This window comes from Hordeum vulgare, chromosome 7H, assembly GCF_904849725.1.
Source record: "Hordeum vulgare subsp. vulgare chromosome 7H, MorexV3_pseudomolecules_assembly, whole genome shotgun sequence".
NCBI classification, from domain to species: Eukaryota; Viridiplantae; Streptophyta; class Magnoliopsida; order Poales; family Poaceae; genus Hordeum; species Hordeum vulgare.
The window spans coordinates 518,488,570-518,560,658 of NC_058524.1; the positions used below are offsets into that span (position 1 = coordinate 518,488,570).

At 43.9% G+C, this 72,089-nt stretch overlaps 2 protein-coding genes and 1 long non-coding RNA gene across 3 annotated transcripts; 1 reads left to right on the forward strand and 2 right to left on the reverse strand.

The window, feature by feature from the left end:
* Positions 1 to 6,388: 6,388 nt before the first annotated feature.
* LOC123410066 lies at positions 6,389 to 7,396 on the reverse strand. Its single transcript, XR_006612963.1, has 2 exons — positions 6,741 to 7,396; positions 6,389 to 6,643 (listed from the first exon to the last, which is right to left on the reverse strand). It is a non-coding gene; the product is annotated as an uncharacterized LOC123410066 (long non-coding RNA).
* Positions 7,397 to 22,002: 14,606 nt separating this feature from the next.
* On the reverse strand, positions 22,003 to 23,265 carry LOC123412462 (mitogen-activated protein kinase kinase kinase 1). The gene has a single exon (XM_045105410.1). It carries the CDS (start codon positions 22,991 to 22,993, stop codon positions 22,184 to 22,186), a length of 810 nt encoding a protein of 269 aa, XP_044961345.1. The 5' UTR covers positions 22,994 to 23,265; the 3' UTR covers positions 22,003 to 22,183.
* A 105-nt stretch (positions 23,266 to 23,370) lies between these two features.
* LOC123412463 (cucumber peeling cupredoxin-like) lies at positions 23,371 to 24,283 on the forward strand. The gene is made up of 2 exons (XM_045105411.1): positions 23,371 to 23,635; positions 23,725 to 24,283. Exons 1-2 carry the CDS (start codon positions 23,371 to 23,373, stop codon positions 24,123 to 24,125), a joined length of 666 nt encoding a protein of 221 aa, XP_044961346.1. The 3' UTR covers positions 24,126 to 24,283.
* The last annotated feature ends 47,806 nt before the right edge of the window (positions 24,284 to 72,089 follow it).

A 72,089-nucleotide genomic window follows, 5' to 3' on the forward strand; every position in this document is an offset into this window, starting at 1 on the left:
GAGGATTTTTTGTGGAATATATAAAAAATACTGGCGCAAGAATCAACCGGAGGAGTGGAGCGAGGAGCCCACAAGCCCACCAGGCGCGGCCCCCCTGGCCGTGCCTAGCAGGCTTGTGGGGCCCTCGGAGCTCCACCGCCTCCAACTCCAGCTCTATTTAGTCTCTTTCGTCCGAAAAAAATCAAGGAGGAGAGTTCATCACATTTTACGATACGGAGGCGCCGCCACCACCTGTTCTTCCTCTGGAGGGCAGATCTGGAGTCCGTTCTGGGCTCCGGAGAGGGGAGATCGTCACCATCGTCATCACCAACCTTCCTTCATCGCCAATTCCATGATGCTTTTCACCATTCGTGAGTAATATCATCGTAGGCTTGTTGGACGGTGATGGGTTGGATGAGATCTATCATGTAATCGAGTTAGTTTTGATGGGGATTGATCCCTAGTATCCACTATGTTCTGAGATTGATGTTGCTACTACTTTGCCATGCTTAATGCTTGTCACTAGGGCCCGAGTGCCATGATTTCAGATCTGAACCTATTATGTTCTCGTCAATATATGTGTGTTCTTGATCCTATCTTGCAGGTTGTAGTCACCTACTATGTGTTATGACCCGGCAACCCCGGAGTGAGAATAGCCGGAACCACTCCCGGAGAAGACCATAGTATGAGGAGTTCATGTATTCACTAAGTGCTAATGCTTTGTTCCGGTTCTCTATTAAAAGGAGAACCTTAATATCCCGTAGTTTCCATTAGGACCCTGCTGCCACGGGAGGGATGGACAATAGATGTCATGCAAGTTCTTTTCCCTAAGCATGTATGACTACATACGGAATACATGCCTACATTACATTGACGAACTGGAGCTAGTTACATATCTCTCCATGTTATAACTGTTGCATGATGAATATCATCCGGCATAATTGTCCATCACCGATCCAATGCCTACGAGTTTTTCCTACTGGACCTTGCTACGTTACTTTGCTGCTACTGATGTCACTGCTGCTACGTTACTTTGCTTCTGCTGTTGTCACTGCTGCTACTGTTACTCTGTCACTACTGTTGTCACTGCTTCTACTATTACCGTTGCTACTGTTACTATCACACCACTTTGCTACTGATACTTTCTTTGCAGATACTAAGTATTTCAGGTGTGGTTGAATTGACAACTCAATGGCTAATACTCGAGAATATTCTTTGGCTTCCCCTTGTGTCGAATCAACAAATTTGGGTTGAATACTCTACCCTCGAAAACTGTTGCGATCGCTTATACTTGTGGGTTATCAAGACTATTTTCTGGCGCCGTTGCCGGGGAGGCATATAGCTATGTTCTCTGAGTCACTTGGGATTTACGTCTACTGATCACTATGAGGAATCCGAGAGATCCAAAAACTAAAGTCTTTCCCTCAACTACGAGGACAGTTAAGGAACTGCCATCTAGCTCTGCACTTGATTCATCTTCAGTTATGAGTAAGTTTGCGACACCACCTCCTGCTAGAAATTTTGATATGTCGCATGTGCTTGATGATGCTACTTCTGCTATCCATGATACTTGTGATGATGCTTTGCTTGATACTGATTTGCCACTAGGTGCATTCCTTGATGCACAAATTGCTAGAGTTGCTCCTAGATGTGATGATACTACTGAAACTGCTGAGCTTATTGAAGTAGAACCTGCTATTTCACCTGTTAGAACTAGCTCTCCTAGATATGAATTGCCTGATATGCCTGAGGGTTATGTTATGGAGGGAGAGATAGTTAAGGACTTTCTTGCTTGTAAGGATAGCTATGATCTTGAGAACTTACTGCGCAAGTGGAAAGAAAAATCTTTGAACGCTAGGATGAAATACGACCCAAAGTTTGCTACTTCGCCTATCTTTGTGACCGATAAGGATTATGAATTCTCTGTCGACCCTGAGTTAATCACTCTGGTCAAATCTGATCCTTTTCATGGTTATGAGTCTGAAACGGTTGTAGCACATCTTACTAAGTTGCGCGATATAGCCGCCATGTTCACGAGTGAGGAAAAGATCCGCCACTACTATATCCTTAAGTTGTTTCCTTTCTTGCTAAAGGATGATGCTAAGACTTGGTTCACTTCTCTTGCTCCTGGTTGTGTGCGTAGTCCCCAGGATATGATCTACTACTTCTCTGGAAAATATTTTCCTGCACATAAGAAGCAAGCTGCCTTGCAGGAAATATACAACTTTGTGCAAGTTGAAGAAGAGAGTCTCCGACAAGCTTGGAGGAGGCTTGTCCAGCTACTCAATGCTTTCCCCGATCACCCTCTTGAGAAGAATGAAATACTTGATATCTTCTATAATGGACTAACCGATGCTTCTAAGGACCACCTAGATAGTTGTGTTGGTTGTGTTTTGAGGGAACGAACTGTAGAACAAGCTGAGATCCTATTAAATAATATCTTGTGCAATGAGAATGCTTGTATTAAATAATATCTTGTGCAATGAGAATGCTTGGACTATTCCCGAACCACCTATGAAGCCAACCCTGAAGAAAAGAGGCATTCTATTCCTCAGTCCTGAATATATGCAAGAAGCTAAGAAATCTATGAAAGAGAAAGGCATTAAATCTAAATATGTCAAAAATCTACCACCTATCGAAGAGATCCATGGTCTTGATAACCCGACACAGGTAGTAGAGGTAAATTCTCTTCGTGGATTCAATGAGAGTGATATTCCTTTTGATAAACCTGCTAGCTTATGCCTGGATGAATTTGATAACTTTGTTGCCAAACAACAAAATTTCAATGATTATGTTAGCAGACAATTGGAACAGAATGCTCGTATGCTTAGTCATTTAAGTTCTTGTGTGGACAGAAACGTCAATCATCTTAAGCTTTTGAGTAAACATGCCTCTATGGTTACTACTCAAGTAGAACAAGTACTTAAGGCTCAAAATGACTTGCTCAATGAGTTGAATGACAATTCTGTCAGAGTCGTCACTAGAGGCGTGTCACGCCCAAGATGCGACCCTATCCTCAATTTGGCACGAAGGCCTCGTCAGGGATAGAAGCGCATCTCGTCGTGTCGCAAGAATGGATATCGTTACAAGTACATGTACTGAAAAGAAGAGATATATATACAGAGTTGGCTTACACTCGCCACAAGCTACATCAGAGTCACATCAGTACATTACATATCATCATGAGTAAGAGCAGGGTCCGACTACGGACGAAAACAAACGACAAAAGAAGAACGACGTCCATCCTTGCTATCCCAGGCTGCCGGCCTGGAACCCATCCTAGATCGAAGAAGAAGAAGAAGAAGAAGAAGAAGAAACTCCAGATGATCAATCAACGCGCTCGCGTCATGTAACCTTTACCTGTACCTGCAACTGGTGTTGTAGTAATCTGTGAGCCACGGGGGACTCAGCAATCTCATTTCCAAAGGTATCAAGACTAGCAAAGCTTAATGGGAGAGGTATGGTTAAGTGGTGAGGTTGCAGCAGCGGCTAAGCATATATTTGGTGGCTAACTTACGAGTACAAGAAATAAGAGGGGGGGAAGATCTACGCATAGCGGACGTGAATTACTGATGATCAAATGAATGATCCTGAACACCTACCTACGTCAGACATAACCCCACCGTGTCCTCGATCGGAGAAGGAACTCACGAAAGGGACAGTCACGGTTACGCACACAGTTGGCAAGTTTTAATTAAGTTAACTTCAAGTTATCTAGAACCAGTGTTAAACAAAGCTTCCACGTTGCCACATAACCGCGGGCACGGCTTTCCGAAAGATTTAACCCTGCAGGGGTGCTCCAACTAGTCCATCACAAATTACCACAAGCCGCATAGAAATCCTCAATCACGAAGCTCGCGATCTCGTCGGATTCCCTGGTGGAAAACCTCAACTCTGAGATTACCCAAAGCATCACCGGAATCCCGATGCACAAGATATCTCGTCAAAGGTAAAACTAATCCAGCAAGGCCGCCCGACGTGTCGACGATCCCGATAGGAGTCGCGTACCTCGTTCTCAGGACACGACGGATGAGCTATGGTTACCACGCCAAACGCCGAGTTGCCCCGGGTAGCGTTAATAAGCTGCTCTGTTTTGGACCAACACTCATGAGGAGCACTGGCCCGGGGGTTGATTAAATTATCCTCGGGGCCCGGGAAGTCCCTATGCAATTTTATTAGGTGATTAGGCAAATGTAGTACCAAAGTTGGGCCTTGCCAGACCAGCTTTAATCTAAAACGAATTATCCAGGGGGTCCCCATAACAACCCCGATCGTGTTAGGAGCGCTCATTTATGGAACATAACACCGGTAGCCGAAACTAAGGGGGGCAAAGGTGGAACAAAACACCAGGCTAGAAAGGCCGAGCCTTCCACCTTTTACCAAGTATATAGGTGCATTAGATTAAACAACATTTAAATATGGTGATATAACAAGGAACCCATGCTTTCACATGGAAGCAATGCATCTGCAACTAGCAACGCTATCAACAGGATTAAGCAAGCGGTAACATAGCCAATCAGTGGTTTGCTAGGTCGAACAGGTTGAAGGTAATCATGGCATTGTTGAGAGGCTGATATTTAACAGGTGGTAGGCAACGAGACATAAACGACAGAAGCGGTAAAACTAGCATGGCAATGATAGTAGTGGTATCTGGGGAAATGATCATCTTGCCTGAGATCCCGCTTGGAAGAGGAACAACTCCGTGAAGCAGACGAACCGACGTAGTCGAACGGGTCCTCACATCCGACACGCTAGCTGACTCTATCGAGACGGGGAAAACCGAAAACAGGAATCAACACACGATATTCACCACACGATGCACGACACAAATGATGCATGAGCTACTGAATACACGCAAGTCACGGCATGACAAATCACACAACCAAACACTACACATTAAATGCAGTTCAATATGCAACGAGTTGCATATTGACGAAACTCCACGTTAGTTATTTAGTTCTATCCCGATTAGGTACTCGGCAATATTAAAAGGTTGTTAACATGGCAAGGGGGTGAAGCACATATTAATCTACCTAGCTAGGCATTTTAAATGAGGCCGGAAACGACATATAGCATCTCCGAAATGACCCCACGTGTTAAATTCTAATTCTGTCCAGATTTGTCCTAATCACATTTTAAGTTTGTTAAACAGCAAAACAAAGTGGTTCACGTGATGCTAGGCGACGTGCTGGTCCATTTACATATATGGCACAAATCCAACGGAGCTACGGACAAATAGTTACGTCCTAAACCGTTGTCAACATGTCGGCACGCAAACCGATGCAAACAGCATGCTAACAGCCTTAAAACATGCATGAGAGTTGGTTTTTGTGAAACTACAGAAAATTCTAAGCAACTTATATGTTGAAAACATTTTAATCCGATGCACGGTTAAATTTATATGAATTTTACAAACGGGCATTTGAGTCTGTGCAAAAAAAAATAAAAAAAAATGGAATTGCTAGGATTTGAACCCCAGATCCCTTGCATGAACATTAGTAGCCCTACCACCAGACTAAATAAGTGGTTGTGTCAAAATTGACAAAACAGCACATCAGAAAGGTATGACAGAAGCTGTTGCGCTGGAGACAAAATTCCTAAAAAAAGATATAATATGCACTGATGGGGATTTGATCCCTGGATCCCATGGTGGAGTTGCAAGGCATTTGCCAATACGCTACTGTAGAACTTGTGCTCAAACAAGAAGCAATTCTATTGATGAACAACCCTACGCAGTGTGCAAGAAAAAAAAACAAAGATGGGGCAAAATATTGGGGTGTGTGGGAGTCGAACCCAGGACCCCTTGGCTGAGAACTCGTGGCGCTAGCCATTGAGCTAAAGTCGTGTCTGTGCACAGAGTAGGAGCTCTGCCCCATATTAACAGAACGAAGGCCAAGCCTTCGCTACGAGGATTCAGAGAACTGGGCATGGAAACCAGACCTACGGGCAGCGGGGCGAGGATTGCAGCGGCTGGAGGCGAGCTGGGGCTGTGTCGGAGGTCATGAGAACGGGTGAATCGACTCGTTCCCGTTCAGATCCGGCACCTGGCGGCACGTTGAAGGTGGCCGGCTGGTTCCCACGGTGACGAACCATCCATAGCGTCCCTAGGGCTGCTGCTGCTGTTGTTTCAGACAAGTTCAGAGAAAAGTTCAGAGAGAGAGGAAATCAACAGGAGGAGGAAGGGAGAGCTCGGGGCAGAACCAGGTAGTCCCGGCGAGGCACACCGGCGCTCCCCGGAGGTTGGAGGCGCGGGGCTCCGGCGGTGGCGCGGATCCGGGCAAAGGCGGCTTGCACGGGCGCCCTTCATCCTGGCGGGTTCCTGTGAGTGGAACGGGAGGGAGAGATTAGAACAGAGGAGGAAGAAGAAAAGGGAGAGGGAGAAGAGAGGGATGGCACAGGGGCACCGGCCTGGGCGTGGTGCTGCCGGCGAGGCTGGCCTCAAGAGCTTGCTGCCCCCGTTCTAGATCGGAAGCGCCGGCTGGGGTTGGGACTGCTGTTGCTGTTGCTGGCGCCGGGCGCGTGTACGAAGCAGCTCTGGACATGGGGGCGCTCCTGGCCGAGGTAGCAGCGACCGGAACGGTAGCGGGGTTGGCTTGGCTCGGACGACGAGGGGGCTATGGATGCTCCAGTTATTGGATCAAGGCCCCATGGGGCGGCTCAGCTGCTGCAAGACAGAGAGAGATGAGACGAGGAAGAGAGAAGAACCAGGGAAGAGAGGAGGAGAGAGGAGCAGGGGCACCGGCGCGGATGCAGGGAGCTACCGGTGACGGACTCTGGCATCTGCCGGCTCCTGGACGCGTTCAACACGCAGAGTAGAAGGTGGCATCGGGGCATGCTTCTTGCTGGTTGGGCAGGGGAACGAGATCCCGAGGAAACAGGAGTGGCGGCGGCGGCGGTGATGGGACAAGATCCCTAGGAATTAGGGTTGAACCTCTTTTATACAAAGATATTGCATTGGGCTAGACTATCAGGACCCTCCGATGCAGATCAGACGGTCGAGAATAACTAGGTTAGGGAGTCCAATGGACAAACCGATGATGGTTTGCGGTATTACGGGGTTGAACCGGATCCAACGGTCACAACCGTGTGTTTCGGGCGCCGGGAGGTTTCGGACTGGGATGCGCGTAGGGGCGGTGCACTGAGCAGAGGCGCTAAGCGGAGATGACAAGGGAATAACGGGCAACCCGGTGACAGAGTTTAAAAATACCGAAACGTCCGACAATTGACCGGCTATAGTGCCGCTATATCATAAACAGCACGTGTGACAAACGAGGTCCGATCGCGATAAAATTTGACGGACGGCCAACCTACACTAAATTAATACTGCACACCAAGTTTCAGCTCAAACGGAGAAAGTTTTACGCACACTTTAAAACAAGGTTTCGACGATGCCGCGGGCGCACGCGTGTGCGGTCGGACTCAGAACGGACGACGACGAGAACCGGCAACTCCTAACGAATGCAAGTTTTTGAAAACTGGCGGCAACGGAGATGCCGATGCAATGCAGATGATGCGCATGATGCGATGATGATGCGGCAACTGAAAATACCCACACGACGAAAACGGAAAGAAAAGGGGAAGCTTCTAGAACGTCGGCATCGGGCTGTCACAAGGCGGTAGAATGACCCATGGACCTTTGTATCCTGAGGGTCATCCTAAGAGAATTGAACAAGATTCTCAAGGAGTTAGCACCGAGGCACCTAGTCATCCTAGAAAGAAAAAGAAAGATGATAGTAACTTGAAGGCTAGCAACCCTGTTGCTGTTATACCCGAGAATCCAAACGATATCTCCGTTTCTGATGCCGAAACACAGTTTGGTGATGAACATGATCCTAATGATAATATCGATAGTGATGTTCATGTTGATGCTCAACCTAGCAATGATAAGGATGTGGAGATTGAACCTAGTGTTGATCTTGATAACCCACAACCTAAGAATAGGAGATACGGTAAGAACGATTTCATTGCTAGGAAGAATGGTAAAGAAAGGGAACCATGGGTTCAGAAACCCATGCCCTTTCCTCCCAAACCATCCAAGAAAAAGGATGATGAGGATTTTGAGCGATTTGTTGAAATGATTAGACCTGTCTTTCTCCAAATGCGTTTGACAGATATGCTCAGAATGTCTCCTTATGCTAAGTACATGAAGGATATTGTGACTAATAAGAGGAGGATACCTGAGGTTGAGATTTCCACCATGCTCGCTAATTACACCTTGAAGGGTGGAACTCCTAAGAAACTAGGTGATCCCGGAGTGCCCACTATACCTTGCTCCATTAAAGGAAAGTATGTTAGAACTGCTTTATGCGACCTTGGAGCCGGTGTTAGTATTATGCCTCTCTCTCTTTATCGTAGGCTTGAACTGGATAAGTTGATACCCACTGAAATCTCCCTGCAAATGGCCGACAAATCAACTGCTTTCCCTATCGGCATTTGCGAGGATGTGCCTGTTGTGGTTGCTAACGTTACTATCTTAACGAACTTTGTTATTCTGGATATTCCCAAGGATGATGCCATGGCGGTCATCCTTGGGAGACCCTTTTTAAACATTGCAGGGGCTGTTATTGATTGCAACAAAGGCAATGTCACTTTCCATGTCAATGGTAATGAGCATACGGTGCACTTTCCAAACAAACAATATCGAGTACATTGCATCAATGCTATCGAAAAAACTTCATCGATTCTTATTGGGAGCTTTGAATGCCCTATACCTACCGTTAAGATGAAGTATGATTTGCTTGTTGGGGATATGCACATCCCCATTGAGGTAACTGATACGTCTCAAACGTATCTATAAGTTTTGATGGTTTCATGATGTTATCTTGTCAACTTTGGATGTTTTATATACCTTTTATATGTTTTTTGGGACTAACTTATTAATTCAGTGCCAAGTGTCAGTTCCTGTTTTTCTGTGTTTTTGACTCTTTTCAGATCTGATTTTGGAACGGAGTCCAAACGGAATAAAATCCCCGAAATAAATTTTTCCAGAACAGAAGAAGATCGGGGGACTTGCGGGCCAAGGCAGGAGAGCCATAGGGGGCCCACAAGCCCTGTAGCCGCCACTAGGGGGCCGACGGCTACAATGCTTGTGGCCCCCCTGGAGCTCCCCTGCCCTAGCTCTTTCGCCTATAAATTCCCTAAAATCCCAGAAAAAATAAGGGCATCCACGAAAACACTTTTCCGCCGCCGCAAGCTTCCGTTTCCGTGAGATCTCATCTGGAGGCCCTTCCCGTGCCCTACCGGAGGGGACTTTGGAGTTGGAGGGCTTCTACATCAACATCATCGCCTCTCCAATGACTCGTGAGTAGTCCACTTCAGACATACGGGTCCGTAGTTAGTAGCTAGATGGCTTCTTCTCTCTCTTGGATCTTCAATACAAAGTTCTCCATGATCTTCATGGAGATCAATCCAATGTAATCCTCTTTGGCGGTGTGTTTGTCGAGATCCGATGAATTGTGGATTTGTGATCAGATTATCTATGATTTATATTTGAGTCTTTGCTGATTTCTTATATGCATGATTTGATATCCTTGTAAGTCTCTCCGAGTCTTGGGTTTTGTTTGGCCAACTAGATCTATGATTCTTGCAATGGGAGAAGTGCTTGGTTTTGGGTTCATACCGTGTGGTGACCTTTCCCAGTGACAGAAGGGGCAGCAAGGCACGCATCGTGTTGTTGCCATCAAGGGTTACAAGATGGGCTTTTATCATAGATATGAGATTGTCCATCTACATCATGTCATCTTGCTTAAGGCGTTACTCTGTTCTTATGAACTTAATACACTAGATGCATGCTGGATAGCGGTCGACGTGTGGAGTAATAGTAGTAGATGCAGAAAGTATCGGTCTACTTGTTTTGGATGTGATGCCTAGAGATATAATCATTGCCATAGATAACGTCATGACTTTGAGCGGTTCTATCAATTGCTCGACAGTAATTCGTTCACCCACCATCTACTTGCTTTCATGAGAGAAGCCACTAGTGAACATTACGGCCCCCGGGTCTATTCACAACTATCGTCTCCACTTTCACTTTTACTTTGCTTTGTTTCCTTTTTGCTTTCAGTTCTCACTTTGCAAACAATCTATAAGGGAGTGACAACCCCTTCATAGCGTTGGGTGCAAGCTCTTTGTGTTTGTGCGGGTACTGGTGACTCGACGCGATCCTCCCACTCGATCGATACCTTGGTTCTCAAACTGAGGGAAATACTTACCGCTGCTGTGCTACATCACCCTTTCCTCTTCAAGGGAACACCAACGCAAGGCTCCAAGGCCGCGGGGCAATCCTTTGCATATTTTCCAAGGAAGTCCCTATAGGCATAGCCTGTCGCAGAAGGATTCCTGACGCCATTGCCAGGGAAGGTCTATTGACGCAGTAGCAGTAACCTAGTGACTATTCGAAAATTCTCCAACTTTTACGCGATTTGGTAAAAGTTTGTCAAGGAGACTTGATCAACCTCATTGACGGATTTCTTTTGATGACCATGAAATGGATGAATCTGAGACTCACAGCCCTCCATTCCAAACCTTTACCTTCGGTAGCTTAGAAGAAAAATGATAGATTTAGCTTTAGTTTCTCCTGTTTTCTCCTTTTTGCGTCCCGTAGAAAAGTGTCCCGAAATTAAAAGTTCTCCGATTGCCGTGAAAATCAAGTATGATTTTTTCTAGAATTTGTGAAAACTACTGAGACGGAGAGCTAGATAGGGGGATGCACCAGTGGGCCACAAGCCCTGGAGGCGCCGGCACCCCCTGGCCACGCCTACTATGCTTGTGGGGCCCACGTGTCCCCCCTCCACTTATTCCAGCTCACATCTCCTTCTCCTACCTCCAGAAAAAATTCATTCTACAGCTCAAACCCGTGTTCTTGCTCTTCTTGCTGCGATTTTCAATCTCCTTGTGCAAAGCCCCATTCACCAAACTGTTTTGGGGAAATTGTTCCTTGGTATGTGACTCCTCCATTGGTCCAATTAGTTTTTGCTCTATTGCCTTACGTTGCATATTTTTTCTGCCTTGGTGACCCTGTTCTTGAGCTTTGCATGCTAATTTTAGCTGGTCCCAAGTAGTTTTGATGTGTGATATGGCCTCTAGGTACTTGTAGGAGTAGTTGCTACGAGTTTCGTTGGGTCTTGTTCACTTTTCCTTAGAGTTACTAAAAATTTCAGAAAAGGAAGATGTTCAGGAGAAACTATCAAGGTGGTTCCTCAAGCAAGAGGGGTCCCCGCCTCTGGATTCGGGAACCCGATCCTTACCAACCGAGGAACGCACATGTACAACCATGTGAATGGACTTCTGATGAATTCATGATTGATGCAGGTTTCAAAGACGAGTTTGATACACTTGTTCACAATGTTGGACTTGAAGAATTCATCTCCGATAAATGTGAACAGTATACTACTCTCACTGCCTCTTTTGTTCGTAGATTCAAATTTTCAGCTGGTCGTGACACATCCGTACTGTTTGATCTCTATGACAAATCGTATACCATGGATTTAGAGGATTTCAATAGAATTTGCAAGATACCTGATTGGGGTAGTCTCAACGATCCTCCTAAATCTTCGGTTAGAGTTTTTTTTCTCTAGTATAACTGTCGGAGAAACTAGAGATATTACGCAGGCTACCATGGGAAGCATTCATTTTCCTGCCTTGCATTACTTTGCCCTCTTCATAGGTAGATGCATTAACGGCAAGATCGAGCATTGTCACCTCTGCGCACCTGACCTTAGTATTCTTAAGAGCGCAGTAACGGGTGATAGAAGTTTCAACATGGGAGCTATAATAGCAAGGAGGTTGAATAATAATGCTAATGAAGGGGATTTCTTTGGTGGGATCTATGTCACTCGCATAGCAAATTTTCTTGGAGTACCCATCCGCGAAGGAGATCCCCCGCTCCATACAACTTTCCTTGATCGCGCCACTATGACACGCTATCAGTTCCTCGGGAGGGATAATGAATCCCTCCTATACCGGTTAATATTTAACTGACAGCGTGTTTTCCATAGTACCCTTCCTGCTCCTTCCTTCTTTGACTTTCAGGTAAAACGAAGATATTACATAGCCAGAGGAGAGTCACAGGAGTATGAGAGGGAGGCAAAGGCTGCTCACCTCCGTGAGGCAGCTATTCAGGCAGTGGCTGCCGCACTCCCGTACAACCCCCCATTATGATTTTGGATATCACCCGGACCAGCCATGTGAGTAGACCAAATTAGGCCAAAAGCCTAAGCTTGGGGGAGTACGTGTTTCTCACCGACTTTATATTCTTGCTCACACTTTCACTTTGTTAGTCGGTGTTCACACTTTGCCACTGTATCATCCATGCTACTTTATTTCTTTTTCTCGCTTCCTTCTCGTGTGTTTGTCTAGTTTGAGAAAACCCAAAAAGATTTCTCGTTCTTCTTTTTCTTGTTGGGAGCTTTCCCGTGTAAATAGTTTTATTTTTCTTTGGGTCAAGGTAGAAGACCATGGTTACAATGTTTAGTGGCTCTCGCATGCATATTTGTTTATCTGTCAAAGAGCCATATTACTTTATCTTCTCCTTTGTGTTTGCTCGCAGATTCCAGCTTAGTCCAATGCACGAACACTCTTATTATTGTTCACATCATTCGGTCGTGCAAGTGAAAGGCAATAATGACGATATATGATGAAGTGACTGAGCCTGGAAAAGCTGGTATGAACTCGATCTATTTTGTTTTTGTAATTATGACTAGCTCATCGTTCCTAATTCAGCTTTGTTAAGAGAGAAACATGGTTGCAATGACAACTTAGAGATCATAGTTCTGATGCCATGCTTAATTAGCTAGGAGCTTATAATGGTTTGTCTTGGATACCAACATGAATTTCGAGATGATTATGATGTATGTGATAGGATGGTATCCTCCTTTGAATGATTCAAGTGGCTTGACTTGGCGCATGTTTATGCATGTAGTTGAAACAAAATCAACATAGCATCTATGATATTCATGTTCATGGTGATTTATGTCCTACTCATGCTTGCACTCAATGAAGGTTAATCTCAATGCATTTTGATGAATGATGTCGCGCTCTAGTTGGTCGCTTCCCGGTCTTTTGCTAGCCTTCACTTGTACTAAGCGGGAATACTGTTTGTGCATCCACTTCCATAAACCCAAAGTTGTCCCATATGAGTCCACCATACCTACCTATACGCGGTATCTACCTGCCGTTCCAAGTAAATTTGCATGTGCCACTCTCTAAACCTTCAAGTAATAATCTGTTTTGCATGCCCGAACCGCTCATGTGGCGACAAGGGGCGATTCGTATCTTCCATGCTAGGCGTGTTATCCTCGATATGTGTTTATTCACTATCACTCACGAGAAAGGGGCGGGTAATTGGAATGCCCAGTTCCATGCTCAAATCGAAAAGATAATTGCAAACATAACTCCCCCTGGATTGTTGTTGGTATGGACGGCACCCGAGTATTCGGCTAGTCGTGGAGTGTGATTGATCGGTGGTGGGGGAGTCAAAACTTTACTTTTCTGTTTGGGAACCGCCTATAGCATGTGTAGCATGGAAGATGGTGAAAACTCTTGGTCATCGCGTTGACACTGAAAGCATGCCACCCAAAATTATTTATCTCTGTTTTAAAAGCTTGAGCTCTCCCACCTCTTCAAGTCAATGCTTCCCTCTGCGAAGGGCCTATCTATTTATGTTTCTGTTGAGTCATCCTCTTCCTTACAAAAGCACCAATTAGAGAGCACCTCTGTCATTTCTATGTTTTGCTTTTAATTGATATTGAGTATGACTGTGACTGGATCTTCTTTGCCATGAATTACAATGTTCAGTCAGCCCTTGGTCTTTGAAGGTGCTCTACATTTATGTTTTGCGGTCTCAGAAAGAGCTAGTGAATACCATCTGTTCATATTGCTTCATGATTGTTTTGATTGAAGTGTTGACGTTTGAACCTTATTATTATTGCTCGCTAGTTGATTATGCCATTGATATCAGTACATCATGAGACCTAAATGCCATTGCTTATGTCGTTTTCTTATGATCTTGCTGAAAATCTGAATATGAGTTAGACATAATTGCAACAACAAGATCAAACAGTGTTCGTAAAAGTTTTTCTTTTGTCTCTTTCAGTTTGTCAACTGAACTGCTTGAGGACAAGCAAGGCTTTAAGGTTGGGGGAGTTGATACGTCTCCGTTGTATCTACTTTTCCAAACTCTTTTGCTCTTGTTTTGGACTCTAATTTGCATGATTTGAATGGAACTAACCCGGACTAACGCTATTTTCAGCAGAATTGCCATGGTGTTGTTTTTGCGCACAAATAGAAGTTCTCGGAATGACCTGGAAATTTACGAGGATTTTTTGTGGAATATATAAAAAATACGGGCGGAAGAATCAATCGGAGGAGTGGAGCGAGGAGACCACAAGCCCACCAGGCGCGGGCCCCCCTGGCCGCGCCTAGCAGGCTTGTGGGGCCCTCGGAGCTCCACCGCCTCCAACTCCAGCTCTATTTAGTCCCTTTCATCCGAAAAAAAACAAGGAGGAGAGTTCATCGCGTTTTACGAAAGGGAGGTCCGCCACCACCTGTTCTTCCCGTGGAGGGCAGATCTGGAGTCTGTTCTGGGCTTTGGAGAGGGGAGATCGTCGACATCGTCATCACCAACCTTCCTTCATCGCCAATTCCATGATGCTCTTCACCGTTCGTGAGTAATCTCAACGTAGGCTTGCTGGATGGTGATGGGTTGGATGAGATCTATCATGTAATCGAGTTAGTTTTGATGGGGATTGATCCCTAGTATCCACTATGTTCTGAGATTGATGTTGCTACTACTTTGCCATGCTTAATGCTTGTCACTAGGGCCCGAGTGCCATGATTTCAGATCTGAACCTATTATGTTTTCATCAATATATGTGTGTTCTTGATCCTATCTTGCCGGTTGTAGTCACCTACTATGTGTTATGACTCGGCAACCCCGGAGTGACAATAGCCGGAACCACTCCCGGAGATGACCATAGTATGAGGAGTTCATGTATTCACTAAGTTCTAATGCTTTGTTCCGGTTCTCTATTAAAAGGAGAACCTTAATATCCCGTAGTTTCCATTAGGACCCCACTGCCACGGGAGGGATGGACAATAGATGTCATGCAAGTTCTTTTCCCTAAGCACGTATGACTACATACGGAATACATGCCTACATTACATTGACGAACTGGAGCTAGTTACATATCTCTCCATGTTATAACTGTTGCATGATGAATATCATCCAGCATAATTATCCATCACCGATCCAATGCATATGAGTTTTTCCTACTGGTCCTTGCTACGTTACTTTGCTGCTACTGCTGTCACTGCTGCTATGTTACTTTGCTGCTACTTTTGTCACTGCTACTACTGTTACTCTGTCACTGCTGCTGTCACTGCTGCTACTGCTATCGTTGCTACTGTTACTATCACACCACTTTGCTACTGATACTTTGCTGCACATACTAAGTCTTTCAGGTGTGGTTGAATTGACAACTCAACTGCTAATACTCAAGAATATTCTTTGCCTTCCCCTTGCGTCGAATCAACAAATTTGGGTTGAATACTCTACCCTCGAATACTGTTGCGATCCCCTATACTTGTGGGTTATCAATGCTAACCGATAGAACTATTCTCCTCCATCTTTTAGTAGAAGAACTCATTAGAGGTCTCATACCTCTCAATCTGGGCATTAGCTTGCAATACTAATTTCAACCCCTAGAACATCGCATATGCTCATGGCATTCAAAACGCTTTTGAAGTCCCGACTCTAAGCTGTACAACATGGCGCACTAAACTTTTGAGTAGTCATCAGAACGTGCGTGCTAGATGTTCACAACATCTACGGACGACACTGGAGGGGGTGGCGCCTCAAGCGGTGCATCAAGGACATAAGACTTTTGCGAAGCCGTGAGGATAATCCTCAGACTACGGACCCAGTCCGCATAATTACTTCAATCATCTTTCAACCTAGCTTTCTCTAGGAACGCATTAAAATTCAGGGGAGCTACTGCGTGATCCATTGATCTACAACATAATTTGCAAAGACAACTTTAGACTATGTTCATGATAATTAGTTCAATTAATCAAATTACTAGTGAACTCCCACTCAAATCAGCACCCCTCGGGTTGTATAAGTGTGACATGATCCAAATTCACCAACCCAAGTCCGATCATCACGTGAGATAAGGTGGTTTCAATGGTGAACATCTCCATGTTGATCATATCTACTATATGACTCATGTTCGACCTTTTGGTCTCCTGTGTTCCAAGGCCATGTTTGTACATGTTGGGCTCGTCATGTTTAACCCAAATATTCCACATGTGTAAAACTGGCTTACACCCGTTGTATGCGAACGAAGAGTTTATCACACCCGATCATCACGAGGTGCTTTGAAATGCCGAACTTTTGCAATGGTGCATACTTGGGGAGAACACAATTTTAACTTGAAATTTAGTGAGAGATCATATTATAATGCTATTGTCGTCCTAAGCAAAATGAGATGCATTAAAAGGATAAACATCACATGCAAATCATATAAGTGACATCATATGGCCATCATCGTCTTGTGCTTTTGATCTCCATCTGGAAAGCAGTGGTATGATCTCCATCGTCACTGGCATGAGACCATGATCTTCATCATTATGATCCCCATCATCGCGTCATCATGTGGTTGTCACGCCAACTATTGCTTCTACAACTATTGCTAACTCATAGAGATAAAGTAAAGAAAATGGCACAAAGTAAATTAAATACAACCCTATGGGTCCTGTTGGTTGCCGTACTCATCGTCATGTAAGTCGTGATAACTATTACAAAACATGATCATCTCATACATCACATATATCAAATCACGTCTTGGCCATACCACATCACAACATGCCTAGCAAATACTAGTTAGACGTCCTCTACTTTGTTGTTGCAATTTCTACGTGGCTGCCATGGGAAATTAGAAAGAGCCATTCTTACCTATGCAAAGCCACACCAACGATATTACATTTGCATTTTAACCTTCTACAAGGACCGCCTTTGTCGAATCCGATTCAACTAAAGTGGGAGAGACAGACATCCGCCAGACACCTTTATGCAAAACAAGTTGCATATCAATTGGTGGAACCGGTCTCTTGTACGAGGACAAGTAAGGTTAGTCTGAGCCGCTTCATCCCACAATACTGCTGAATCAAAATAAGACCAAGGAGGTAAGCAATCTGAACATCAATGCCCACAAACACTTTGTGTTCTACTCGTGCATATCATCTACGCATAGACCTAGCTCATGATGCCACTGTTTTGGTATGTTGCATGGGAAACAAAATAAATTCCTACGAAACACCCAATATATATTCTATGGAGATGCTAACAACAAGAGGGACAGGTGTCCGATAGCCTTGTAGACCGTAAGTGTTAACGATCTAGAGATCGTGGTTGACGTAGTCGTACTCGCGTCTCGATCCAATCTGATCCAAGTACCGCACATGCGGCACCTCTGAGTTTAGCACACGTTCGGCTCGGTGACATATCCTGCTTCTTGATCCAACAAGAGATGGAGAATAGGTAGATGAGATCTGAACCAACACGATGGCATGGTGGTGGTGGTGGCAGCAGAATTATGGCAGGGCTTCGCCAAGCGCGTACCGACGAAACGTGGGAGGAGTTGGGAGAGCCAATGGCCAAGGGTAAAGGGTTGGCTGCCTCCATGGACCTACCCCATCTATATATAAGCTAGAGGGCAGGGAGGGCGTCCAAAACCCTAATAGGGATGGCAACAAGGAAGAAAACCCTTTAAACATGAAATAACATTTTATCTCAAGATTCAACCCTTTAAATTTAGAGATAAGAACTTGTCTCTAGATTTTAATGACATTGCCTTGGGGAATGGTGCAGCCAGCCCATGTGGGATGTAGCCCCACCCGTCGGTCGATGTGGGGCCTTCCTGAGTCGTTGAGCCCCACCCCTCGGTCGATGTGGGGCCTTCCCGAGTCGTTGAGCCCCACGGTGGAACCCTTGAAACCTTCTAGAACCTTCCCGGTACTCTACCATAAAATTCCCAAACTTTTTCCGGAACCGTGAATATGACTCCCATGTATAAATCTTTACATACGGACCATTCCGGAGCTCCTCATGATGTCCAGAATCCCATCCGGGACTCCGAACACTACACTAGCACTACTGAACGTTATGCGTGCGACCCTCCGGGTTCGATAATCGTATAGACATGACCGAGACACCTCTCTGGTCAATAACCAATAGCGGGACCTGGATGCCCATATTGGTTTCTACATATTCCATGAAGATCATCATTGGTTGAACCACGTTGTCAAGGATTCAGTTAATCCCGTATGCCATTCTCTTTGTCTAGTGATATGTTACTTTCCCGAGATTCGATCGTCGGTATCTCATACCTAGTTCAATCTTTTTACCATCAAATCTCTTTACTCGTTCTGTAATACAAGGTCCGATGACTAACTCCTTAGTCACATTGCTTGCAAGCTTCTTGTGATGTTGTGTTACCGAGAGGGCCCAGAGATACATCTCCGTCATACGAAGTGACAAATCCCAATCTTGATCCACGCCAACCCAAAAGACACCCTCGGAGCTACCTGTAGAGTAACTTTATGATCACCCGGTTACGAAGTGACGTTTTATACACACAATGCATTACTATGATGTTAGGGAGTTGCATGATCTCATGGTCTTAGGAACAAATACTTGACATGAAGAAAATAGTAGCAATAAACTAAGTGGTACGATCGAATGCTATGCTTACGGTCGGGTCTTGTCCATCATATCATTCTTCTAATGATGTGATCTCATTATCCAATGACAACTCATGTCTATTCTTAGGAAACCTTAACCATCTTGGATCAACATGCTAGTCTAGTAGAGGCTCACTAGGGACATGGTGTTGCTTATAAATCCACACATGTATTTAAGTGTCTGGTCAATACAATTCTAGCATGGATAATAGATGATTATCATGAACAAGGAAATACGAAAATGATTATTTTATTTTATTGCCTCTAGGGCATATTTCCAACAAGAAGGAGAACATGTATAAAGCCAAGTGTTGAAGATGGAATTGATCAAAATAAATCACGCTCATAAGACAAGAGTTTGTCCTTCCAACCGGTTTGTCATTTCTCAAGTATATATTTCCAGTTTTCCATGCATTTCCACTTAGTGAGAATTAGACGCAGATAGTGAATAATAATACCCAGGTACCAAATAGGGAGTTGCCCGAGTCGACAACAAAAAATCTCGGTATACCAGATGTTAAATATGCGACTTCACCAAAATATAAAGGTTCGCTTACGAAAAATAATTTTAAGTCGAAAGCTCTTCAAAAGGACATAATAAGAGTTTGAGGCTTCTTGCTGTATAGGTACCTATCCATGAACTCTATGGTGTTATCCGCATAGTATAGAATGGACAAGACATCTTCTACTAAGTGAGAAATAAAACTGTTAATCTAAGCGGACTCTTTAGCACATTCAACAAGAATAGCTAACTTGTCTGTCACAATGTTGAACAAAATATGGGGATAAGGGTACCCTTGGAGAAGACCCCTTGGAGTCGGGAAATAGCCATCATAATTTCCTTTGACAATCACAATACTATCAAAGATGAATCTCTTTATCCATCGACACCACTTTGACACCATTTTGACGAGAACCCCTTCATGCAAAGAGTTTGTAGAATAAAGAGCCACTAAACTTTATTGTTGGCTTTTTGTTTAAGTCAATTTTTAAGTTGACTCCACTTCGAATCCCAACCCACATATATTCGTCCCTATTTGAATCCCTGGCGAAACCCTAGTCACTCCACTCCACTCCATTCCACACCACCTCTAAGCTCTGTTCTGGCTATATCCGTCCTTCTTCGACATGGTGAGCAGCGGATCCGACTCCAAAATCTCTCGATTTGTCGATAGAGGTGAGGAGAATATGGTCGTCTGCATTGCTTTCTGCCGCTCTCGGGAGGAGTGGGCCCAACTATGGGCGGACTCGATTCGGCAGCAATCCACTACATCCGCATAAATGACGCTTGGATCCATCGGGGCTGGTGGATGAAGGAGCGTGCCCCTGGTCTCGCCGGACCCGGTGTCCATTGCTTGTTGCCGCAATCCCTTCGGTGGCACCACGCGGCGCCGACCTTCGAGTCGAAGGTCAACGTCGACATGCCTTACGCATCCACTGCGGACGTGGGGTCTGCGTGTCTTGCGAGGCAAATGACGTGGGAGGTCGCGACAACCCTTGTGGCCGAGGTCGCCTAGGCGGAGTCGTCCACCGCCTTGGACGAGGCCGACCCGTCCACATCAATCAACGACCTCATCTCAAGTTGGAACGTTCAGGCGGCAGCCTCCAACGTGGAACACTTGGGTATACGAGAAGGTGGTTCCTCGTGTTCGATGTGGGCCAGTTCCATGTCCCATGTCCTACCCTCTTCGTTGGCTACCGCACCTTCACTTTCGAGGACTCACAAACACATAGGGGAAACAACAAGGGCTTGAAGCACGGAGGTGGTATAGGTTTATACTAGGTCCTTTATTAAAGTTTGGATGTTGGGTGTAATTGTATGAATTAAATAATTTGCTATGAGGTATCTCGTTGTGAAAGCGGACATCTAAGGGACAACCAGCTGAAGATGCTCTTAGCACTGTTGCTACATCATCCAGTACCGAGGACCAGGGTAACTCAACGGAAGTGAAGCCCACAGAAGCATGCGCAACAGGACGCCCAACAACAAGGTCACACGGGACCCGGTAAACAGAGTGGCAGATCTGACGCAACGGATCCGATTCCAAAATTTCCTGATCTGTCGATAAAGGTGAGCAGAAGATGGTCGTCTGCATTGCTTTCTACCGCTCTTGGGAGGAGTGGGCCCAACTATGGGTAGACAAGATTCGACACGATCGACTGCGTCCGCACAAATGACGCCTGAATCCATCGGGGCTGGTGGCTGAAGGAGCGTGCCCCTAGTCTCGTCGGACGCGGTGACCACCGCTTGTTGCCGCAATCCCTTTGGCGGCGTCATGCGGCGTCGAGCTTCGAGTTGAAGGTCAACGTCGGCATGCCTTACACGTCCACTTCGGACGCAGGGCATGCCTGTCGTGCAAGGCAAAGGACATGGAAGGCCGCGGCAAACCTTGTAGCCGAGGTCGCAGAGGTGGAGTCGCACGTCGTCTTGGACGAGGTCGATCCGTCCACATCAATCAACAACCTCATGTCAACCAGCGACATCCAGGCGGCAACATTAAAGACTTGGGTACAGGAGAAGGTGGCTCCTCGTGTCCGATGTGAGCGAGATCCATGTTCCATGTCCCACCCTCTTCGTCGGCTACCGCACCTTCACTTTGAAGGGCTCACGGTCGCCAGGCATGGACACGGAGGAGAAATAACAAGGACTTGGAGCACGGATGTGGTATAGGTTTAGACTGGATTTTATTAAATTTTGGATGTTGCGTGTAATTGTATGAATTAAAGAATTTGTTATGAGGTATCCAGCCGACATTTGAGGGACAACCAGCTGAAGATGCTCTTTAGCACTGCTGCTACATCATCCAGTACCCAGGACAAGCTTAACGCACAACTCAACCGAAGTGAAGCCAACACGACAAGCAAGCACAACAGGACGCCCAACAACAAGGTTACAGGGGAGCCGGTGAACACAGTGGCTGACATATTAAGACGCTCTCGATGGAGGATTCTATCAGGCGAACAGAACCGGCGGCTACCAATTTCCTCCTTCCGACCTAGGATCTCAACTCTGTCTTCTTGCTTTTCCCCAATTCAGAACGTCTGTGCCTGTAATCACTGGATGTATCTTCATCAGGCAGTATACAGAGAGCATATCTGTGAGTAGTTAACAGATGGCATAAATCGGCAATCTCAGTGTCAGATTGCTTGCACGTCATCAGAAACAGAGAGAAAGAGAATGACAAGTAACGACAGCCTTAACTGTATCATCCCGATCTGTCATCTTGAAGACAGCCGAGGATTAGAAAAACAATGACCTTTTTGGTCAGAAGTTTAACACTGTCATCATCGATAATTTCTTCAGCATACAGCGATTTTATTTGCATAGAAATTCTGTACATGCATTTAAACAAGTCACTTAAAGTCAGATCCTAAGAGAAATAAGAAAGAATTATCACGAGACGCTACTCCCTCTGTACAGCTTCATAAATTTCATATACAGTATGAACTGTCGTAACAAGTTGTTCTATCCGGCACACAGAGCCCCGTCCTCGACCTGCATGTCCACCGCGTCGTTCTCCTCGTTCATGTACGCCGACAGGTTCATGTACTGCTGCTGGTCCTGCTCCCGGTCCCGGCTCGGCTTCCGCCACCTCGCGCGGCACACGACGCACGTCGCCGCCCGCCTCGCGCGGCTGCGCTTCCACCGCGCGAAGCACTCGGCGTGCACCGAGTTCCGGCACGTGCCGCACGTCAGCAGCGGCGCCTGCACCGTTGCCGCCGCGCCGCCTTGTGCCTCCGCCGACGGCGCCATCTCCTCGAGGCACACAGGGCAGGCGGCGCCGTCGAGGCGCCCCGACGACGGCGCGGCGGCCTCCTGCCGGCGCTGGTCGGCGGCCTTTGCGGCCGCGGCTGCCGCGTGGGCTGACCACAGCTGGTGGAACCTCTCCCGGGCGCGAGGGCCGGCGAGCACCTCCGGGTACGTGGGCGCGGCGACGAGCCGGGCGACCTGGCACGGCCGCAGCGACTGCCTCCACACGCAGGCCTCGTCGAGGGACAGGCCGAGGACGCGGAGCAGGACGAATAGGATGTGCTTGCAGGGCGCGCCGGGGTCGGGGCACGTGCACGCCGGCGTGGTCGCCAGCGTCACCGTGTACACGTTGCCCGTGGCGCCCAGCACGAAGAAGTCCGGGCCGGCGCGGTGCAGCAGCCGGAGGTGGTGCTGCAGCGCGCGGATGATGCGGTTGGCCACGCGCCGCGTCGACGCCTCCTCGGTGCTCGCGGAGGTGGACCCGAACGACGGCTCCATCGGCAGGTTGTTCCGCGTTTCCGGCATGGGATTTGGCGAGAGCCCCGGGGCGACCGGCTTTGTAAGGCCGGGGCGCCAATCGCCATGCCATAAGATGCGTTGAGTGCCGTGGGAGAAGACTGCTGCAACGAGTATTACGGGGAGCGGAAGCAAAGCTCACAGGAGGAAAGAGGAGGCAGCTCCGGCAAGTTAACTTTGACCTCAATCTTGGGTACACCGACCAATTCTTTCGGTCTCGGATAGACCAAATCATGGGTTAACTGAAGGCTCTTCACTTTCAAGATCTACCTTTGACTTAACAAACTAAACTCCTCTCGCGCCATCTGCAGATCCTCTTCTCTCGCTCCTCCTCTCACGCCATCCTGCCATCCGCTCCCTCTATAAACTACGGCGCCACTTTACACATGCACATCACGTCGGCAAACAGTGTTATCGTAAATTCTAATCGATCAATGGCTCGACCGCTCACCATCTTCTTCTTCCTGCTCGTCGCCCCCGTCGTTTCCGTGCGGGGAGCTGGCGCTGGTGTCGGTCTCGTTCCGCCGGTGCCGATTGGCAGGAGGTACATCGTCGGCGGCGCGGACGGGTGGCGTGTGCCGCCGCAGGAGAACAAGGACATGTATGTGAAGTGGGCCTCCACCATCCAGTTTTTCATCGAAGACTCCGTTGGTAAGGAGGACTAACCATGCAAAAAACAGTCTGCGTTCATTTTGTTTTTATCAATTGAAAATAACTCTCGTCGTCTTTGTCTTGTGAAGAATTCATGTACAAGAATGATTCGGTCGGGAAGGTGAACAAGTACGCGTACTACCATTGCAACTGGACGGCATTGGCATCCACGCCGCCCGCCAAGGACGGCAGCTCCCTCTTCCTCCTCGACGCCCCTGGTTTCGCCTACTTCGCTAGCACCGACGTCAAGCATTGCAAAAGGGGGCAACGCCTCATGATCAACGTCAAGGCTAGGCCAGAGCCGACTCCATCAACTGATATTTCAAGCCCTCCTAGCCCTGCTCCGCCCGCGGCTGCACCTGGACCCGCGGTCCCTGGAGAGCCGGTAATGGACAGCGGCGCAGGAGCACTGGCCTCGTCGTATAGTCGCGCCTTGGTGTTGATGTGTTTTGCCACAACACTTGCCTTGATGGGGATGATTCAGACCTGATGAATGCATGCGTGATACACGATGCGGCTTAGCATTGTAGGTCGTCTAGTTCAGATTCTTTGGCGTGGTTTAGTTTCTTAGCTCCGGATTCAACCGTGCGGTATGGTATTCAGAGAGTGTGTGTAGTTTGAGTTTCTTATCAGTTAACATAATAAATAAATATTAGCGAGAGGCTCTTGCCCAGAATGAAAGAAATTACAGATCGGTCGTTTCCTGCAATGCGTGCAGATAGTCTGTGATTTCGGAGTTGGTTATGTTTCTATATGAACTAGAACGGCCAGACAAGATCACCAAAGATTTCTTGCAAAAGTAAAAATATTGCGCCAAGGAAAATATCGTTGAAATTACCCGAATTAACGATTTCCAATGTTAAAACCTGCCAAATCGTGCAAGGGGTGCACTGTGAGAGGTTTTCAAAGTTTAGGGTTATAATTTAAACTAAATAAAAGTTTTGTGTTGTAATATGAACCATAGGACAAGTTTAGGGGTGGGAGTGTAAAATGGACTTGACTCTTTCCTTTTTGAACTCAAATCTGATTTATATTAGATCTACAGAACATTGGATAGAACAAAAATGACCTTAAACAAAGGGGATATCTACGCTGCTCCTCCTAAGAGCCTCTCGCTAAGTTTTTTTGAGGCAACCCTGCCCCTCGCTAAAGGCGGGAGGAAGGCATGCATAGCCTGAAGCATAAGCAAAATGGGCTAGCCATTCGCACGGGCATATTAGCATATAGACATTTTCTTTTGTTTTTTAGAATATCTTACACACCACTTAAAATACAAAAAAAATAGTAACCCACTTTAATAAAAGTATATATTATATCCGATTTTGACTAAACAAAGAATTGCTTTTATACAACTGGTGAGATTTATTCACAATATACTAAATAAAAAAATTATGTCACTAGGGAACAATATCTCATGAGAACGCAAACAGGCAAGTTTTCCTTATTGTTTTGTGTTACATTTAGAATGATGTTTCATTTCATTTGGAAATATATCTACTTCAAAACTTACGTTTATGACAATAATAAAAATTCCACTTATCTCAAAAGAGGTGTTGGTGCATTTAAGAAAAAGCATATGTATGAAATGAAATATCGTGACCTAAAAAAATCGAATGTACTTAAAAAATTCATGTATTTAGTATACAAAGAATGATAAAATACATAAATAACTACAACCGAAAAAACAAGGTGATAGAAAACAAAGAAATAGGAAGAGTAAAAATGAAGTAAACGGAAAAGTGGAAAAGAGACATAAATAAAAAAAGAAAAAGAGGAAGCATAAACATAGTATGGAGAACATTCGTGATATCGGGTTGGTCAATTACCCTTGACCTTTAGTACTGGGTCAAAACATTAAGCCCACAAGTCAGTCCATCTTTACATACAATAAAAGGTTGTTGGGTCTGTTTGGAGCTAACTCGGTCAAAATGCAATGAATTTTAACCTTTCGAGGTTGTATTGTGGGTTGATCCTATTTAACATGCACCATGCTCGTTAGATTCAAAGCACGTACACATCACTCTCCCACGAGGGCTCCTAATCAGCGCCTCCAGCGCCTATTCATCCATCTGGCGCCGACTACGCGCCTAAGCGGGCAGAATTCAGGAAGTCCACTTGTTCGTTCATTGTAGTTTTCGTTTTCTTTCGTTCTTTTTGTAGTTTATATTTCTTTTATTTCATTTGTTCGTTCTTGTCGACATGTTATTTCTTTCATTCGGTCAATCGGTTCTTGTTTTTTCGATAGGCTATCTGATGATTGGAAAAGGTACTCATAGTATTATGGTTGGTTTGTAAACAGTTCGTATGTTTCTCTATTCAAAGTTACAACAACAAACAAGATTATTTTGGTGAAAATAGTTGTTTGCTGACCGTGTTAACTGGTATAACTGGAATAGAAAAGAACAAGATGAATTGAACTAGAAAAATAAAGAATTTTTTAACTGAATTGAGGATATTCTTTTCTCGCTAGGTGTAAAAAAAAATTCTTATACTTTTTAGGGCTAAAAATTGTTTAGCTAGTTATATGAAATCAACACTTTGAAAGAAGCAAAAATCTTAGCCATACTTAAGTACAGAAGTTATATTCCGTAACTAGTTTTTTAACAATTTTTTTGCAATGCTAAAGTAGTTCACTTGAGCAACTCGTATTTGTGCGAAACTAACACAAATAAGCATGGTTAATCCATATGGTTAGGGTTTTCTAGAACTATTTTGAACTTGATGAGCTACAACTGAATTTGGTAAATTGTTGTTCATGATTTTTTTTGACATTTGAGAAACCAAATTTTAATAATGTGAATAATTTTGAATCTGGTTCACGCACTAAATATGATTTTTACAAACTAAATTTGAATTTGGTAAATTATTCAAAATTTGTCCATGAAATAGATTTGAATTTGTTGACCCAAATTTCAAAATAAATAATAAATGGACTAAATATTAATTTAAAAACTTTTTAAATTTTGGTGAATAATTTTGAAATTTGTGAACTAAATTGGAGTTTGGTGAAATTTGAATCGGGCTAACTTTTTTAGATTATGTGAACTGTTTTTTAGTTTTGTGATCTAAACTTAAATTAGGTAAGAATTTTTTTAGTTTGTAGATTAATTTCAAAATTTATCACCTAAAAGTAGAATTTGATCAAATCAATTTCAATTACGTGAACGATATTTGTACTTGGGGAAAGAAACTCAATTTGGTGAATTTTCTTTGAAAAATAATTAACTAAAGTGTAATTTAGTGAACTATATTTTAATATGAAGAACAATTTGGAATTATTTGAACTAAAATTTGGATTATATTAAGTAAATATGAACTATGCATAATATTTGTAATGAATTTTAAATTTGGTTAACAAAAATTTAAATTTGATGAACTATCCTAAAAAAGTATTGAACTAACTTGAAATTTCGTTTAATAAATTTCAATTTTATTAACTATATTTGCATTTTGTGAGAAAAATCAAATTTGGTGAAGTGAATCCGAATTTCATGAACTTTGTTTGAGAATAAAAGAATTTAATTTGAATAAGCTGAATTAAGAAAATGTATTAGGGTATGAATTTAGTCAAAAATATTGAAATTGTTGAACTCAATTTGAGTTTGGTGAACAAATTTGAACCGAGTGAGCTAGTTTTGAATTCGGTGAACTCTCTAAAAGATTAATATAATTATTTTTTGTTGAAAAAATTAACAAAATGTGAACTCTGTGTTAATTTGATGAAGTAATTTGAATTGTTTGAATTGGCTGAACTAAATATGACTTTTCCAAACTAATTATGAAATCTTATGATGTAATTTAAATTTGGTGAAATATTTTTTGTTATGCGACCTAAATTTGTATTAGATCATCTAATATTAATTATGTGAACTTTCATTAAATCGCGTGAACCAATTTTTATTTAGGTGAATGAAATTTAAAACTTGATAACTTAATTTGAATTTGGTTTTTGATAGGCTGTCTGATGATTGGAAAAGGTACTCACAGTATTATGGTTGGTTTGTAAATAGTTCATATGTTTCTCTATTCAAAGTTACAACAACAAACAAGATTATTTTTATGAAAAGAGTTGTTTCTGACCATGTTAACTGATATAACTGGAATAGAAAAAGAACAAGACGAATTGAACTAGATAAATAAAGAATTTTTGAACTGAATTGAGGATATTCTTTTCTCGCTAGCAGTAAAAATAATTTCTTATATTTTTTAGGGCTAAAAATTGTTGAGCTAGTTATATGAAATCAACACTTTGAAAGAAGCAAAAAATCGTAGCCATACTTAAGTACACTAAGTTACATTCAATACCTAGTTTTTAACACATTTTTTGCAATGCTAAAGTAGTTCACTTGAACAATTTTTGAACTGAATTTGGTAAATTGTTGTTCATGAAATAAATTTGACATTTGAGAAACCAAATTTTAATAATGTGAACAATTTTTGAATCTGGTTCACGAACTAAATATGAGTTTTATAAACTAAAATTCAATTTGGTAAATTATTCAAAATTTGTCCATGAAATAGATTTGAATTTGTTGACCCAAATTTCAAAAGAAATAATAAATGCACTAAATATTAATTTAGAAACTATTTAAATTTTGATGAATAATTTTGAAAATTTTGAATTAAATTTGAGTTTGGTGAAATTTGAATCGGGTGAACATTTTTGAATTGTGTGAATTGTTTTTTAATTTTGTGATCTAGACTTAAATTGGGTGATTTTTTTTAATTTGTAGATTAAATTCAAAAGTGATCACCTAAAAGTAGAATTTGATCAAATCAGTTTCAATTACGTGAACTATATTTGAACTTGTGGAAAGAAAATCAATTTGGTGAAGTTTCTTTGAAAAATAATTAACTAAACTGTAATTTAGTGAACTATATTTTAATATGAAGAACAATTTGGAATTATTTGAACTGAAATTTGGATTATATTAAGTAAATATGAATTGTGCAAAATATTTGTAATGAATTTTCAAGTTGGTGAACAAAAAATTAAATTTGATGAACTATCCTAAAAAAGTTTTGAAACAACTTCATATTTTGTTCAATAAATTTCAATTTTATTAACTATATTTGTATTTTGTGAAAAAAATCAAATTTGTTGAAGTGAATCTAAATTTCATGAACTTCGTTTGAAAATAAAAGAATTTAATTTGAACAAGCTGAATTAAGAAAATGTATTAGGGTTTGAATTTAGTCAAAAATATTGAAATTGTTGAACTAAATTTGAGTTTGGTGAATAAATTTAAACTTAGTGAGCTAGTTTTGAATTTGGTGAACTCTCTAAAAAAATGAATATAATTACGTTTTGGTGAAAAATTAACGAAATGTGAACTCTGTGTTAATTTGATGAAGTAATTTGAATTATTTGAATTGGCTGAACTAAATATGAATTTTCCAAACTAATTATGAAATCTTGTGAATGTAATTTAAATTTGGGAAACTTAAATTGAATTTGGTGAACTGTGTGTGACATAAATTTGTATTGGATCATCTAATTGTAATTATGTGAAATTTAATTAAATTGGATGAACCAGTTTTTACTTAGGTGAATGAAATTTAAAACTGGATAACATAATTTGAATTTGGTGAACTGTCTTTGAAAATAATGAATTTAATTTGAATTAGGTGAAGTATCTTTGAAAATTAATGAACTTAATTTGATTTAGTTAAAATATATAATTTTGTGAAATAAGTTTGAGTTATGTAAACTAAATATGAATTATGTGAACTTAATTTTGCATTTGCATCACACGGTGTGGTAACGTGAAAGACTAAGTGGGCCGAGCCCGACGTGGAGGGGCGTTTGAGCCGGTTTGCAATCATGACACTAACGGACACACAAGGAGCCATTTATAGACTGATCCAGTTAGATTTTTCACAGTGTTTGGGAAGGTTCTACCACCTAGGCCGAATTGATTATATATTTTTTTACTTTTTATTTTTTTTCATTCATTTATCTTTTTTTGTTAGTTCCAAAAACAATTTAGTGTATTTTCTTTTCTTATTTACATGTTGGCATTTTCTTTGTCCCTTACATTTTTTATTTCCTTTTAATCTTTGTGAACATCTACCAAATTTTCTTGAACATTTTCAATTTCATGGACATTTCCTTAAAACCTAGAAAAATTATAATAAAACGATTTTTTAGAAATCATTTACATTTTTCAGCTCGTGGATTTGTTTTAAGTTCGTGAACCCTTTTTTAAAAGCATGTATAGTTTAGAATTTGTGATTATTTTTCCGAATCGGCATTTATTTTTTAAATCAGCAAACATATTTCGAAATGCAATTTTGAAATGTATGAAAAACATTTGAAATAACAAATTTTTTTCAAATGTGAGAACCGTCCTTGAAATTTAGGAACTTTTTTTTGAAGATTTGCTAGAAACTCATGAATACTTTTTGAACCAATGAACAACTTTTGAATACGCGAACATTTTTTCAAAATCGTGAACATTTCTTGAGTGCCCAGATACCTTTTTAAAGATTATGATTTTTGATTATGCGATCAATTTTTGAATATCACAAACGTTTTTTAGTCCGCGAACATTTAACGATTTCTTGATTTGTTTTCAAAATCATAAACATTTTCTGAATTCATGGACAATTTATGATTTGTCAAAAAAAATAATTCAAAATCACAATTTTGAAAATTTGGAAGTTTTCAAAATCCGTAATTGTTTAAATCAGAAAAAATAGTAAATAAAAAGAAAAAATACATATGAAAGAACGTGTGTGGGGTAGGGGAAGTGAGTGTTTCCGCCCTATTCAATGCGTAGTTGGATGAATAAGAGTTCTTTGTGTCATGAGACACTCTTGTATATTAGAATAAGAGTTCTTTATGTCATGAGACACTCTTGTATATTATCCTCTTTCTTGCGTGGACATTCTCCTTATGTGATAAATTAAATTTTCTTTTGTAATAATATTTTGAATCTTGATTTCCCATATTTTGATACAAGTCCCTTCAAATGCAATGAGAGGTAGCCTGTAGTGGCCCAAACCCGTGAAAGCTACGATCACTCCTAGCATATCATACCTCTTCCAAGAACAACTCTAGGAGAATCGTCATATGCGAAGCCGATCACTATAATAACCATTTGTATAGCGACCACGATCGAAAAGATAGCTCTAGTAGCGTCGTCATGCTTTCCTCGGCCTATATAATTTATAGAGTTAGCTTGCGAATCTTTATATTTAGAGACTGGGGCCACTAGTATGAAGCAACCTACATTTATAACTTTTCATGCCAGAAGGAAGTTTCAGCCCAACCTCTTCATCTTATGCCACAAGTACAAAAACTGGTTTTAGCGAAGGTTTTCGTACATCAGATTTCACTTCAAAAACATGTGTCGCTAGGTACACGGTGACGGATTTCACACCTACCTGCGTTCATTCCCCATTCCAAACAATTAAGTCGACAAATAGTCTCCTACGAAAGGGTGCCTAAGAGGCCGTTGCTTATTTGAAACCGCTCAAATATTCCATTGTTACACGCGATTGATAATACAGAACCGCCTGTTAGTAAAAAAATCAAATTTTAATGCAATTATATGATTCGTCAACACTTTCCCTCATTCATTGGAATATCATTCAAATACAGTTCCACGACACTCTTATAATGCACATCCACATTCATCTCCCAATTGCAATGAATTTCGTAAACAGGTCCACATATATATAATTGTCTACAGGCAACCTATAGACTTAAGTGCTAAAATCTATAAGAGCAACTCTAGCAGACCCCTTATAATACGGATGCTTAAAATGCGTTTACAGTTCACGAAAATTGTGTTTTACCGCGGCCCGCGCCAGCCCGCGAACTATAAAAATCAAGGTTGACAATTTGACATCAATTATGATGAATGGCAGCATATTTGAACAATCAAACATAGTCTGCGAACAATTTAAACCATTGTTTTCAATCAAGACACAAAAGAAAGTCAGACAAAAGCAACCACCACCTTCACCAGCATCTTCGTCATCGTTCGTGCTCTCCACAACGACACAAGAACCTCATGCAAAAACCACCATCACCTCCATGACCATCACCACTCACCACCACCGCCACCAATTCCCCCACCGACACCAAAGCCATCCGATCTTGCGGCTATTATCCTTCTCTTCAAGATTTCTCTCCTTGCCATATCATGCCATTCTTTGGTGATGTTGTCCATTTCATTGCGGTTCATGGTCATGATCTTGTTCTTCTCGGCAAGAAGCTTGGCCAAGGCCTTGTTCTCCTTGGCCAGGGCTTTCCTATCCTTAATGGCGGCCTTGCACAATCTCTCTTCCTTGAGTAAGAGCCACTTTGCGTGCTTCTTTTGCATTTTCTTCTCGGCTAACTCCTTTGTGGGCAAAGAAATTCAAGTTTCATACCTTGCGGTCATTTAGTCGAACACGTTGGACGTGGTGGCGACATAGTCGTCGGCAGGCATCCTCGGGATTGCTCATGCCGGTGCAATCGAGGGAGGCGTTGGCGGGGTAGCTCTTGCGGCCGCCTTGTTGTGTTTCACACCCGCCACCTTGCCCTTCGGGGCCGGCGCTGGCCTCCCCGAATTCGCATGGCGGCGCCAGCGACTTGCGCGCGTGCCTTCTCGGCGGGGAACGAAGTGTCACCCTGGAGTATGAAGTAAATTAAATATACCATGAAATAAAAAGAATAACAAGTTAATGATAATTTGTGTGAAGTTACTTGATAGTTGGTGATCATACTCCCTCGCAACAATGCTAGAAATCCTTCCTGATACTTGTGATGTGCGTTGGTTTTTCTGTGAGGGGAACGGGTAATTGCAGCACAATACGAGTAAGTATTTCTCTCAGCTAAGGAACCAAGGTTTATCGAACCAATATGAATATCAATCCTCAACCGTCTTTAGCGACTGTACACAAAAGAGCAAACAACTTTCACCCAACACAGGAAAGAGGATTTTCAATCCCCCTGATCTTGTTATTTGCAAGCAAGTGAGGTGTGTAGATAATTGTAAATTGCAAAATAAAATGAAAGACAAATAAAGGCTGCAAGGTAAAGATATGTTTTGTAAAATATAAGTGAATAGACCGGGGGGCATAGTGTTACCTAATGGCATCTCTCATGAAACCAACATACGGTGGGTAAACATATTACTGTTGGGCAATTCACAGAAAAGCGGATAATTATATGATGTTCATGGCAATGATCATGTGTATACATGCATCACATCCATAAGAAAATAGGCCGACTCCTGCGTGCACCTACTACTATTACTCCACTTCAAGAGCACTTCTATGCTTGTCTCTCTACGTATTAAGTTCATGAAAAACAGAGTAATGCTTGGAGAACGATAACATGATGTAGACAAAGTAAACTCAAGCAATATGAATAAACCCCATTGTTTTATCCTTAGTAGCAACAACACACTGGGATATAGAAACCCGTCACGTTGAAGCCACTATAACACACCCCACTCACTAAAGAACTATCAATCTATTTGGCCAAAGCAATTCAATAGATAGAAGAGATTTACAAAAATATGAAGATCATGCAATTAAGAATCATAATAATGAGAGGTGTCTTCAATAATTTTCATGAATAATCTAAACATAAACCCACAATTCATGAGATCCCAACTAACGCATCATACAGAAGTATTACATCGGATGTATCAAAGCAAAGATGCGATGATCATTGTATTGAAGATCAAAAGAGAGAGAGATAGATAGCCATCTAGGAACTAACTATGGACCCGTAGGTCTATGGTGAACTACTCACACATCATAATGAGGGCAGCAAGGTTAATGAAGAGGCCCTCTGTGATCACCCCCCCTCTGACAGGCTGCCGGAATAGAGCTCCAGATGGTATCGCGGTGAAACACAGACTTGCGTCGGCGCCTTAAGGGTTTTCAGAATATATGAGAATTTATAGGCCAAAGAATGGAGATAGGAGGGCCACCAGGGTGGGACAAGCCATCAGGGCACGCCGACGCCCCTGGTCGCGCCCTATTGGCTTGTGCCTCCCTCATGTGGCCTCTGGTCTTCTCCCGAGGCTTCCAGGTTTTATTTTGGTCCATAAAAAATCACGAAAAAGTTTCAGGGCAATTGGACTTTGTTTGGTACTTTAAACCTGAAAAGTAAAAAAACATGCACAAAACAACAACTAGCATTCGATCAATAAATTAGTGCTCAAAATAATATAAATTGGTAAACTATTACTAAAAAGTATCCTAGAATGATAATATAATAGCATGGAATAATAAAAAAATATAAGTTAGAGACGTATAAAGGGGGAGCTTATTTCACTTCAAGATCTTTAAAATGAGAGAGAAAAAACTAAGTAATCTGAATTGATATCTTGTGCTTATTGTGCTTTTTCTGGTTAGACTTGTCTCACCCTACCGACTCCCAATATATACTTGCTAAAGATTCAGGGGAGGGGAAAATTGAAACTCATATTTAGGGGAGAAAGATCTACAAAAATTGTTGGAGACATGTCAAGCTTAAGAGAATACCATCTTAAACATATGATCCAAATCTTGGAAAACTTGAAGTTCTTTTGTATTTTTGTGAAAGAAATGTTCTTGTGGTATATAACCTTGTTTTCTCAAGTGTGTTTCTCGAGTAAAATGATAGAGAACGTCAAGGTAAGTATATGCATCATATCCTTGATCAGGATGATCTCTTGCTTCTTACACATATTGCTTGCAAGAGTGAGTTTTGAACATGGAGACACTTCATTCTCATTTATGTGATGCATATAGGCAAGGTACATATGATTGGTCATGTCTTCTCTACCAGATGTGCACCCATACATTCCAAAAGCAACTATTCCTTAAAGGGATTGCACATATTTAGGGGGGGCGTGTCTTAGTCATATGTCTCTCAAAGTATCATACATTACTGCCTATCTTAAATAAAGATTTCATTACATGTTGTCATCATTGAAAGCACATATGGTCACTTGGAGGTTTGATAATTCATGACAACATACATTATCTCTCAGACTAATAGTTTTGTCTACTTTATATAAGATTGAGTCCAAAAGATTGTTGTGGCTGGAAATTGTTAGGAGGATCCCCAAGAAGAAAAAGGGATAGGATTGGTAAAGCTTCTAGCTTCAAGACTCTACATTTTATATTTATGTGAGAAATCAAATTTTGAGTCCACAAGAAAGCCAATACTATTAAAAGAGGATGAGGTATCTATGATGATCTGGCTGCTCAAGTGCTTAAAGTTTAGCCACCAAAACCCTCAACATTTCTCCACAATATATTATGTTCAAATCCTGAAGTAAAATTCGGTACCACAAAGTTTCCAAAAATCGGCCCCACCAAATTTTCCTTAGAGAGATTCGAAACCCAAACCCTAGCAATTCGGTGTAACCGAGTTTCACTTCTGTCCAGCCCAAAAGTAGTAACCAACTTTCTCTATACAACATATTAAGCTTTGGAGTTTTTGAATTTTATGTCCTGGAGCCGGCGAGTCACTCGAGCTGCCTAGGCCATCCAAACCGGACTCACCGAGTTGTTGTATATTGATACGTCTCCGTCGTATCTACTTTTCCGAACTCTTTTGCCCTTGTTTTGGAGTCTAATTTGCATGATTTGAATGGAACTAACCCGGACTCACGCTGTTTTCAGCAGAATTGCCATGGTGTTGTTTTTGTGCAGAAATAAAAGTTCTCGGAATGTCCTGAAAATTTATGGAGATTTTTTCTCGAATAAAAGAAAAATACCTGCGCAAAGATCCACCGGAGGAGGTGGACCAGTGGGCCACAAGGCCACAGGCCGCGGCCATCCCCCCTAGTCACGCCGTGAGGGCTTGTGGGGCCCACGTGGCTCCACCGCCCCCAAACTCAGCTCTATATCTTCCGTTTCGCCCCGAAAAAAATCAAGGAGAAGGTTTCATCGCGTTTTGTGATACGGAGGCGCCGCCACATCCTGTTCTTCATCTGGAGGGAAGATCTGGAGTCCGTTTCGGGCTCTGGAGAGGGGAAATCGTCGCCATCGTCATCATCAACCTTTCTCCATCGACAATTCCATGATGCTCTTCATCGTTCGTGAGTAATCTCATAGTAGGCTTGCAGGACGGTGATGAGTTGGATGAGATCTATCATGTAATCGAGTTAGTTCTTGATGGGGATTGATCCCTAGTATCCACTATGTTCTAGATTGATGTTGCTACTACTTGGCTATGCTTAATGCTTGTCACTAGGGCCCGAGTGCCATGATTTCAGATCTGAACCTATTATGTTGTCGCCAATATATGTGTGTTTTAGATCCTATCTTGCAAGTTATAGTCACCTACTATGTGTTATGACCCAGCAACCCCGGAGTGACAATAGCCGGAACCACTCGTGGAGGTGACCATAGTATGAGGAGTTCATGTATTCACCGCGTGTTAATGCGTTGGTCCGGTTCTTTATTAAAAGGAGAACCTTAATATCCCGTAGTTTTCATTAGGACCCCGCTGCCACGGGAGGGATGGACAATAGATGTCATGCAAGTTCTTTTCCCTAAGCACGTATGATTACATACGGAATACATGCCTACATTAGCTTGATGAACGGGAGCTAGTTACATATCTCTCCGTGTTATAGCTATTACATGATGAATCACATCCGTCATACTCATCCATCACCGATCCACTGCCTATGAGTCTTTTACTACTGGTCCTCGCTACGTTACTTTATTCAGGCTTGTCCCTTGCTACAAGAGGGATTGGGCCACTTTGCTGCTATTGTTGCTACTGCTGTTACTTTGCTGCTGCTGCTGCTACTGCTGTTCCTTGCTACTCTGCTGTTACTTGTTGCAAGATCTTTTCCGACACTGTTGTCGGGGAAGAATAGTTACTCGCCCACATGCAACCTACTGGTGCCATTGATACAATAGTTCGAAATAGTCTGCCTTGTCAACAGATCGTTTCTAGCACCGTTGCTATCATACTACTTTGCTCCTGACACTTTACTTGCAGACAATAATCTTTCAGGTGTGGTTGAATCTGACACACTGAGCTGCTAATACTCGAGAATATTCTTTCGCTTCTCCTTGGCGAACCAACAAATTTGGGTTGAATACTCTACCCTCGAAAACTGCTGCGATCCCATACGCTTGTGGGTCATCAAGGCTTTTTTCTCGCGCCGTTGCCGGGGAAGCACAACTATATTATCTGAGTCACTTGGGATTTTCGTCTGCTGATCACTATGAGGAATCCGAAAGATCCAAGAACTAAAATCTTGCCTTCCACTACGAGGAGAGGTAAGGTACTGCCATCTAGCTCTGCACTTGATTCACCTTCAGTTATGAGTAAGTATGCGACATCACCTCCTGCTAGAAACCTTGATATGTCGCCTATGCTTGATGATGCTACTTCTGCTGCCCATGATGCTATGCTTGATACTATGCCTGATGATGCTATGCTTGATACTATGCCTGATGGTGCTATGCTTGATACTATGCCTGATGATGCTATGCTTGATACTATGCCTGATGATGCTATGCTTGATACTATGCCGGATACTGCTTTGCCACTAGGTGCCCTGGATGCACATATTGTTAGAATTGTTGCTAGATGTGATGATACTTCTGAAACTGCTGATACTATTGAAGTAGAACCTGCTACTATGCCTGTTATGCCTGATAAGCACTATGACTTTCTTTGTGTAAGGATAGCTATGATGTTGAGAAACTATTGCGCAAGTGGAAAGAAAAATCTCTGAACGCTAGGATGAAATACGACCCGAAGTTTGCCACTTCGCCTATCTTTGTGAGCGATAAGGATTATGAATTCTCTGTCGACCCTGAGTTAATCACTTTGGTCGAATCTGATCCTTTTCACGGTTACGAGTCTAAAACGGTTTTAGCCCATCTTACCAAACTGCACGATATAGCCACCCTATTCACCAGTGAGGAAAAGATCCGACACTACTATATGCTCAACCTGTTTCCTTTCTCGCTAAAGGATGATGCTAAGACCTGGTTCACTTCTCTTGCTCCTGGTTGTGTGCATAGCCCCCAGGATATGGTCTACTACTTCTCTGAAAAATATTTCCCTGCCCATAAGAAGCAAGCTGCCTTGCAGGAAATATACAACTTTGCTCAAGCTAAAGAAGAGAGTCTCCCACAAGCTTGGGGGAGGATCATCCAACTACTGAATGCTTTGCCTGATCACCCTCTTGAGAAGAATGAAATAGTTGATATCTTCTATAATGGACTTACCGATGCTTCTAAATACCGCCTCGATAGTTGTGCCGGTAGTGTTTTTAGGGAACGAACTGTAGAACAAGCTGAGATTCTGTTGAACAACATCTTGTGCAATGAGAATGCTTGGACTATTCCCGAACCACCTCCTAAGCCAACTCCGAAGAAAAGAGGTATTCTATTCCTCAGTCCCGAAGATATGCAAGAAGCTAAGAAATCTATGCGAGAGAAAGGCATTAAATCTGAAGATGTCAAAAATCTACCACCTATCGAAGAGATCCATGGTCTCGATAACCCGATACAAGTAGTAGAAGTAAATTCTCTGCGTAGGTTTGATGAGAATGATATTCCTTTTGAGAAACCTGCTAGCCTATGCATGGATGAATTTGATAACTTTGTTGCCAAACAACAGAGTTTCAATGATTATGTTAGCAGATAATTGGAACAGAATGCTCGTATGCTTAGTCATTTAAGTGCTTGTGTGGACAGAAATGTCAATGATCTTAAGCTTCTGAGTAAACATGCTTCTATGGTTACTACTCAAGTAGAACAAGTACTTAAAGCTCAAAATGACTTGCTCAATGAGTTGAATGACAATTCTGTTAGAGTCGTTACTAGAGGCGGTAGAATGACCCAGGGACCTGTGTATCCCGAGGGTCATCCGAAGAGAATTGAACAAGATTCTCAAGGAGTTAGCACTGATGCACCTAGTCATCCTAGAAAGAAGAAGAAATATGATAGGAACCTGCACGCTAGCAACCCTGTTGCTGCGACACCTGAGAGTCCAAACTATGCCTCTATCTCTGATGCTGAAACACAATCTGGTGATGAACATGAGCCTAATGATAATATCAATAGTGATGTTCATGATGATGCTCAACCTAGCAATGAAAAGGATGTGGAGATTGAACCTCATCTTGATAACCCACAGCCTAAGACTAAGAGATACGATGTAGCGACCCGACTCAAAACGAGTCAAGCCTCTGTGTATCTGTGCCATCCCTGGATCAATATGCTGGCACACACAGTACATCAATGTATATATCAAAGTGCAATCACATGGAAATAGCGTAAAACTGATATATACCTTAAATATCTCAATGGAAGCAGTCAAGGGAGCGGAGTCCCAATAAACACCAACGACAAGTTGAGTGTAGACCGTAACCCTGAATAGTACTCTTACTCGTCAAACAAAAATATCTGCAACATAAGACATTGCAGCCGTGTAGGTCAGCATATGAGAGGGGGTAAAATATCATCTATACTATATGCGTATATGGCAGGTGGTGTTGTAAGTTTTAGCGTAAAGAAAATTTTCTCCTACAACAAGAGGGGCTAAAAGCAAAATATTACTACGCTGTTGGTTGTTAATGAGATGGTTCCGCCAACCAGTTCTCATACCCAGGTTATCAATATTACCCACATCAAATATATATAAATGGTGTTGAGAATTCCAGATAACTTCAGTTCCTTTGGCTCAAGTTGTCCATGACCGTGGACACGGCTAATCGATTAGGTTTGAGTACTCTGTAGAGTTTTGCACACGTTCCCCACAAGATTTGATCGCCTCCGTGTATGTCCTCGCACTTCAGGGTGTTTGAAGACCGGATGATGAAAACATGGTCTTTCAACGGGTCCCTCTGAATCCCTGTCGGTGCCCATCCAAATCCTACCATTCTTCTACATCTGCTGGCACCGCCTGTCCAAAGTCGCCGCGTTGTCCAACCAAGCCAGAGCCCATAATGACTTGTGGCTGTGCAGGTAAGCCTTGGGTCTTGAAAATATCCGTCCGTCTCTTTGAGCCTGGGAGAAGCTTTCCGCAAGATGTCATGGCACGTCTCCAGCATCCCGGGCCATCCACTGGTTTCTCCAGGGAGCCGGTCAACCGTCCTTCACCCAAAGTTGCATTGCATCACGAGGTCTTGAAAAGTCTTGACTTAACCGGTCTTGGTTATTAAATTATTCTCGCATCACTCGTGATAAACTCTCAACCCGAATCCCGTCTACTCAAGCATAGCAATATGAAATTTGTCGTCTCGGGCCAAATAACGGGGTTGTTGGGTGCCTACCACATGATACTACAACATGTAACCATAATTTCCAAGTACCTACTCAGCATGCAATTGGGCAAAGAAAGGTGAAACTACCATGCATAGAAAACATAGGCGATAGTATGATCAAAGTGACTTGCCTTGCTAATAGTTGTCGTGATCGAGCGCTTCTAAGTAACAAGCTTCGCATTCCGGGTGATCTATCGATACAAAAAAATACACACCATAAGCACTACAATCATCAACAAGCATAAATAACAACACTAGCATAAAGTTACTATGGCATAAAGTGAAAGAATTCTCTTCACCTAACAAAACAGAATCTGTTTTTGCTAAAACCCCAAGTAAAAGTATTTAAAAAAAACTGACACTTATACTACAGAAAGATATAATCACTAGAAATCAGTAGCAAAAAGAATCAAATAAAAATCTATTTTTAAACTCCTGGAATAAGCAAAACAAGGTTTAAACTAAATCTGATCTAATTCAAATTTGAAAATTTCAAACATAGACAAATAATATGTTTTTGAAAACTACAGGAAAATTGTGATCTACTGGAAAAATATTCAACTCCATTGGAGTTCTGTATAAAAAGTTATGGGGGGAACAAGATTGAAACTCTCTCTGTTTTTGAATTAAAACTAAAAACAGAGTAAATTAACTAGCACACGGGAGGGGGTATGTGGCGCTCTTTGATTGGTTGGAAGAGTGTTTGCTATGGGGAAAACTAACAAACGCCCGCAAACTAACTAAAACTCTCTGGCTAAAATATAAGTGGAGAAAACCGTTCGGTTTTGTTTAAAAGACCGAAGGGGTACTACGCTTCTAATCACAAGCGTTGGACTATGATCTAACAGCTACAGGAGGTGGGGGGGGGGGGGGCTAGCTCACCGTGGGGGGCTGCTGGTGCTTCTCCCCCGGCGAGGCAGAGAAGGTGGCGAGGTCGGGGTGGCATCTCCGGCGAGGCCAAGGGCACCAAGGGATGGCGGAAGGGCTCCTCCGACGGATGGCGGCGACGGCGAGGCGAGAGGTCGAGGGGGGGCGTGGTGCTCGAGCTTCTCGAGCTCCTGGAACGGTCGAACTCCGGTGAGGCGCGGGGTGGTGAGGAGGCGGCGAGGGCTTGGGCTAGGGGGGAAAATGGGTTGCGGGGGCGGTGGGGGTTGCTGTGGTGGCGTCGGTTGGGGCGGGGAGGCGAGCGGTGGCGCGGGGGTGGCGGGGGCGGTTTCTCTAGAGCTTGGCTCCGGCGAGGCAGCAGGGTAGGGCGAGGCGACGAGGGAGCTCGGGGCTTGGGGGAACAGGGTGCGGAGGGGAGAGGGGGTACTTATAGGGGGAGGAGAGGGTCGGGGAAAGGAAGGGGAAAGAGATCCGGGAGATCCCGGCGAGCTCGGCTTGGCCGGCCATGGAAGGAAGGAGCTCGGTTCGGGGGGAAGGAGGAGACCGATGGGAGATCGGGTCGGCGCGGGGGGCCCACTAGTCAGCGAGGGAGAGAGGGGGTGCAGGGGATCGGCCACCCCATCCTGAAGGGATCGGATCTGGCGAGGTGGGATTCGGCCCACACGGCGTGTGTGGCGCCGGTGCGAAGAAAGGAAGAAAAAAAATGTTTCCTTTTTTTCTATTAACTAAAAACAGAAAGTAAAAATACAAAAAAAGGAATAAAATAAAATCTAAATATAGGGGTATTATATACCAAAACTTTCAAAAAAAAATCTCTACACGATTAACATTTTTCCAAGGCAAAAATAAAAACTTAAAAAATGTTTTTTTTTCAGAAAAACCCCTAAGGTTTTATTTTCTTTTTCAAATTATTTTCTCCATAAATGTGTGTTTTTTCTTGGCTCAAATATTTTCAAAAGTGCCCACTCATTTTGGAGGGTCATATTCCTCCACTCTTTCTTGCTTGCACGAATTATTTGCGGGGTATTTCTTGTGGGAAGAAAAAAAATAGAAAAGCAAAAGAAAATATTTGAAAGAATTCAAATGCAAAACTTTATTTCAAACCAAATGCATAGATGCTTAGCTATATTTGTAAAACATTCCGAACTAGGAAATTTGGGATGTTACAAACCTACCACACGTAATATGAATCTCGTCCTCGAGATTCGAAAGGCTAGAAAGAAAAGGTTAGGGTTTTGGGGTCTTCTAACAAATCCAACCTCTGGCAAAGCGGGATGCTACCACACTTAAAATGAGAGCTACTAGTCCATCAGAATTTTAGAAATCCTCTCGGGTTTTGGCATCTGACTCCTCACAGTCTTCATACTAACTCCTCTGGTGATGCTCTTCCATTATACTCATACGTTCCCATCAAAATCGAGGGTTCTTCTGTTGATACAAGCTTCTTCCGTTACTGGGTCTTCTTAACTGACAGACTCGTGATTAATACTAAATAACCTATCGATGATTCTCATGGTGGTCTACCATTTGTGGTTATCCTGCAGAGAGAGAGGTCTTGTCTTCATCCTCACCGTAAAATTTTCTATGCGTGACAACAACTGCCATGTACATGGGCTTTTCTTATACCATTCTAAGGCTTAAATAAAAGCTTCAAAGAACGTCGTCTCTCACTATGGGTAAGTCTCTCAGATTTACCATTCCGAATAGCAAGAGAATGATAATAGTAAGTCATCATGGTGGCCAAGCCATGTCGCACTGAAATCATTACCTTGTATAAGGCTTAGTGAATCTCGTATTCTAACACTTGGGCATCCTCACAAGCGTTGCAGAATTTCTCTTGCACACGAACGAAGTTCAGATAAATCCAATGATTCTGCAAGCTGAACAAAACATCTATCGTAACTTCACAACTCTCAGGTTTTCGTATGCTCCTAGGGAAATGTTGCTGATACAAGTTTCCTTCTCCAAAATATAGTACTTGATCCTTGTTAGTCCCGGGGTCTGTGGGTTTCAGGCATACTTGGAATTACTGTGCCTTTAAATTCCATAGTGTTTCATTCCATCATACTCTTGGGGTAACCATCATATAATAATAATCCTCAGACTTATTTTTGGTACATACTCCACTCCATGGGATACCATAAGAAGATATTGCTGATCGATAATTCATATTTTATTTCATATTCAATCCTTTATTACATCCTTAATTTCTTCTCAAAAACTCCAATTCAAAAGTACTCTATTACAATGCTGCCATCCACATTGTTCGATATGGTCGAGCATTTCTCCCAACATTATTCATTCGTCTCCCTTGGAGATATTTTAGTCCCACTGGAACTTACCGAGGTGCTCCTTGAAATCATCCATCTTTTGCTTCATCATGGTGGCCATGAGCTTCATCTCCATCGTCTCCGCACGTACCTCACTCAGGTATTCCTGGGTATGACGGAGTCTTGCTTCAAGTATTTCTCCAGTCTGACGTATGGCTTCCATGACAGCTTCACGAACAACATCAAAGAAGGTTACTCGTGGTACACGTGAAATGAAAAAGTATTGCCCCATAGTCTTTGGACAAACTCCTTTCATATGGTGGAGGTGTACTTCCACGTACCAATGTTCTACTCCACTTTCCATGAATGGGTAGCCTTTGTAGACTGCATCTCCTTCAAGATGAATGTGCTTCATCATGTCCTTCAGGATTTTCGGGTAATCATGATCACTGGTCAGGGTCATGATCGTTTCTGGGCCCTTGAGGAATGACTCGTAGAGAGTTTTCATCTGCAGGTGTCAGTAAATAGGTACTCAGAGGAATGTATATGTCTCCTTGGTAGTTATGGTACATTCCTACTCAGTGGATCCTGTGGGTTTACCGATTACTACCACAGTTAAAATGAATTATACTCATGCCTGCATAGACCATATTTTCTCATATCCTCATAATTGTTCAGAGATCTTTGTTCGAAGAGAAACAACGCATACAGTTTCAACATAGGCAATCATGAGACAATAAATTCCATTTATTCATGATGTTATTACAATCTCACGGACTTCTGTTACAAAAAACATTCACTCCATGATCTCATGAAAAACAAGAGTTCTTTAGATTACACTAATTGCCGTGGTCAAAACTTAACTACTCCTTTTTAGCTTTCTTCCTTTGTGGACAATCGTTAGCAAAATGTCCTGCTTCCTTGCAACGAAAGCAAATGAGTTCTGACAAGTCTCGAGGCGTCTTAGTGTTTGCTTTTGCTCCTTGGCTTTCCGGCTTCCTTCCTGAGCACATGTATTTGTGGTGGCCAAATTCCATACACTTGTAACATCTGACATGACTCAGGTCTATATCTCTAGAGATTTGGCCCTTCCGAGGGTACTTTTTTCTTTCTTTCCGGACTCCTTTATTTTGGCCAGTTCTTCTATTTCAAGTGGATCAAACTCCACTTTTTCCGTCGGGAAGTTTCCCAGATACTCTTGGCTTCCCTTCGTGCAATCCTGTGAATAATGTCCTTCTTCTCCACATGAGTAGCATGCATTGGAGAAAAATCTGGTCAGACCTTGTCCATCAGGGTCTTCAATATTTTCGTTCATCATTGGCTCTTCTAGAATCTTCTTCTTGAGTGTTTCCTTCATTGCTTCTTTCTGCTGCTGGACAACTTGTTGTACCTTGGGGTAAATGTGACATTGAGCTGGGTAGTGGGTGGTTCCTTCACAAAGGAAACAAGTCACCTGACTACTTGGGCACTCCTCAGCTGGGTGATTTCCTTCACAATGAGTGCATCCATCCTTGTGTTCTTCCTGGGTGTGTCCTATTTCTCCACAGATTTTGCATGCACAAGTCTTCTCCTTCGGATTATCATAGCACTTTTGAATAAGACGGGATCTTAACAAAGCCTTCTTGAATTCGTCCCAAGTTTTTGCTCCACTAAATCCTTGTATGGCATGGTGCATTTTCCACCAGATAGCAGCACTTTGGGTAAAGTACTGGAGAGCGTGTTCCACTTCATACTTCCTTGAGATCAAGTTGCTCCTGAAGTGGTTCTCCATGTTCTAAATCCATATTTCAGCCTCCAGTTGGGTCATTGGTGCAGAGACTACAAGTCCAGCTTCATACTCCATCTGGTAGGGTTGAGGTTTTGGGGATGAGACGGGTAAGAGAGGGAGGGAGATACACACAATACAAACAATATTTTTGAGAATAGGTTTTATTTGTGGCCGTTGGAAAACACACACTAATGACGGCTCACAAATCATCGTATCTAACATGGGTATATAAAAGGGGTTTGGACTTCTAATGGTCATATAATTATTCGAACACTTCAGGGTCTTCGAGTTCTTCGGGTCTTGAGAGTCTTCTGTTGGTGTAGCCTCAATTCTTCAAATGCGTGGTGAAATCCACTTTACTTTGAAGTAGAACTCCATTGATTCTTCATGAGGTCAAAGGGGTAAGGGGATTGTATAACTATTTGAGGTGAGAGAGAACATTTGATGAAATCGGAAGAGATGAGAAGTGAAAGGTGTTCTCGAAAATAAGATTTTTGAGAGATCCTATCCTAAGAAATTTCCAGTTTCTAGGGTCACGTCCTACAGTCAACATGTGCTCTGATACCATTTCTGTAGCGACCCGACTCAAAACGAGTGAAGCCTCTATGTATCTGTGCCATCCCTGGATCAGTATGGTGGCACACACAGTACATCAATGTATATATCAAAGTGCAATCACATGGAAATAGCGTAAAACTGATATATACCTTAAATATCTCAGCGGAAGCAGTCAAGGGAGTGGATTCCCAATAAACACCAACGGCAAGTTGAGTGTAGACCGTAACCCTGAATCGTACTCTTACTCGTCGAAGAAAAATATCTGCAACATAAGATGTTGCAGCCATGTAGGTCAGCATATTGAATATGCCGGCAAGTCACATATGAGAGGGGGTAAAATATCATCTATACTATATGCATATATGGCAGGTGGTGTTGTAAGTTTTAGCGTAAAGCAAATTTTCTCCTACAACAAGAGGGGCTAAAAGCAAAATATTACTACGCTATTGGTTGTTAATGAGATGGTTCCGCCAACCAGTTCTCATACCCAGGTTATCAATATTACCCACATCAAATATATATAAATGGTGTTGAGAATTCCAGATAACTTCAGTTCCTTTGGCTCAAGTTGAACATGACCGTGGACACGGCTAATCGATTAGGTTTGAGTACTCTGTAGAGTTTTGCACACGTTCCCCACAAGATTTTATCGCCTCCGTGTATGTCCTCGCACTTCAGGGTGTTTGAAGACCGGATGATCAAAACATGGTCTTTCAACGGGTCCCTCTGAATCCCTGTCGGTGCCCATCCAAATCCTACCGTTCTTCTACATCTGGTGGCACCGCCTGTCCAGAGTCGCCGCGTTGTCCAACCAAGCCAGAGCCCATAATGACTTGTGGCTGTGCAGGTAAGCCTTGGGTCTTGAAAATATCCGTCCGTCTCTTTGAGCCCGGGTGAAGCTTTCCGCAAGATGTCATGGCATGTCTCTAGCATCCCGGGTCATCCACTGGTTTCTCCAGGGAGCCAGTCAACCGTCCTTCACCCAAAGTTGCATTGCATTACGAGGTCTTGAAAAGTCTTGACTTAACCGGTCTTGGTTATTAAATTATTCTCGCATCACTCGTGATAAACTCTCAACCCGAATCCCGTCTACTCAAGCATAGCAATATGAAATTTGTCGTCTCGGGCCAAGTAACGGGGTTGTTGGGTGCCTACCACATGATACTACAACATGTAACCATAATTTCCAAGTACCTACTCAGCATGCAATTGGGCAAAATAAGGTGAAACTACCATGCATAGAAAACATAGGTGATAGTATGATCAAAGTGACTCGCCTTGCTGATAGTTGTCGTGATCAAGCGCTTCTAAGTAACAAGCTTCGTACTCCGGGTGATCTATCGATACAAAGAAATACACACCATAAGCACTACAATCATCAACAAGCATAAATAACAACACTAGCATAAAGTTACTATGGCATAAAGTGAAAGAATTCTCTTCACCTAACAAAACAGAATCTGTTTTTGCTAAAACCCCAAGTAAAAATATTTAAAATAAATTGAAACTTATACTACAGAAAGATATAATCACTAGGAAGCATTAGCAAAAAGAATCAAATAAAAATCTATTTTTAAACTCCTGGAATAAGCAAAACAAGGTTTAAACTAAATCTGATCTAATTCAAATTTGAAAATTTGAAACATAGACAAATAATATGTTTTTGAGAATTACAGAAAAATTGTGATCCACTGGATAACGATTCAACTCCATTGGAGTTCTGGATCAAAAGTTATCGGGGGACCAAGATTGAAACTCTCTCTGTTTTTGAATTAAAACTAAAAACAGTGTAAATTAACTAGCACACGGGAGGGGGTACGTGGCGCTCTGTGATTGGTTGGAAGGGTGTTTGCTGCGGGGAAAACTAACAAACACCCGCAAACTAACTAAAACTCTCTGGCTAAAATATAAGTGGAGAAAAACCGTTCGATTTTGTTTAAAAGACCGAAGGGGTACTACGCTTCTAATCACAATCGTTGGCCTATGATCTAACGGCTACACGAGGTGGGGGGGGTAGCTCACCGTGGGGGGCTGCTGGTGCTTCTCCTCCGGCGAGGCAGAGAAGGTGGCAAGGTCGGGGTGGCGTCTCCGGCGAGGCCGAGGGCACGAGAGGATGGCGGAGGGGCTCCTCCGACGGATGGCGGCGACGGCGAGGCGAGAGGTCGAGGGGGGCGTGGTGCTTGAGCTTCTCGAGCTCCTGGAACGAACGAACTCTGGCGAGGCGCGGGGTGGTGAGGAGGCGGCGAGGGCTCGGGCTAGGGGGGGAAATGGGTTGCGCGGACGGTGGGGTTTCTCTGGTGGCGTCGGTTGGGGCAGGGAGGCGAGCGGTGGCGCGGGGGTGGCGGGGGCGGTTTCTCTGGAGCTTGGCTCCGGCGAGGCAGCAGGGCAGGGCGAGGCGGCGAGGGATATCGGGGCTTGGGGGGGGGAACGGGGTGCGGAGGGGAGAGGGGGTACTTATAGGGGGAGGAGAGGGTCGGGGAAAGGAAGGGGGAAGAGATACGGGAGATCCCGGCGAGCTCGGCTCGACCGGCCATGGAAGGAAGGAGCTCGGTTCGGGGGGAAGGAGGAGACCGAGGGGAGATCGGGTCGACGCGGGGGGCCCACGAGTCAGCGAGGGAGAGAGGGGGCGCAGGGGATCGGCCACCCGATCCTGAAGGGATCGGATCTGGCGAGGTGGGATTCGGCCCACACGGCCTGTCTGGCGCCGGTGCGAAGAAAGGAAGAAAAAAATGTTTCCTTTTTTCTATTTAACTAAAAATAGAAAGTAAACATACAAAAAAAGGAATAAAATAAAATCTAAATATAGGGGTATTATATACAAAAACTTTCAGAAAAAAAATCTCTACACGATTAACATTTTTCCAAGGAAAAAATAAAAACTTAAAAAAATATTTTTTTCAGAAAAACCCCTAAGGTTTTATTTTCTTTTTCAAATTATTTTCTCCATAAATCTCTGGTTTTTCTTGGCTCAAATATTTTCAAAAGTGCCCCCTCATTTTGGAGGGTCATATTCCTCCACTCTTTCTTGCTTGCACGAATTATTTGCGAGGTATTTCTTGTGGGAAAAAAAAATAGAAATGCAAAAGCAAATATTTGAAAGAATTCAAATGCAAAACTTTATTTCAAACCAAATGCATAGATGCTTAGCTATATTTGTAAAACATTCCAAAGTAGGAAATTTGGGATGTTACATACGATAAGAATGACTTCACAGCTAGGAAGCACGGTAAAGAAAGGGAACCATGGGTTTAGAAACCCATGCCCTTTCCTCCCAAACCATCCAAGAAAAAGGATGATGAGGATGTTGAGCTCTTTGTTGAAATGATCAGACATGTCTTCCTGCAAATGCATTTGATAGATATGCTCAAAATGTCTCCGTATGCTAAGTACATGAAAGATATTGTGACTCCTAAGAAACTAGGTGATCCCGGTGTGCCCACTATACCTTGCTCCATTAAAGGCAACTACGTTAGAACTGCGTTATGCGATCTTGGAGCCGGTGTTAGTGTTATGCCTCTCTCTCTTTATCGTCGACTTGAACTGGATAAGTTGACACCCACTGAAATCTCTCTGCAAATGGCCGACAAATCAACTGCTTTCCCTATCGGCATTTGCGAGGATGTGCCTGTTGTGGTTGCTAACACCACTATCTTAACAAACTTTGTTATCTTGGATATTCCCGAGGACGATGCCATGGCTGTCATCCTCGGAAGACCCTTTTTAAACACTGCAGGGGCTGTTATAGATTGCAACAAACGCAATGTCACTTTCCATGTCAATGGTAATGAGCATACGGTGCACTTTCCGAAGAAACAATATCGAGTACGTTGCATCAATGCTATCAAAAAAACTTCATCGATTCTTATTGGGGCTTTGAATGCCCTATTCCTTGTGTCAAGATGAAGTATGATTTGCTTGTTGGGGAGATACACATCCCCATTGAGGTGACCAAGTGACTATTCGAAAATTCTCCGTTCTCTTTTGCGATTCGAGAAGTTTTGTTGAGGGGATTTGATCAACCCCATTGACTGATTTCTTTCGATGACCATGAGATGGATGAATCGAGGAGTCACAAACCTCTGTTCCAAGCTTTCACTTTAGGTTTCTTAGAAGAAAAATGATAGATTTAGTTTAGTTTTCCCTGTTTTCTGTTTTAGCGTCCGGTACAAAAGTACCCCAAAAATAGAAGTTCTCCGAACGCTGTGAAAATCAAGTATGATTTTTTCTGGATTTTTTGAAAAATACTGGGACAAAGAGTCTGTCTGGGGGCCACACCAATGGGCCACAGGCCCTTGGGGAGCGGGGCCCCCCCTGGACGCACCACCCAGGCTTGTGGGGCCCACAGGCACCCCCTCCACCCATTCTTGCTCTCATCTGGTTCTCCTACCTCCAGAAAAAATCGTTTCACAGCTCAAACCCGTGTTCTTGCTCCTCTTGCTGGGATTTTCGATCTCTTTGCTCAAATCACCGTTCTCCGAACTGTTTTGGGGAAATTACTCCTTGGTAAGTGACTCCTACATTGGTCCAATTAGTTTTTGCTCTAGTGCCTTATACTCCGCGTATTTTTGCTGCCTTGGTGACCATGTTCTTGAGCTTTGCATGCTAATTCTAGCTGGTCGTAAGTAGTTTTGATGCGTAATATGGTCCCTAGGCACTTGTGGGAGTAGTTGCTACGAGTTTTGTTGAGCCTTATTCACTTTTCCTTAGAATCACTAAAAAATTCAGAAATTTTCAGAGATAGAAAAGGGAAAAGATGAGGAGGTTCTTAAAAGGCTCGTCAAGCCATGACCCCAAGGATGATGGGAGTGAGAAGAAGCCCAAGTATTTGCTCCCTCGAGTCGCAGAAGTTCGAGCGTGCGAGTGGCCAAGCGACGTGTTCTTACGCGCCGCTGGAATTTATGAGGACTTTTATCACTTGGTGGAGAACGCATGCCTTACCGCCTTCGTTGAAGATAAGTGTCCGCAATACCTCATCCTCACTAATATCTTCGTACAAAGCTTTAACTTCTATCCGAGGAAGAATCCTCCTATGGTTGAGTTCAAACTTTATGATATCCCCCAACGCATGTCACTCCAGGATTTTTGCAATGTTTGCAAATTGCCTTACGTTGGGGATATTCATGAACCTCGTCCACGAGACTTGGATGCTTTCATCGGTACAATTGCTGCAGGAGAGGAGAGAGGAGTGTCTTGCACTAGAGCTGCTAGCATACATTTTCCCGTGCTTCGGTACTACTCATTATTTGTGGGAAAATGTTTGATTGTTCGTGGGAAAGCTGGGTCACTTAGTTCCCCAGATCTTGCGGTCCTGCGCGAAGCCCTTTATAACGATAAAACTTATAGCTTGGGTGCTATAGTAGCTCAACGGTTGAACCTGAACCGTTCTAAATGTGTTGTCTATGGAGGTATCTATGCTACTCGTCTTGCTAGACACTTTGAGATACGTATTAGACTGGAGGAGGAAGAAGAGGTTCTTCTTGCCGAGAGATATCTAGATTACGATAGCATGGTTCGCCATGACTTTCTTGATAGAGATATAAATAGAAGGATGATTTATAACCTGGTGTTTAGCCAGGGTACTCGTGAGACTATTACTTTGCCTGATCCTTCTTTGTTCAATCTTCATGCAGGCAGGTACACTATTATGCCCTCGGACATCTACGCATATTGGGGCTTGTCCCAACCACAGGTGCTCGTGCCGGAGCCACCAGTCGAGTACCAGACGCCAGTTTATCAGTGGGAGCTAGAGGAGCTCACACAGCAGTGGCATCCTCAGTCCACTCAGGAGTACCCCAGAGCTGGTTATTTCCCTCCATGGGAGTATACCAAGTTAGGCCAAAATCCTAAGCTTGGGGGAGTACGTGTTCTCACCGACTTTACATTCTTTCTTATGCTTTCACTTTGTTAGCCGGTGTTCACACTTGGCCACTTTATCATCCATGATAGTTTATTTTCTTTTTCTCGTTTTCTTTTCGTGTGTCTGTTTATTTCGAGAAAAACCCAAAAAGATTTTCTTTTTCTTCTTTTGCTTGTTGGGAGCTTTCCCGTGTAGTTAGTTTTCTTTTTCTTTGGACAAGGTAGAAGATATTGGTTACAATGTTTAGTGGCTCTTGCATGCACACCTGTTTAACTTTCAAAGAGCCATATTACTTTGTCTTCTCCTTTGTGTTTGTTTGCAGATTCCAGCTTTAGTCCAATGCATGAGCATGCTTATTATTGTTCACATCGTTCGGTCGTGCAAGTGAAAGGCAATAATGACGATATATGATGAAGTGACTGAGCCTGGAAAAGCTGGCATGAACTCGATCTATTTTGTTTTTGTAAATATGACTAGCTCATCATGCCTGATTCAGCTTTGTTGTGAGAGAAACATGTTTGCAATGACAACTTAGAGATCATAGTTGCTTACGCCAGGCTTACTTAGCTAGGAGCTTATAATGGTTTGTCTTGGTTGCCAACGTGAATGTTGAGATGACTATGATGTAGTATGATAGGATGGTATCCTCCTTTGAATGATTCAAGTGGCTTGACCGTGCGCATGTTCACGCATGTAGTTCAAACAAAATCAACATAGCCTCTATGATGTTCATGTTCATGGTGATTTATGTCCTACTCATGCTTGCACTCAATGTTAGTTAATCTCAATGCATTTTGATGACTGTTTTCGCTCTCTAGTTGGTCGCTTCCCAGTCTTTTGCTAGCTTTCACTTGTACTAAGCGGGAATACTACTTGTGCATCCACCTCCATAAACCCAAAGTTGTGCCATATGAGTCCACCATACCTACCTATGTGCGGTATCTACCTACCATTCCAAGTAAATTTGCATGTGCCACTCTCTAAACCTTCAAGAAATAATCTGTTTTGCATGCCCGAACCGCTCATGTGGTGACAGGGGGCTATTGGTATCTTCCATGCTAGGCGTGTTATCCTAGATATGTGTTTATTCACTATCATTCATGAGAAAGGGGACGGTAATTGGAATTCCCAGTTCCATGCTCAAATCGAAAAGATAATTGCAAACAAAACTCCCCCAGGATTGATGTTGGTATGGACGGTACCCTAGGATTCGGCTAGCCGTGGAGTGTGATTGATTGGTGGTGGGGGAGTCAAAACTTTACTTTTCTGTTTGGGAACCGCCTATAGCATGTGTAGCGTGGAAGATGTTGAGAACTCTTAGTCATTGTGTTGACAATGAAAGCATGCCACCCAAAATTATTATCTCTGTTTTCAAAGCTTGAGCTCTGGCACCTCTGCAAATCAATGCTTCCCTCTGCGAAGGGCCTGTCTATTTATGTTCCTGTTGAGTCATCCTCCTCTTATAAAAGCACCAATTCGAGAGCACCTCTGTCATTTTTATGCTTTGCTTTTAACTGTGTTGAGTATGACTATGACTGGATCTTCATTGCCTTGAATTACAATGTTTAGTCAACCCTTGGTCTTTGAAGGTGCTCTGCATTTATGTTTTGCGGTCTCAGAAAGAGCTAGCGAGATACCATCTATTCATATGGCTTCATGTTGTTTTGATTGAATTGTTGACATTTGAGGCTTATTATTATTTTCTCGCTAGTTGATTATGCCATTGATATGAGTTTACCACGAGACCTAGATGTCATTTGCTTATGTGGTTTGCTTGTGATCTTGCTGAAACTCTGGATATGAGTTAGACATAGTTGCAACAACAAGATCAAATAGAGTTCGTCAAAGTTTTTCTTTTGTCTCTTTCAGTTTGTCAACTGAATTGCTTGAGGACAAGCAAGGCTTTAAGCTTGGGGGAGTTCATACTTCTCCGTCGTATCTACTTTTCCAAACTCTTTTGCCCTTGTTTTGGACTCTAATTTGCATGATTTGAATGGAACTAACCCGGACTGACGCTGTTTTCAGCAGAATTGCCATGGTGTTGTTCTTGTGCAGAAATAAAAGTTCTCAAAATGTCCTGAAAATTTACGGAGATTTTTTCTCGAATAAAAGAAAATTACCTGCGCAAAGGTCCACCGGAGGAGGTGGACCAGTGGGCCACAAGCCCACAGGCCGCAACAACCCCCCTGGCCGTGCCGTGAGGGCTTGTGGGGCCCACGTGGCTCCACTGCCCCCAAACTCAGCTCTATATCTTCCGTTTCGCCCGGAAAAAATCAGGGAGAAGGTTTCATCGCGTTTTGCGATACGGAGGCGCCGCCACATCCCGTTCTTCATCTGGAGGGCAGATCTAGAGTCCGTTTCGGGCTCCGGAGAGGGGAAATCGTCGCCATCGTCATCATCAACCTTTCTCCATCGACAATTCCATGATGCTCTTCATCGTTCGTGAGTAATCTCATCGTAGGCTTGCTAGACGGTGATGAGTTGGATGAGATCTATCATGTAATCGAGTTAGTTCTTGACGGGGATTGATCCCTAGTATCCACTATGTTCTAGATTGATGTTGCTACTACTTGGCTATGCTTAATGCTTGTCACTAGGGCCCGAGTGCCATGATTTCAGATCTGAACCTATTATGTTGCCGCCACTACATGTGTGTTTTAGATCCTATCTTGCAAGTTGTAGTCACCTACTATGTGTTATGACCCGGCAACCCCGGAGTGACAATAGGCGGAACCACTCCCGGAGATGACCATAGTATGAGGAGTTCATGTATTCACCGCGTGTTAATGCGTTGGTCCGGTTCTTTATTAAAAGGAGAACCTTAATATCCCGTAGTTTCCATTAGGACCCCGCTGCCACGGGAGGGATGGACAATAGATGTCATGCAAGTTCATTTCCCTAAGCACGTATGACTACATACGGAATACATGCCTACATTAGATTGATGAACGGGAGCTAGTTACATATCTCTCCGTGTTATAGCTGTTACATGATGAATCACATCCGTCATACTCATCCATCACCGATCCACTTCCTACGAGTCTTTTACTACTGGTCCTCGCTACATTACTTTGTTTAGGCTTGTCCCTTGCTACAAGAGGGATTGGGCTACTTTGCTGCTACTGTTGCTACTGTTGGAAATATGCCCTAGAGGCAATAATAAATTAGTTATTATTATATTTCTTTGTTCATGATAATCGTTTATTATCCATGCTATGATTGTATTGATTGGAAACACAGTGCATGTGTGGATACATAGACAAAACACTGTCCCTAGTAAGCCTCTAGTTGACTAGCTCGTTGATCAAAGATGGTCAAGGTTTGCTGACCATAGGCAAGTGTTGTCACTTGATAACGGGATCACATCATTAGGAGAATCATGTGATGGGCAAGACCCAAACTAATAGACGTAGCATGTTGATCGTGTCATTTTGTTGCTACTGTTTTCTGCGTGTCAAGTATTTGTTCCTATGACCATGAGATCATATAACTCACTGACACCGGAGGAATGCTTTATGTGTATGAAACGTCGCAACGTAACTGGGTGACTATAAAGATGCTCTACAGGTATCTCCGAAGGTGTTCGTTGAGTTAGTATGGATCGAGACTGGGATTTGTCACTCCGTGTGACGGAGAGGTATCTCGGGGCCCACTCGGTAATACAACATCACACACAAGCCTTGCAAGCATTGTGACTTAGTGTAAGTTGCGGGATCTTGTATTACGAAACGAGTAAAGAGACTTGACGGTAAACGAGATTGAAATAGGTATGCGGATACTGACGATCGAATCTCGGGCAAGTAACATACCGAAGGACAAAGGGAATGACATACGGGATTATATGAATCCTTGGCACTGAGGTTCAAACGACAAGATCTTTGTAGAATATGTAGGATCCAATATGGGCATCCAGGTCCCGCTATTGGATATTGACCGAGGAGTCACTCGGGTCATGTCTACATAGTTCTCGAGCCCGCAGGGTCTGCACACTTAAGGTTCGACGTTGTTTTATGCGTATTTGAGTTATATGGTTGGTTACCAAATGTTGTTCGGAGTCCCGGATGAGATCACAGACGTCACGAGGGTTTCCGGAATTGTCCGGAAACAAAGATTGATATATAGGATGACTTCATTTGGTTACCGGAAGGTTTTCGGGCATTACCGGTAATGTACCGGGAATGACGAATGGGTTCCGGATCTTCACCGGGAGGGGGGACCACCCACCCGGGAGGGCCCAAGGACCTTGGGGGTGGCGCACCAAGTTGGTGGGGTCAGCCCAAGGCTGTCTTGCGCAAGAGAGAAAGAAAAACCAAAAGAAGAGAAAGAAAAAAAAGGAAAGGTGGGAAAGAAGAGAAGGACTCCACCTTCAAATCCTAGTTGGACTAGGATTGGAGGAGGACTCCTCCTCCCCTTGGTGGTGCAGCCCTTGGGGTTCCTTGAGCCTCAAGGCAATCCTCCCCTCCCCTCCTCCTATATATATGGAGCTATTAGGGATGATTTGTGACAACTTTTGCCACGGCAGCCCGACCACGTACCTCCACGGTTTTTCCTCTAGATCGCGTTTCTGCGGAGCTCGGGCGGAGCCCTGCTGAGATTAGATCACCACCAAGCTCCGGAGTGCCGTCACGCTGCCGGAGAACTCATCTACCTCTCCGTCTTTCTTGCTGGATCAAGAAGGCCGAGATCATCCTCGAGCTGTACGTGTGCTAAACGCGGAGGTGCCATCCGTTCGGCACTAGATCAGAGCGGATCGTGGGACGGATCGCGGGACGGTTCATGGGACGGTTCGCGGGGCGGATCGAGGGATGTGAGGTCGTTCCACTACATCAACCACGTTTCTTAACGCTTCTGCTGTGCGATCTACAAGGGTACGTGGATCGGAAATCCCCTCTCGTAGATGGACATCACCATGATAGGTCTTCGTGCGCGTAGGAAAATTTTTGTTTCCCATGCTACGTTCCCCAACAGTGGCATCATGAGCTAGGTTCATGCGTAGATGTCTTCTCGAGTAGAACACAAAAGTTTTTGTGGGCGGTGATGTGCGTATTGCTGCCCTCCTTAGTCTTTTCTTGATTCCGCGGTATTGTTGGATCGAAGCGGCTCGGACCAACATTACTCGTACGCTTACGAGAGACTGGTTTCATCGCTACGAGTAACTCCGTTGCTCAAAGATGACCGGCGAGTGTCGGTTTCTCCAACTTTAGTTGAATTGGATTTGACCGAGGAGGTCCTTGGATGAGGTTAAATAGCAATTCATATATCTCCGTTGTGGTGTTTGCGTAAGTAAGATGCGATCCTACTAGATACCCATGGTCACCACGTAAAACATGTAACAACAATTAGAGGACGTCTAACTTGTTTTTGCAGGGTATGCTTGTGATGTGATATGGCCAACGATGTGATGTGATATATTGGATGTATGAGATGATCATGTTGTAATAGTTAATATCGACTTGCACGTCGATGGTACGGCAACCGGCAGGAGCCATAGGGTTGTCTTTAAACTAACGTTTGTGCTTGCAGATGCGTTTACTATATTGTTAGGACGTAGCTTTAGTAGTAATAGCATGAGTAGCACGACAACCCCGATGGCGACACGTTGATGGAGATCATGATGATGGAGATCATGGTGTGACGCCGGTGACAAGAAGATCGTGCCGGTGCTTTGGTGATGGAGATCAAGAAGCGCATGATGATGGCCATATCATGTCACTTATGAATTGCTTGTGATGTTAATCCTTTATGCACCTTATCTTGCTTAGAACGACGGTAGCATTATGAGGTGATCTCTCACTAAAATTTCAAGACGAAATTGTGTTCTCCCCGACTGTGCACCGTTGCGACAGTTCTTCGTTTTGAGACACCACGTGATGATCGGGTGTGATAGACTCAACGTTCACATATAACGGGTGCAAAACAGTTGCACACGCGGAACACTCGGGTTAAGCTTGACGAGCCTAGCATGTGCAGACATGGCCTCGGAACACATGAGACCGAAAGGTCGAGCATGAATCGTATAGTTGATATGATTAGCATAGAGATGCTTACCACTGAAACTATTGTCGACTCACGTGATGATCGGACTTGAGATAGTGGATTTGGATCATGAACCACTCAAATGACTAGAGAGATGTACTTTTTGAGTGGGAGTTCTTAAGTAATATGATTAATTGAACTAATTGTCATGAACATAGTCTAATGGTCTTTGCGAATTACGATGTAGCTTGCGCTATAGCTCTACTGTTTTATATGTTCCTAGAGAAAATTTAGTTGAAACTTGATAGTAGCAAACTTTGCAGACTGAGTCTGTAAAACCGAGGATTGTCCTCGTTGCTGCGCAAAAGGCTTATGTCCTTAATGCACCACTCGGTGTGCTGCACCTCGAGCGTCGTCTGTAGATGATGTGAACATCCGACATACACGTTTCTGATGATTACACGATAGTTCAGTACAAAATACTTAATGGCTTAGAAGCAAGGCATCGAAGACGTTTTGAAATGTCACGAAACATAAGAGATGTTCTAAAGAGATGAAATTGTGATTTCATGCTTGTGCCCTTGTTAAGAGGTATGAGACCTCCGACAAGATTCTTTGTCCACGAAGTAGAGGAGAAAAGCTCAATCATTGAGCGTGTGCTCAGATTATCTGAGTACGACAATCGCTTGAATCAAGTGGGAGTTGATCTTCCAGATAAGATAGTGATGGTTCTCCAAAGTCACTGCCACCAAGCTGTGAGAGCTTCGTGATGAACTATAACATATCAAGGATAGATACAATGATCCTTGAGCGATTTGCGATGTTTGACACTGCGAAAGTAGAAACCAAGAAGGAGCATCAATTGTTGATGGTTAGTAAAACCACTAAGTTTCGAGAAAGGCAAGGGCTAGAAGGGATACTTCGTGAAATGGCAAAGCAGTTGCTGCACTAATGAAGAGACCCCAGATTAAACCCAAGCCCGGGACTAAGTGCTTCTGTTATGAGGGGAACGGTCACTGAGGCGGAGCAACTCTAGATACTTGGTAGATAAGAAGGCTGGCAAAAGTCGAAAGAAGTATATTTGATATACATGATGTTGATGTGTACTTTACTAGTACTCCTAGTAGCGTGAGGGTATTGGATACCGGTTCGGTTGCTAAGTGATTAGTAACACGAAATGAAAGCTACGGCATAAACGGAGACTAGCTAAAGGCGAGGTGACGATACGTGTTGGAAGTGTTTCCAAGGTTGATATGATCAAACGTCGCACGCTCCCTCTACCATCGGGATTGGTGTTAAACCTAAATAATTGTTATTTGGTGCTTGCGTTAAGCATGAACATGATTGGATCGTGTTTATTGCAATACGATTATTCATTTAACGAGAATAATGGTTAGTATATTTGCTTGAATAATCACCTTCAATGGTTTACTGAATCTTGATCGTAGTGTTACACATGTTCATGATATTGGTGCCAAAAGGTACGAGGTAATGATGATAGTACTACTTACTTGTGGCACTGCTGCTTGAGTCATGTTGGTATAAATTACAAGAAGAGGCTCCATGCTGATGGATCTTTATACTCACTTGATTTTGAATCACTAGTGACATGCAAATCATACCACATGAGCAAGGCCTTGTTTTCATTGAGATGAAACAAGATAGTAACTTGTTGGAAGTGATACATTTTGATGTATGCAGTCCAATGGGTGCTGAGGCACGCAGTGGATATCATTATGTTCTTACTTCAATGACGATTTGAGCAGATACAAGAGTATTTACTTAATGAATCACAAGTCTGAAATATTGAAAGGTTCAATTCTGTTTCAGGAGTGAAGTTCGTCGTAACAAGAGGATAAATTGTCTATGATATGATCATAGAAATGAATATCTGAGTTATGAGTTTTGGTACGCAGTTAAGACAATGTGGAAATTGTTTCGCAGTTCACGCCACCTGGAACATCATAGTGTGATGATGTGTCTGACCGTCATAGCCACGCACTATTTGGTATGGTGCATGCTATGATGTCTCTTATCGAATTACCACTATCGTTTATGGGTTATGCATTAGAGACAACCGCATTCACTTTAAATAGGGCACCGCGTATTTCCGTAGAGATGACACAATATAGACTGAGGTTTAGAGAAATCTAAACTGTCGTTTCTTGAAAGTTTGGGGCTTCGACACTTATGTGAAAAAGTTTCAGTCTGATAAGCTCGAACCCAAAGCGGATAAATGCATCTTCATAGGATATCCAAAACAGTTGGGTACATCTCCTATCTCAGATCCGAAAGCAAAGTGTTTGTTTCTAGAAACGGATCCTTTCTCTAGGAAAGGTTTCTCTCGAAAGAATTGAGTGGGAGGGTGGTAGAACTTGATGAGGTTATTGAACCATCACTTCAACCAGTGTGTAGCAGGGCGCAGGAAGTTGTTCCTGTGGCGCCTACACCAATTGAAGTGAAAGCTGATGATGGTGATCATCGAGCATCGGATCAAGTTACTACAAGCCTTGTAGGTTGACAAGGTCGCGTACTACTGCAGAGTGGTACGGTAACCCTGTCATGGAGGTCATGTTGTTGAGCAATAGTGAACCTACGAGTTATGGAGAAAGCAATGGTGGGCCCGGATTCCGACAAATGGCTGGAAGCCATGAAATCCGAGAGAAGATCCATGTATGAAAACAAAGTGTAGACTTTGGAAGAACTACTTGATGGTCATAGGACTGTTGAGTAAAGATGGATCTTTAAAAGGAAGACAGACGATGATGGTGATAAGTCACTATTAAGAAAATCTCGACTTGTCGCAAAGATGTTTCCGACAAGATCAAACAGTTGACTATGATGAGACTTTCTCACTCGTAGCGATGCTAAAAGTCTGTTAGAATTATGTTAGTAGTTGCTGCATTATTTATGAAATATTGCACATAGGATGTCAAAACATTGTTTCCTCGACGGTTTCCTTGAGGAAACATTGTATGTGATACAACCAGGAGGTTTTGTCGATCCTAAAGATACTAGCAAGTATGCAAGCTCCAGCGATCCTTCAATGGACTGGTGCAAGCATCTCGGGGTTGGAATATACACTTTGATGAGATGATCAAAGATTTTGGGTTTGTACAAGGTTTATGAGAAACTTGTATTTCCAAAGAAGTGAGTGGGAGCACTATAGAATTTCTGATAAGTATATGTGGTTGACATATTGTGGATCAGAAGTAATGTAGAATTTGTGTAAAGCATACAAGGTTGTTTGAAAGGAGTTTTCAAAGGAATACCTGGATTGCGCTACTTGAACGTTGAGCATCAAAGATCTATGGAGATAGATCGAAAGCGCTTAATAGAAGTTTCAACAAGATGCGTGCCTTGACAAGTTTTTGAAGGAGTTCAAAATAGATCAGCAAAGAAGGAGTTCTTGGTTGCGTTGTGAGGTGTGAATTTGAGTAAGACTCAAAACCCGACCCCGGCAGAATAAAGAGAATAGACGAAGGCCATCTTCTATACCTTGGCCATAGAATCTGAAGTATGCCATGCTCGGTACCGCACCTGATGTGTGCCTTGACTCAAAGTCCGTCGAGAGGTACAGAGAGTGATCCATGATTGAATCACTAGCAGCGGTCAAAATTTATCCTTAGTAACTGATGGACTAAGGAATTTTTCTCGATTATGGAGGTGGTTAAAAAGGTTCGTCGTAAAGGGTTACGTCGATGCAAACTTTGACACTAATCCGAATAACTATGAGTAGTGAAACGGATTCATATAGTAGAGTAGATATTTGGAGTATTTCCGAATAGCACATAGTAGAAGCATCTATAAGATGACATAAAGATTTGTAAAGAACACATGGATATGAAAGTTACAGAACCGTTGACTAAAACCTCTCTCACGAGCAAGACGTGATCAGACCCCATAACTCTATGGGTGTTGGATTCGTTGGAATCACATGGTGATGTGAACTAGATTATTGACTCTAGTGCAAGTGGGAGACTGTTGGAAATATGACCTAGAGGCAATAATAAATTAGTTATTATTATATTTCTTTGTTCATGATAATCGTTCATTATCCATGCTATAATTGTATTGATTGGAAACACAGTGCATGTGTGGATACATAGACAAAACACTGTCCCTAGTAAGCCTCTAGTTGACTAGCTCGTTGATCAAAGTTGGTCAAGGTTTGCTGACCATAGGCAAGTGTTGTCACTTGATAACGGGATCACATCATTAGGAGAATCATGTGATGGGCAAGACCCAAACTAATAGACGTAGCATGTTGATCGTGTCATTTTGTTGCTACTGTTTTCTGCGTGTCAAGTATTTGTTCCTATGACCATGAGATCATATAACTCACTGACACCGGAGGAATGCTTTGTGTGTATGAAACGTCGCAACGTAACTGGGTGACTATAAAGATGCTCTACAGGTATCTCCGAAGGTGTTCGTTGAGTTAGTATGGATCGAGACTGGGATTTGTCACTCCGTGTCACGGAGAGGTATCTCGGGGCCCACTCGGTAATACAACATCACACACAAGCCTTGCAAGAATTGTGACTTAGTGTAAGTTGCGGGATCTTGTATTACGGAATGAGTAAAGAGACTTGCCGATAAACGAGATTGAAATAGGTATGCGGATACTGACGATCGAATCTCGGGCAAGTAACATACCGAAGGACAAAGGGAATGACATATGGGATTATATGAATCCTTGGCACTGAGGTTCAAACGATAAGATCTTTGTAGAATATGTAGGATCCAATATGGGCATCCAGGTCCCCCTATTGGATATTGACCGAGGAGTCACTCGGGTCATGTCTACATAGTTCTCGAGCCCGCAGGGTCTGCACACTTAAGGTTCGACGTTGTTTTATGCGTATTTGAGTTATATGGTTGGTTACCGAACGTTGCTCGGAGTCCCGGATGAGATCACAGACGTCTAGAGGGTTTCCGGAATGGTCCGGAAACGGAGATTGATATATAGGATGACTTCATTTGGTTACCGGAAGGTTTTCGGGCATTACCGGTAATGTATCGGGAATGACGAATGGGTTTCAGATCTTCACCGGGAGGGGGGACCACCCACCCGGGAGGGCCCAAGGACGTTGGGGGTCGCGCACCAAGTAGGTGGGGTCAGCCCAAGGCTGTGTTGCGCAAGAGAGAAAGAAAAACCAAAAGAAGAGAAAAAAAAGGAAAGGTGGGAAAGAAGAGGAGGACTCCACCTTCCAATCCTAGTTGGACTAGGATTGGAGGAGGACTCCTCCTCCCCTTGGTGGCGCAGCCCTTGGGGCTCCTTGAGACTCAAGGCAAGCGTCCCCTCCCCTCCTCCTATATATATGGAGCTATTAGGGCTGATTTGTGACAACTTTTGCCACGGCAGCCCGACCACATACCTCCACTGTTTTTCCTCTAGATCGCGTTTCTACGGAGCTCGGGCGGAGCCCTGCTGAGATTAGATCACCACCAACCTCCGGAGCGCCGTCACGCTGCTAGAGAACTCATCTACCTCTCCTACTCTCTTGCTGGATCAAGAAGGCCGAGATCATCGTCGAGCTGTACCTGTGCTGAACACGGAGGTGCCGTACGTTCGGCACTAGATCGGAGCGGATCGTGGGACGGATCGCGGGACGGTTCACGGGGCTGATCGAGGGACGTGAGGACGTTCCACTACATCAACCGCGTTTCTTAACGCTTCTGCTGTGCGATCTACAAGGGTACGTGGATCGGAAATCCCCTGTCGTAGATGGACATCACCATGATAGGTCTTCGTGCGCGTATTAAAATTTTTGTTTCCCATGCTACGTTCTCCAACAGCTACTTCTGTTACTTTGCTGCTGCTGCTACTGCTGTTCCTTGGTACTCCGTTGTTACTTGTTGCAATATCTTTTCCGACACTGTTGTCGGGGAAGAATAGTTACTCGCCCGCGTGCAACCTACTGGCGCCATTGATACAACAGTTAGAAATAGTATGCCTTGTCAACAGATCGTTTCTGGCACCGTTGCTATCATACTACTTTTCTCCTGACACTTTGCTTGCAGACACTAATCTTTCAGGTGTGGTTGAATATGACACACTCAGCTGCTAATACTTGAGAATATTCTCTCGCTTCTCCTTGGCGAACCAACAAATTTGGGTTGAATACTCTACCCTCGAAAACTGCTGCGATCCCATACGCTTGTGGGTCATCGTATATCAGTCTCACCGAAAATCCTAAAGTTAGAGCATTTTGCACTAGTCGGTGCAACCGACTTTTTACTTCGGTTCCATCGTGTCGGTGTCAAAACCGGCACGTCTCGGGTAGGGGGTCCGAACTATGGATCTTGGGTCGATGGGTAACAGGAGACAAAGGAGATATTATTTACCCACGTTCAGGCCCTCCTAATGGAGGTAAAACCCTATGTCATGCTCTTGTTTATATTGATGGTGGAGAACTAGTACAGAGTTGATCTACCTTGAGATCGTATGTTGTGGTCTAAACCATAGGAATAATGGTCTTAACCTATCCTATGAACTAAGTCGCTCCAGTTTATATAGATACCATGGATGCTAGAGTTACACAACGTCGGTCACATGAAGGAGGAACACACCGATCATCACATAGTCGTAGGGTGCACGCCAAGATTCTCCAAGAGTTCGTCTTGAATAAAACATAACTTTATCTATCCCGAGTCCAATAATGACAATAGGACATCCAAGGATGTAAAAGCCCAGAACCGACGCTCGAGAAGATTCCCTTTTTATTCTGCTGTCATCATGTGATTTATTTGGTTGTCACATTCATCATTGCATCATGCGCATCATCTGCATTGCAACGACACTCTGTTGCCGTCATTTTTCTAAAACTTGCATCCTTTGTTAGTTGCGAGTTCTCTTCGTTTTTGTCGTTGACCGTTTTGGGACCAACCACACACACGCGCGCCCGCGACGTCATTTAAATATTGTTCTTAAAAGTGTGTGTAAAACTTTGCGTTGAAAGTTAGCGTGCGATCTTATTATCATGTACGTAGACCGCTTGCCAAATTTCATCGCAATCGGAGTCCGTTTGATACCTGAACCATTAAATATATAGAGATACTATAGCCGGTTTAAATCGGGGACATTTTCGGTGTTTAAAAACTTTGTCACGGGCCACAACCTTACCTCTCATCTCAGCCTAGCCCATCAACACAGCCCACTACCACTTAGCCTAAGACCTATCCGTTCGGAGCCGTCGGATCGCTATCCTACGGTCCAAAAACGGAGAAAAAACCCTCTCCCCTAGCCAATATCTATAAATAGAAAGCCAACCCTGCCTAGGTTTAGCTAAACCTAGACCCCTTGCCCTTACGTTACCTCCACACACCATTGCCTCCCCCAAATTCCACGTTGGGCCACTCCTTCCCCGCCACTCAGCGAGCCGTCGCGTTGCCTGAGCCTCCCCACGCCGTGAGCTTAGCCGAGCCGCCAGATCGGCTCGTGAGCCACGATCCAGGGCGTTCGTAGCCAGATCGGACGGCCAGAGGGCCTAGCCGCGCAGCCATCCAACCGCGTCACCGCAGCGAGTCGCGCTAGCCACCGCCGGACCGCCCAAGCCCGCGCGCGGCCCTCCCTGGCCCGAACTGGGCCGAGCGCCGCACCCCGTGCCCTAGCGCCTCGAGCTCCCTCCACCCGCCCTTGCCTGCCGCCGCCGTAGCTCCGGCAAGCTCCCTGCGCCCCGTCTGAGCCGTGTAGACCGCGCCCCGTCGCCGCACCTCCCTTGTCCCGTTGCACCCCACCGACCACCACGGCACACCCGCACCACTGCACCATGGTCGTAGTTCCCCCGAGCTCCGCCCGAGTGCACCTCGATCTCGTCATCGTCGGTTGCCTTTGTTCCACCTCCGGCTGGATCTGCAACCCCGTAGCCGGATCCGCCCCCTCCGGGTCTCGCAGCATCACCGACGTTGACCCCGCACCGCCTCTGACGGTCATGGCTGCTGCAAGCTCCCGCGGGATGGACTCGTCTCGGGCTGCCCTGAGCCCCGATCCAAATGGCACGCCTACACCTGTGACATCCCCGGATTAGGCTACAGTAATCTCGGTAATCGAACTACAGTAAACCTATGCAAAGGATGCCATGTCATCGTGATTATATTGTTGATATCGTGTTAGTCGAAAACCAAGTCGAGTTCGAAGTTTAAAAAAATAAATAAAGTCGGACGAGAAACGTTTTGTGATGTTAAGTAAAAATGTCAGGAGAGTTATTGAAATTCCCTAATAGGTTATAAAAATGAATCGGACCTATATAGTTAGAACAGAAAGATATGTAAAAAAAAAATTAATAATAATAATAATAATATAATGTCAGAAAGTAAAAGAAAGAAAAACAAATGATAATGAAAAAAAATAGAAAAACAACCCCTGGCCCAACTGGGCCAATTTGGCCCAGCCGGCTAGGCTCACCGACCAGACCATAGCGCACGTCGCGAGGAACCGGGAGGGGTTCCTCCCCCTCGCCACCTATCAGCCGCCGCCAGAGACACCCAGCACCCCACCACCAAGCTCTCTCCTCTCGGTCCACCCACGTCCCACCTACCCCCCCAGATCGGACCCCCCTACCGACACCCTCTCCCGATTCACCCCACCTGCCCCCGTTCACCTAACCTCGTCGGCCTCCCAGTCTCCCGATCCAGCCACCCGAGCCCCTCTCCCCCACGAGCACCTCTCCTCCCCTCGGCCCTCTCTCTCTCTCGTTAACCCCCCACCTGCCAGGAACCCTACCAGCCGAAGCCCCCCACCCCACCTCTCGGCAGCTTCCCCCATTCCCCACGGAGAGCCCCCCGCGAGCACTTCCCACCCCCATCTCCGGCGACCTCCCGTCCCCACTGACCTCGCCCCCCCGGCGGCCTCCCACCCGCCGGTTCCCGGCTCCCCCACCGGCTGGGTACACCTTCCCTCCGGATCCTGCGGCCGAGGACCTCCCCATCTCACCGGCTGGAGCTCCCCGTCAGCGGCTCCATCCCCGGGGTCCTCCTCATCGGGGCCCCTCTCGGCGACTCTCCTCGCCGGCAAAAACCTCTCCGGCACCACCACCGCCGTCACCATCGTCACCACCTCGTCCGCCTCCACGCCGTCTCCTCCGCCCCTTCTCGCGAACCGCGGCTTCACCGGGCCGTCTCGTCAACGTCGGTGAGCCCCTCCCCGGGCTCCTCCCACCATCTCGTTCCCCTCGCCGTCCCGGTTCCGTTCCGGCAAATGGGGCTTCGATCCGTCAACGGCAGAGACCGGTAGGAAGGATTGAAGATTTTGTTCTTCTATGTTGAGTTAGCATAGAGAACTCTTTGTTGTCTCTTCTGTTAACACAGAGAGTTGTGAGAGAGATGAGAGTTAGAAAGAAATAAAAACAAATGATGTATTCCGTATGTATGTATGTATGTATTTGATGCCCGTATTTATGTATGTATTTGCATATGTAGGTATGTGGAGGAATACGATATTTGTATGGTTATGTATATGTGAATAAAAATATGTTTTTGGCCTAAAGCCACTTACCGGTGGGGCCAACGCACCCCGCTGTCTATGACAAGGAGGCCCCACACCCCTTTTAAAGAAAAGTAAAAATAAAAATAATGTTAATGTTAATGTTTTTATTAAATAAATAAATAGATATATTAGTTAAATTAATTAATTGGATAATTAGAATAATTAGAGTATGACACGTGGGTCCCCCACTAAATTAATCTCATTAATTAATATTTAATCTTAATTAAAACTTGTGCCTAAGACGTTCGGAACCCGCTGGTCAGTTGACCAGTCAACTGTTGATGTCAGCATGACATCATGCTGATGTCATAATAACATTTTATTAAATTACTTAAATCTGTTTTTAATTCCTAATTATTGAATAAAACTTTGAAAAATAATATTAAATAATCCGTAAGTTAGATCAAAATATTTTCAACATGAAAGTTGATCAGCAGAACGAGACGAACTCGGATACACGGTCCATTCGTGTGTCACGCGTCCCTAGCATAGCAAACATGTCACATTTCCATCGTTTCCAGTATGACCGGTAGTAGCCCGAGACCGGGAAAATATCGTCAGATATTCTTCCGACCCGTCTATGACGGATGTTGCTGTGTTAGCTCATGTCTAGCCTGCATCTTGCCATGTCATGCTCTGTGTTGCACCGTTGCTATTATTAATTGTTTCTTCCCCCTCTTCTTACCGGTAGACCCCGAGACTGACGCTGCTGCCGGGTACATCTACGACCCTACCGATCAGTCCTTTGCCGCACAACAGCAAGGCAAGCAAACCCCCCTTGATCATTCCTATATCGCCTATGTCTTTCTTCCTATTGCTTGCATTAGTATTTTGCTACTGTTGTAGTTAGCTCCTATATCTGATTCATAGCCTGTTTTTGATGAACTGCTACTTTCAGTCCCGTACCTTTAATCTGCTTAGTATAGGTGGAGCAGTCATCCCCTCTAACCCCGTAGTCCAGTTGCCCCACTTGTTTTCAAATCTTGATCCCTGATCGACGAGCCAGACCCGACACATCACATACACCCCCTTCGTCATACGACGCTACAGAGATACTATCGGGTACCGAGGGTGACACCTCGCTAAGTACTCCTGATGATATCTCTGTAGTATAGCTAGTCGGTCGTGGTTATCGCGGGTGATTCCTGTTTCACCATTCCCGATGACGCCTCTGTCGTGCAACCCCTCAAGTGTGGGACCCCCGAGGGTGATTCCTCTAAGCCCACCTTGACGGGTACATCGTTCGGAATCCAACGAGGGTGATACCTCAGATTCCCCCCGATGTTACAACCACACAGTTACTCGACCATGTTACTGGGATCTTTGGTGATTAGTTGTAAGACGGGTGGATTCCCGTGAGACTGTGTTGTTGGCCTAATTAAAATGTGAATGGATTTGGGTATTTCCATCTGGGTTGGTCGGAGACCTTTTCGCACTAACCGGCTACGCGGGAAGAATTATGGGTACTCGGCGTCGCGGTATCAGCCGAAGCTTTTCAGATGTCAGCAATCGTAGTGGCGCGCGCCCGAGTGGTCCCGAGATGCATTGCCCTTGTGATTAAGGGATGCTAGGACTGACGTCGGCCGCCCTCGCATCGTGCAGGAGCGCGGAGGGGAACTGGGCCCATGAACCCTTTGCGCTTAGGATTTAGACCAGCGGGCTGACCTCTCTGATTAGTCTTAGGTGGGGCTGCGACGTGTCGATATTCCGAGGCCGGGCAGGACCCAGAAAAGTATGTCCGGCCAGAGTGTTATCGAGCGTGACGGGACATGTGGTGCACCCATGCAGGGATGAAAATTAACTATTCGGATAGCCGTGTCCACGGTTACAGGACGACTTGGAGTTGTGCCCCGATCTTATACAACTACAATGGTTACTTAACTGAAATTAGTTCGCCTCGGGATTGCTTCCTCGCAAGGAGTCGAGGGAGGATCTCTAGGCGTGACCTCACTTTAATATTGCTGCAACAATATGACTATTAATGTTTCACCCCTTGTTCTACTCTCGTCTTTTGCTGCAAGACCCTGAAGATGCTAGTCTTCGATAGGACTAGGCCTTCTCTCTCTACTCTCGCATTACTGCAGTCAGTCCACATATAACACCCCCCTCCTTTGATACTGATGCATACTTAGAATAGTTCTGATGTAAGACTTGCGAGTACATTGGATGAGTACTCACCGCTGCTTTGCTCCCCCTTTGTCCCCTTGATCCGTTGCTGCGACCAGATGATGGAGCCGAGGAGTGGAGTTCCCTGCCGACGCCTGCCGTCCCAAGGTGTCTTCTTCGTGGAGGCCGCTGAAGCCCAGGAGTACTTCAGGAGGTTCCCAGGCAGGAGGCCTCGCCTCGTTCGATCGTGTTTCTTTTGTGCTATCCTTCTCTAAGGCACCCCATGTTTTATGTCTGTACTTAGATATTGTTGCTTCCGCTGACTCGTGTGTTTATCGAGCTTTCGTATTCTAGCCCTCGAGGCCCCTGGCTTGTAATATGAAGCTGATGTTATTTTATTTGTGTCTAGAGTTGTGTTGTGATATCTTCCCGTGAGTCCTTGGGTTTGATCGTACGCATTTGCGTGTATGATTAGCATACGATTAAACCGAGGGCGTCACAACACCGCCCCGTCATCCATGTTGGGGAGCATTGCACGCGAAACAAATTTTCCTACGCACACGAAGACCTATCATGGTGATGATCATCTACGAGAGGGAGATCGAATCCACATAGCCTTGTAGATCGCTAAGCAGAAGCGTATATAACATGGTTGATGTAGTGGAACATCTTCCCGATCCAAATCGCAGACTGTCTCGTGATCTCATCACGATCCGTCCCGCGATCCCATCACGATCCATCCCGATCTAGTGCCGAACGGACGGCACCTCCGCGTTCAGCACACGTACAACTCGATGACGATCCCCGCCTTCTTGATCCAGCAAGAGGGGCGGAGAGGTGGATGAGTTCTCCAGCATGGCGGCATGGCGGTGGTGGTGGTGAACTAATCCAGCAGGGCTTCGCCTAAGCACCGCCGAACAAGACTAGAGGAGAAACAGATCTAGAGAGAAGTAGAGGGAGCACGTGGCAGTTGTTGTTTCAAAAAACCCTCAATACCTCTAGTATATATAGGAGGAGGGAGGGAGGAGATTATGACCTAGGGCTGGCCCTTTGCGTTGGCCGCAAGGAAGAGAGGAGGAGTCCTCCTCCAATCCTATTAGGATTAGGACTCCTTCCACTTGGAAACTCTTTCCACCTTTTTTTTTGCCTTTTTGCCTTATTCCTCCACTCTAGCCGCATGTGCCCTTAGGGGAGGCTTCGGCCAGCCCACTAGGGACTGGTCTACCTCCTCTCACGGCCCGTGAAGCATTTGGGTCGTCACACCCCTCCCTGTGGTCCCCCGGAATCCTCCCGGCACTCCCGGTACACTACAGATGAGCCCAAAACTTTTCGGGTGACCAAAACAGGACTTCATATATATCAATCTTTACCTCCGGACCATTCCGGATCTCCTCGTGATGTCCAAGATCTCATCCGGGACTCCTAACAACCTTTGGTCACCAACACCTATAACTCAACTATACCAAAACGTCACCGAACCTTAAGTGTGTAGACCCTCCGGGTTCGAGAACTATGTAGACATGACCCGAGACACTCCCCGGTCAATAACAAATAGCGGGACCTGGATGTCCATATTGGCTCCTACATATTCCATGAAGATCTCTATCAGTTGAACCTCTATGTCAAGGATTCAGTTAATCCTGTATGTTGTTCCCTTTGTCCTTCGGTATGTTACTTGCTCAAGATTCGATCGTCGGTATCTCCATACCTAGTTCAATCTCGTTACCGGCAAGTATCTTTACTCGTTCCATAATACAAGATCCCGTGACTAAATTCCTTAGTCACATTGCTTGCAAGGATTGTTGTGATGTTGTATTAACGAGTGGGCTCCGAGATACCTCTCCGGCACACGGAGTGACAAATCCCAGTCTTGATCCATGCCAACCCAATAGACACCTTCGGAGATACCTGTAGAGTACCTTTATAGTCACCCAGTAACGTTGCGACGTTCGATGCACAGAAGGTATTCTTTTAGTGTCCGGGAGTTGCATGATCTCATGGTCATAGGAACAGATACATTGACATGCAGAAAACAGTAGCAATAAACCGACACGATCATATGCTACCTTCATAGTTTGGGTCTTGTCCATCACATATTTCTCCTAATGATGTGATCCCGTTATCAAGTGACATCACTATGGCCAGTAAACCGTGACCATCCTTGATCAACGAGCTAGTTAACTAGAGGCTCACTAGGGACAGTGTGTTGTCTATGTATCCACACATGTATTTGAGTTTCCAATCAATACAATTTTAGCATGGATGATAAACGATTATCATGAACAAGGAAATATAATAATAACCAATTTATTATTGCCTCTAGGCCATATTTCCAACAGTCCAGCGTACTCGGGGTGAGATTTTTTCTAAATCCCAAACTACAGGTTTTATCATCATGAATGCATTTTGCGGTGCTTGCATTTTGCAAACCATGCGTCGGATGAAGATATATTATATATTAAATTTGATCTACATTTCGTGCTCTACAACGTGGTAGCATTTTCTTGTGCATTAGGCATCATTTACATGCTCATATCTCTGTTACAAAAGTGCATCATGTTGTAATCCTCAAAAACTGCAATAACTTGCCAACTTTGGTGGATGATTACATCTAATCCGTAGGTCTTTTGCATATGGTTCCTTCGTGAGATTTGCTCTATGATATGTATACTTTGATATCATGCCTCTTGTTGCCATGTAGATTATCATTAACACGCTCATTTGTTGCTTCCAAAGTACTATCACGTTAAAACTGTAATATTTTTTTGTAAAGTTCCATTTTGCGTAGCTCGAATTAAGCAAACCATGCCTCTTTTGATTGTGTGAAATGGAGTGCTTTGTAGTAGGTTATGCCTAGTTGTTGTTAGTAGGTTTTCCATGCCATGTATGTCATGCCTAGCTGTAGTTTTCATCATGTGAACATGCTAAGATGATGTTGCTGTTTGTTAGGGTCAAATATTTCTAAGTCTGAGAATCTGATTATTTCAGAATGCCATGTTGTAGGGATGCTAGCTATGAATGTGTGCATATTTAGACCTTGCTAGTCTGGAATGAAATAAAGTGCATCATGACTACTACCATTATGTAAATTTTCATGCCATTATATGCCATGTAGAATGTGTTTTTCTCGCTGTCAATATGCCTTCGTGATAAAAACTTCACTGTCAAAACTGGAAATTTCACCAATTCTGAAAGTGTGTTAAACTTGCCATTTTGTGAGCTCATTTCCTAGTGACCCATGATTCTATTAAATTTTCCGTTAGTAGATGCTTATTGTGCATCTTGTCAACTACTGCCCCATATCTT

What these genes read in the sequence shown, in the direction of transcription:
- LOC123412462 (XM_045105410.1), bottom strand. Translation starts at nt 22,993, where the DNA reads ATGCCGGAAACGCGGAACAACCTGCCGATGGAGCCGTCGTTCGGGTCC.
- LOC123412463 (XM_045105411.1), top strand. Translation starts at nt 23,371, where the DNA reads ATGCACATCACGTCGGCAAACAGTGTTATCGTAAATTCTAATCGATCA. An exon ending in TTTCATCGAAGACTCCGTTG is followed by an intron (nt 23,636 to 23,724) that starts GTAAGGAGGACT and finishes TGTCTTGTGAAG; the next exon opens with AATTCATGTACAAGAATGAT.